Here is a 72,089-nt window from a genome sequence, read left to right on the forward strand (position 1 = left end):
TCACATCTGTGTATGTTCACTTATAGCTCACATCTGTGTACTGTGTATGTTCACTTATAGCTCACATCTGTGTACTGTGTATGTTCACTTATAGCTCACATCTGTGTACTCTGTATGTTCACTTAAAGCTCACATCTGTGTACTCTATGTTCACTTATAGCTCACATCTGTGTACTCTATGTTCACTTATAGCTCACATCTGTGTACTGTGTATGTTCACTTATAGCTCACATCTGTGTACTCTGTATGTTCACTTATAGCTCACATCTGTGTACTCTATGTTCACTTATAGCTCACATCTGTGTACTCTATGTTCACTTATAGCTCACATCTGTGTACTCTATGTTCACTTATAGCTCACATCTGTGTACTCTGTATGTTCACTTATAGCTCACATCTGTGTACTATATGTTCACTTATAGCTCACATCTGTGTACTGTGTATGTTCACTTATAGCTCACATCTGTGTACTCTATGTTCACTTATAGCTCACATCTGTGTACTCTGTATGTTCACTTATAGCTCACATCTGTGTACTCTATGTTCACTTATAGCTCACATCTGTGTACTCTATGTTCACTTATAGCTCACATCTGTGTACTCTATGTTCACTTATAGCTCACATCTGTGTACTCTGTATGTTCACTTATAGCTCACATCTGTGTACTCTATGTTCACTTATAGCTCACATCTGTGTATGTTCACTTATAGCTCACATCTGTGTACTGTGTATGTTCACTTATAGCTCACATCTGTGTACTCTGTATGTTCACTTATAGCTCACATCTGTGTATGTTCACTTATAGCTCACATCTGTGTACTCTGTATGTTCACTTATAGCTCACATCTGTGTATGTTCACTTATAGCTCACATCTGTGTACTCTGTATGTTCACTTATAGCTCACATCTGTGTACTCTGTATGTTCACTTATAGCTCACATCTGTGTACTCTGTATGATCAGTTATAGCTCACATCTGTGTACTGTGTATGTTCACTTATAGCTCACATCTGTGTACTCTGTATGTTCACTTATAGCTCACATCTGTGTACTGTGTATGTTCACTTATAGCTCACATCTGTGTACTGTGTATGTTCACTTATAGCTCACATCTGTGTACTGTGTATGTTCACTTATAGCTCACATCTGTGTACTCTGTATGTTCACTTATAGCTCACATCTGTGTACTATGTATGTTCACTTATAGCTCACATCTGTGTACTGTGTATGTTCACTTATAGCTCACATCTGTGTACTCTATGTTCACTTATAGCTCACATCTGTGTACTCTGTATGTTCACTTATAGCTCACATCTGTGTACTCTATGTTCACTTATAGCTCACATCTGTGTACTCTATGTTCACTTATAGCTCACATCTGTGTACTCTATGTTCACTTATAGCTCACATCTGTGTACTCTGTATGATCACTTATAGCTCACATCCGTGTACTATGTATGATCACTTATAGCTCACATCCGTGTACTATGTATGTTCACTTATAGCTCACATCCGTGTACTATGTATGATCATGTCACATGTAATCTACAGCACAGTGCTACCTTGGTGTTACTGACCCCCTACCCCATGCTTGTTTTGATTATTGCAGGGTCTGTTTTGAACCCCCAGAATAATTATTGCACATTATGACCCCCCCCTATCTGTGTTAATGCTGGAATATAATACAAACCTCACATTGTACTTTTCCTCCCCCAGGATGGAACCTTCCCGCCTACCTCACTGTCCTCATTGCCTTAGGAAACATTGGTCCCCTGGCCGTCACACTGGGTCATCGCTTCTGCCCTCCGGGACGCGTTTCTGAGCCGTGGCTGATTCGCTCTGTACATGGACTGAGCCTCTTGTCGGCGGGCTTCCTGGCTGTGTTCTGGGACCGTCGTGTACTGGTGGCTGGCGTGGAGCGCAGCGTGCCATATCTGCTTCTGGCGTATCTGCTGGCGCTGGGCTGTTGTACATCTAACGTCACCTTCCTGCCTTTCATGTACCGCTTCCCTCAGCAGTATATACGCAGTTTCTTTATCGGCCAAGGCCTCAGCGCCCTGTTCCCCTGCGTGCTGGCTCTGGGGCAGGGTGTGGGGCGACTCGAGTGCAGAAATAACACATTTAACAACGCCAGTGAGCCCCACTATATGCAGGTAAACTTCTCAGCCTCATCATACTTCTGGGGACTCTTTTCTCTGCTCGTTGTCTCCACTCTGGCATTTGCCATCCTGCTAGTTTGGCATAGAAGCAGCAATAAGGAATCAGAGCAAGAACTGGGAGCGGGGACAGGTCATCAGGATGGGCAGAGCTCTGAGGACTCAAATCCCTTGAAAAGTTCTGTGGAGGAGAATGCACCAGACGCTGTGGAAGTCCAGCAGCGGACATTCTGGACATCCCGTAATATCTACCTTCTGCTTCTACTCGGAGTGTCCAATGCCCTGAGCAACGGGGTCTTACCCTCAGTCCAGACCTACAGCTGCCTACCCTATGGGGCCGATGCCTACCACTGGTCTGTAGTGCTGAGCAACATTGCCAATCCGGCCGCGTGCTTCATCGCCATGTGTGTCCTGTGCAGGTGAGAATCCAGGGCGGGAAGTAAAGGGATAACAGGTGGAACGGGCCATTGTGTAACATGATAGAAATGCCGTAGCTGGGTCCTTAAGCCCAGACTTCTAGATTTAGGTTGGGTGCCCGTGGTCCTATAATTGTATAACTGATGTGTGATACTGAATAACTAGTCAGGTGGTGGCATCCGCTCATTCCTGGAAGATAGATTGGTACTCTCTGTATATTAATGATGTCACTTATTATAGTAGTAATAATAATATTCTGTATGATCGTGTCTTTAGGATTCTTCTTTCTGGTCCTGTATATTCTATAACGTTGTTCTGCCTCTTCCGCTGCTTCTTATGCTAATGAGCACAGAGTGGGTGTGGTTTGGTTATCGCCACAATAAAGCGTCACAGTTATAGAATATTCATTATTATTTTAACCAGCTAATAATCGGAAGAGATCATGAAAAGGATGTTTGTACTTTCTAAGACTTTATCATGGATGTAAATTGTAGTTGTTCTATGTCTAGAATCTCCCCCTTATAGTAATGTACAATAACATAGCTGACGGGATTTATTATACAGGACGTATAAGGTTCAGACTTTACTTGCTGTGAACATACATTATGTATGAAGGTTTCTTGACTTTAGGGGGAGGGGGCATGATCCTACTTTAACAAGTTTTACAAATCTTAAAAATTAAAACTCATATTTCATTGGTATAATTATAACAAACAGTAATTGCAGACGATACTTTCCTGCAGTCTATAATGGGTGCGCGAGCGTTGGATGCCGGAGACTTGACACATATTACAGCGCTCCTCAGTGGCGGAACGTTTATTGGTGCGGAAAGTGTCGGGGCCCATGGTGAGAATGGGGCCCGCTGCATGGCAGATGAAGAGGGTCGGGGGCCCCAGTTCCCTCCTCCCTGCACTGTGGTCCACAGCGTGCTAGTTCCACCTCCTCTCACTATAATCCTCCTGCTACTAGCAAGGAGATAAGAACTATAAGAGGAGAGGGTGGGCTGCTCGGTGTCTCAAACAATCACCTTTTCCCCATCAGCAATAGTGGAACAACCTCCGTAGAATGTTCTAAGAAAGACGACGCCTAAAGGACCCTTCTACTAAAGATGGGCTCCGCAGAGGCAGTAACATCCACCTTGTACAATCTGAAAGAAACATATTCAGGGGCGACCAAGTTCCTCAGAGGAGGGGCCAACTGCCCTGGTCTAGTGCAACCTTTACCCAGAATGTAGCGGTAGGCCCATCGCAGAATAGACCGGCCAATAGTCCAGTACTAGATTGACTGAGGAGTCTCCTCATCTTCATTCTTATGTCCCTGGCAAAGGACAAACAAAGCAGATCAACTAAATTCCTGTGTGTCACAACTAGGCGTAGAGTACCTGCTAACGTTGGCACAACTCGAGAGGAAGGTGCGGAATATAACGTGCCCCTGGTTTTCACCAAGAACCCCCGCAAGGAGGTATGGGTTCCGCTGCAGAAGACACGCAGGTTGCGATCCTTCCCCCGAGTCATATAGCGAGGCACAGAATGAGAGTAGTCTGATCAGCCGGTTCGGGTAATGTGCTGGCAACGAGGTACAAAGGGAGAATCCAGAAGAGAGGTCAGACGAGCCGGTTCGGTAACAGGCAGGAGCAACAATGCACTAGGGAGATCCAAAAGAGTAGTCAAGACAATCCGGGTAGTAAGGGCACAGGAATAACTGAGGTAGTCGGGCAAATCAAAATCGCACAGGAACGCTGGAGCAGGGAGGAAGACCTAATACTCTGGCACAGGGGGCGGACAGGAACTGCAGGCAGCCAATGAGGAGGAGAGAGGCGGCAACGCTGTCATCGGCCTCCGACGGAGGTTAGAATAGCGTCCCGTTGCTAAGCCCAGGCAGTCTGGCCGGAAGTCTTGCGTCTGGTTGCCTGGCAACCAGATGTGCCGAGAGGAAATACAGGCGACCGCCCCGAAGAAACAGCTGGACGGCGCCTGACACTGTGTCCTCGACAAATAAATCCATAGGCGGAGAGTAGGGGTTAGGATCCTGAAGACACCGGCACAAGGGCGGCACCACAAACTGTCGGGTTTTGTGTAAACTTTAAACTACCTTTCAGATGAAAACGTTGTACCTTGTGTTTGTGAAAAACGAGTTCGGGGGTTGGTTAAAAAAATGCCAATTCAGAGGAACCAATCTAAGGGGCCCGGCTTTCTCCAGGTGAGTCTTCAATGGCAACTTTCTGCTTCTCCACAAACAAACAAATCATCATGACCTGGATCTGCACAGACCTCTCCTACAGTGTTATATTAGAGGACTAACTATGTACCGCAGCCTGGACAAAAAATGTTTGCTCTGTACCTTCACCGCTGAAATCAGGGCAAACGTATTCAAATCCATTGAATGTTTAAATACCGCTGAATCTTACATAGGAAGGTTCACATGCTGTGGATATCAGATTAGTGCTGCAACCCCAAAAATTGCCTTATTAACATGGTAAAGATTTTAAAAACTATTTTACACAGATCTCTTTGTTTTAATTTGCCCTTTTCCACTCATCTGTCATTAATTTGGATCTTGCAAAAGTCAAAGCAATTCATACACGTGTCTGCTGATGGCCCAGCTCTTCTCTGCATCTTCCTTTGTCTGGAGCCCATGCGTCCTCTTCCTGGTCCAAACCTGATTAAAAGCAAGACCTCTTACTAGTAGCATGCTGTCTCCATGAGGCGCTGTTTGCAGGACAAGCAATCCACAACCAATTGATATTATGTACAGTCATGGCCAAAAGTTCTTTGCAGAGTAGAGGTAAAAGACTACAGCGTAGGCAGTGCGCTACTAAGTGAGCTACAAACACCGCTCCGCAACACCCCATTCTAGAGTGGTTCAAATGGGTGTTACATGTACAGTCATGGCCAAAACTTTTGAGAATGACACAAGTATTGGTTTTTACAAAGTTTGCTTCTTCAGTGTTTTTAGACCTTTTTGTCAGATGTTGCTGTGTTATACTGAAGTAACATTAAGCATTTCATCAGTGTCAAAGGCTTTTATTGACAATTACATTAAGTTTATGCAAAGAGTCAATATTTGCAGTGTTGACCCTTCTGTTTGAAGACCTCTGCAGTTCACCCTGGCAGCTGTCAATCAACTTCTGGGCCACATACTGAATGATGGCCGCCCATTCTTGCCTAATCAATGCTTGGAGTGTCAGAATTTGTGGGTTTTGTTTGTCCACCCACCTCTTGAGGATTGACCACAAGTTGTCAATGGGATTAAGGTCTGGGCAGTTTCTGGGCCATGGACCCAAAATTTCAAAGTTTTGATCCCAGAGCCACTTATGGCAAGGTGCTCCATCGTGCTGGAAAATACATTGTTCATCACCAAACTGTTCTTGGATGGTTGGGAAAAGTTGCTCTTGGAGGATGTTTTGGTACCATTCTTTATTCATGGCTGTGTTCTTAGGCAAAACTGTTAGTGAGCCCACTCCCATTACTGAGAAGCAGCCCCACACATGAATGGTCTCAGGATGCTTTACTGTTGGCATGACACAGGACTGATGGTAGCGCTCACCTTTCCTTCTCCAGACAAGCGTCTTTCCAGATGCACCAAACTATCTGAAAGGGATTTCATCAGAGAAAATGACTTTACCCCAGTCCTCAGCAGTCCAATCCATGTACGTTTTGCAGAATATCAGTCCATCCCTGATGTTTTTCCTGGAGAGAAGTGGCTTCTTTGCTGGCCTTCTTGACACCAGGCCATTCTCCTAAAGTCTTTGCCTCTCTTTTTGCGTGCAGATGCACTCACATCTGCCTGTTGCCATTCCTGAGCAATCTCTGCACTGGTGGTGCCCCGATCCCGCAGCTGAATCAGCTTTAGGAGATGGTCCTGGCGCTTGCTGGACGTTCTTGGGCGCCCTGAAGCCTTCTTCACAACTATTGAACCTCTCTCCTTGAAGTTCTTGATGATCTGAAAAATGGTTGATTTAGGTGCAATTTTACTAGCAGCAATATCCTTGTCTGTGAAGCCCTTTTTGTGCAAAGCAATGACGACTGCGCGTATATTTTCTCTCAGATAACCATGATTAACAGGAAGAACAATTATTTCAAGCCCCATCCTCCTTTTAAAGCTTCCAGTCTATTATTCTAACTCAATCAGCATGACAGAGTGATCTCCAGCCTTGTCCTCGACAACACTCTCACCTGTGTTAACAAGAGAATCACTGACCTGATGTCAGCTGGTCCTTTTGTGGCAGGACAGAAAAGCAGTGGAAATGTTGTTTTTGGGATAAAGTTCATTGTCATGTCAAAGATAGACTTTGAAATTATTTCCAATTCATCTGATCACTCTTCATGACATTCTGGAGTATATGCAAATTGCCATCATAAAAACTGAGGCAGCAGACTTTGTGAAAAATAATTTTTTGTCATTCTCAAAACTTTTGGCCATGATTGTACATCATGTCGATGGAGATTTCCTGGTGTGGACCTGATCTTCCTGAATGAGAGCACCTGTGAGTTTCTCCATGACTGCTCTTACTTCTGCTCCTGGAAGAACAGCGGCACAGAGACAATATCCACAAGCCACTCAGCAGAACAAGAGAGCCCCCACCTTCTGAGAAGATGACTGACATGGTGGGTGTGTCCGGGTCTCTGGCCAACTTTAAATGTTCCAGAGAGAGTAAAACACCAGCGCTAGGCGCCGCATATAAAAAGTGAATTTTTACAAATGTATTTAATAAATTGAATGTGCTTAAATGTGTACTGTGGTGCCAGGCAGGTTACTAATGTATATAATAAGGAAAAGTACTTCCCTGAGCCTTGGAGGTCCAGCGGTGTCCATAGGGGTCACAGCAGAGTGGATCACAGCCAGCTCGCAGTGCCTGCCGGAGGGGCTCACAGACCAGTCTCTCGGATTCAAATGAATCCAGGAGGTGCAGCGCCTCCTGGGGGTCATAGCAGACTAAGCCGTATACTGGGACTCACAGAGCTCCAGGAGCTGCAGGCCAGGGTCCCTCTCCCTCTGGTACTATTTTCAGCTGGGGGTGGTATGGAAGCCAGACCCCTGAAAGTATTTTAGGCTGAAGATTTAAAAGATAAATCTCCCACCTCAGACATTCTAGCACTAGGTAGGAGAGGAGGCTGAGCCCCCCTCTCCCTGGCAGCTCGCGGACAGGGGGGATGTACACACCCCCCACCCGGCATTAGCAACAATGTGAAAGGTGTTAACCCCGTCAGACTGATTCACATGCAGGCTGCATGAATCAGCCCGGATTGGTTAAAGGTGCAGGAGGCTGAATTACCTACTGCCAGGTTATATGTTCCAAACTGTATAAAAAGAGCCCTGTTTTACCCTGAAATTTATTATTCCATCTGTACTTCAGAATGATCACTACTACCTCCAACTAGTGTGGAAAGGTCCATGTCAGGACTCTTGAGTAATAAAACATCACTGCTTGAAGATTCTTCCTGAGGCCTATTACCTGCTGTATCCTGTGACCAATAAGAGCTTACACTCTAACCCGTTCCCCAACACTTTACCCACTGCTCAGCAGTCCTGATCCATAGTAAGCGGTCAGGAGGTACCAGCCTGCTCCTAGCAAAGAGGTGCTGCAGCAGCTATACCAGCTACCCAGAATTAAGTGGTTCTAGGTGTCGTGAAGGAGCCCAGTGGTGGCTGCGAGATTCTCCTACAACTATTGCGCAGTTGGCGAGTTTCTGGTGGCACCAGTAGGAGTGGTCAGTAACAGTCTTTTACTGACGGTGAGATAGGAACCCAGATAAACTGTGCAGGAAGAACATCCTCCCTTCTTACTCCTCCTACAGACGGGTGGTGATTTAAGCCCACCCAGTCAGTGTATAACATCCGTTCAACGGCAGCTAAAAGACAGACTGCTTCCTAAGGTGAACAAAACTAATCCTAAACATGTCTAATTCAAATTTACCAACTAAACTAAACTTGTCTATCAGAGGATACCACACTACAGGCCCTTAGGTCCAAGTCACAAACCGTATGTCTGTAATATGCTTTGTTTAGTTAAGCGCATTTGAGTGGCCTCTAGTGAATGCAGCCCAATGGTACCTTGTATCTGAGGTAGACAAAGAAGCCTTTCTCCACCGGATGGGAGATGTCATCGGGGTTCCTGCAGCTTGTACTTCAGACTTTGATGTAACATTTCCGTAACATTGCCCACATCCGTCCCTTCCTCTCTCAAGATGCCACCAAAACTATCATCTGCCTCGATTACTGCAACCTTCTCCTTACCGGCCTCCCCCACTCCTACCTTGCCCCCCTCCGCTCTATACTCAATGCGGCTGCAAGACTCATCTTCCTCTCACGCCGCTCCTCCTCCGCCTCACCTCTCTGTCTTGCATTACACTGGCTCCCCTTCCCCTACAGAATCCTTTTTAAACTCCTCACCACCACTTGCAGCACTCTCCCAGTCTACTGCTCCTTATATCTCTAACCTCCTCTCCATTCACACTCCTGCCCGCTCCCTGCGCTCGGCCAGTGATCACCTCTTCCCACTCTCGAATCCAAGACTTCTCCCGTGCTGTCCCCCTTCACTGGAACGACCTCCCTACATCCGTCTCTCTCCCAATCTGTGCTCCTTCAAACAGGCACTTAAAACTCACCTGTTCTACCTACCAACCATTCACTTAACCTCTCATCTCTTCTGCTCGTCCTCCCCTGACCCCTCTTCTCTCTCCCCTTTGCTTCACTGGCTCCCTTTTGTGCCTGGTCTGTTTACCCTCCCTTAGGATGTAAACTCGTCTGAGCAGGGCCCCCTCTTCCCTGCTGTCTCCACACCTGTTCTTACGCTTATACTCTACTGTATTTGCCTGCCCGGAGTTTCTGAAGTTCTGGTACTTTGTGTTTATTGTTCTGTATTGTTTTACCCTGTATAGTCTACTGTTTGTACCGTGTACGGCGCTGCGGAAACCTTGTGGCGCCCAACAAATAAACAACAATAACAATAATAACATTTCACCCAGCTCAGCAGAGATTGGAGGGTGATGAGAATCGTAGAGCGCCGGGGAGGTGAAGCGCGGGGATGGGGCCTCCATGGGGCGAGTCCTTTGTAGAGTGGAAGAACAGGCAGAGGTCTGATCGGGAAGAGATTGTTACTTCTCTGGCTGCTGTTTCATTTCCCTGGGACAGGGGATTGGGGCTTTTTACACTTCCCAGATGTTGTAATGAGTGAAGACTTTACCATACAAGTCCAATTTTACCAGGTACAAAATATTTTAAGAGTCGCCATAGCAGGAATCTTTGGCTCAGGTAAAGGATAAGGAAATACTCTATGAAGGGAACCTACAGAGAGGACAGAAATAAGAATGAGAGAGAAGGTCCATCCTATAACTTGGGGGGGGGGCAGAACTACTGTGTGATTGCTGCAGGGGGGGGGGGGGGGGGGACCAGAAGGGAAAGGTCTCGCTAATGCAAAGGAACTTTTATGTGTTTTTGTTACCCTCACAAAATCTGCATTTTATTTGTGGTCATTTTCAATGTAATTTTATTGTTTAACCAAAACTTCTCTGTAATGATCCTGTCGGTGGTTTGTGCAGGTTTGTTTATCAGCTGCTGCTGTTTGATCATATGAGTATAACAAAGGAAACCTACTGATCGGGTTCTCAGCGGCCAAGTGATTGTGCAGGAATAGCTCCATCATTCCGTAGCACTAAGCGGCAGGGGTTAGCATATGAAAGGAACAGTGTCCCCCTTCTTATAATCCCTCCTTTCTCTTTTTCTGTGCAGTGTTGGTTTATTTTATATTAGACTTAAACATTCTTAGCTTTAAGACAAATCCTCATGAATGAGAGAATAACTGCAGACGCGTGGAATCAGGATCTAATCGCCCCCCTCCAGCTCAACACGTGACCTGATCACCCCCCCCGCTCCCCCCTCCATCTCACCGTGTGACCTGATCACCCCCCCGCTCCCCCCTCCATCTCACCGTGTGACCTGATCGCCCCCTGCTCCCCCCCCCCCCCAATTCACCGCATGACTCTGTTTTTTACATTCCTGAGATGTTTGTTTTTTTCCACCGTTACCCTTGTGATGATCACACAGTTTATGCTCTAATAATATTAAACTGTACAATCAGGATTTCACTACTAAATGTTCAATATTAGAACACTAAGACTGCCCCCAGGACCGTGACCCCTTATAGGGTGTCAGGCTGTCACTAAATATTATATTCCGTACCTGGATCAAGCTTGTCAACCCCTTCATTTCTTTTAGACTATTTCTGTGTTATATGTAATCTTAGCTGACAGTTTTGTACCTTATTTTACAAGTCATCTGACCTCCAAACCTGCCCAGTCCACAATTTAAGGAAAAGCGAACGAATCCACACACCAAAATGTTTGCAGGAATAGTTTCTAACAATAACGAGTGACTTGGATCCAAATACCTTCCAGCATTTTTATATACACATTATGTAACCTGGAAATGTATAAACAATAATAAGAGCAATTTTGCGCACAAAGTTAAGGGGTTAACAACACGAATCCATCACTAACCATCTGTGCATCTACCTTACTCTGCTACCTGGATATCTGATCTCAGACCTGGGGATAAATGTATCAAGCTGGGAGTTTCCGGTGTGTTTGAATCATGGAGATGTTGCCTCCCTGGACACGTTACTCCAGGTCCAGGTTCTCTCTAATGCTGGGTACACACTACACAAAATTTCTCCTCGTAATATCGTTAACGATTTTACCAACGACTGAAAGTCCCGATCAGCAGCAGATTCCTGGGTACACACTGTACACGTGTTACACGTGTTACCTTCAGATCTGTGCTCTTCATCTGTCATAACCATCGTCTGAAGAGATGGTGACTGCACCCTCCATAGAGATCTATGGACACCGCCGGTCCTGGGTGCAGACACGGCAGAATTGGAACGAGACTGTTCCATCGGTGCACAAGATTTTTAGTTTTCAATTAAAAATCAAATGAAACAATACGATACGATGAGCTTTGGGACAATAATCGTTCATCGTTGGAGTGTACACACTAATGTGATAATGGGCTGACCGGTCATCTATATTGTGATTGGACCGATAATCAGCTAAAAACACTGTACCCAGCCTTACACTCCTCACTGAAGGTCTGACCTCATCACTGTAGGTGAGGTCTGTGTCTCTTCCTCGGCCTTCTCCCTACAGATCTTATCTCAGAACTGGGCACATTCCTAGAGGTCTCTGATGTGGTATCTCTGTCCCTAGTTACACCATTGGGCACATTACTCAAGGGGGGTATCTCTGTCCGGTAGAGATCTCTAAAGATCACGTTGTAGACCTCACCTACACTAATGTGTCCAGCTCGGAGATCTGCAGGGAGAGACGTAGACCTGACCTATGTGATGAGAGCTCTGACGCGAGGGACTGTATAGGACATGTGCTCCATTATCCTCACACTTGCTGGATTAACACACTCTCTCCATTCAGGTCCTCGTTGGGTCTTGGGTTGGTCATGGCTGTGGGAGTATTGATCGGAGGTTATCTGATGGTCCTGGCGGCTCTCAGTCCCTGTCCGCCCTTGGTGGGGAGCACGGCGGGTGTTGTCTTAGTGGTAAGTAATAACTTGTTCTGCATGCTTCACACTTATCATCACCATTTATTTATATAGCGCCAACAGTTTCACAGCGCTGTACAGAGGACTCGCTCAACGCAGTCCCTGCCCCATCCCATTGGAGCTTCCAGTCTAAATTCCTTAATGTACACACACACACACCTTAATGAGCCAATCAACGCAAAACATTCACCGAAGAGTTTCATAGCAATCCAAATCGAATTGTCCTGCGATATAAAAACCACTACATGAGACTTCAAGATCCAGCAATCCGGCCTCATTGTGGAACCGTCACAGAGAGATAAATTTGCAGTGATTACCACACCCCCCCCCCCCCCCTGCAAAAATGTCTCCAACATAACGAAGCGGGAAGAGCAATAAACACTTTCACAGATGTGATCTCTGCATTGTGATGTGAGCTGCAGAGTTCTATCCAGTAGGGAAGGTTGTACTCAGACAATAAGATACATGGAGGAACTAATCTGACTGTTTATTGAGGGGATTTATTACTCTGTGTTTTTATAAGTTGTCTTTCTTTCCCCTTTCCCTGCTGGAGCGAGGGGGTGGTTACACTGCAATAGGTGATACAGCTGTTAGTGCAGGATAAGCGATTTCACTGAGCTGGGGATTTCCACGGCATTGGGCCTGATTCATTGAGGAACTTGGCCAAGAATTTGAGTAAGTTTTCTGCACAAAACCATGTTACAATACAAGGGGTGCATATTACTTTATTTTTTGCACATAAGTTAAATACTGGCTGTTTTTTCATGTAGCACATCTATAATATAGGTATTACGGAGACCTGGTGGGATGATACACATGACTGGGCAGTCATGGAATGCTATACTCCCTACAGGAGGGATAGGGTAAATACAAGGGGAGGAGGAGTATGTCTTATATTAAGTCAGTGTTAAAACCAAGTATTCAGGAAGTTATATACGAGAATATTGGTGATAATATAGAGGCATTGTGGGTGGAAATATCCAGCGGAGGAAAAAGTTCAGGGAAGTTGCTGATAGGGATATGCTATAAACCGCCAGATATTAGTATGAGTGAGGAAGACCAACTTCTACAGCAAACTGAAAAGGCTGCACAACTAGGTCAGGTTATAATTATGGGGGATTTTAATTATCCGGACATTGATTGGGGTAACCGGTTTCTGAGCACGCTAAAAGACCATTACATGTCCCAATTAGTAGAGGAACCAACTAGGAACCGGACTATACTGGACCTAGTAATAACAAACAATGTAGACATAATATCAAATAATAAAGTAAGGGAGCACTTGGGAAACAGTGATTATAATATGGTTTCATTTGAAATTAGTTTCCAGAAGCAACGTTATAAGGGATCAACTAGGACTTTGAACTTTAGAAAGGCAAATTTTAATATGCTAAAGGAGTCTATAAAGTGCATAGACTGGGACACAGTTTTTGAAGGAAAAAATACGGAAGAAATGTGGGCTGTCTTTAAAATGTTGTTGGAAACATAGACGTATAAGTTCATTCCTATGGGAAATAAATGTAAAAGAATTAAGTCTAAACCAATGTGGCTAAATTAAAATGTAAGGGAAGAAATGCAAAGTAAGAAGCGTGCATTTAAAGTGTTTAAGTCTGAAGGGTCTGAGGAGTCCTTCCGTAGGTACAAGGAATGTAAAACATGCAAAAAGGAAATTAGATTGGCTAAATTAGAAAATGAAAAACAAGTTGCAAAAGAAAGTAAGACAAACCCCAAAAAGTTTAAGTATATAAATGGCAAAAGGATAAAAAAAAGACAATATAGGACCCCTAAGAAGCGAGATGGGTGGATTGACTAATAATAATAATAAGGAAAAAGCAGAGGTATTAAGCATTCTCTTTTCTTCAGTATTTACTAGAGAGAAACAAATGGTAGGAATAATACATAAAAATACAAAATAAAGGTGAAAGGGGGACATTTGAAGGGTAAGTCCACCTACATTCCCCCAGCATGCAGTGGTGTTACTGAACAGACCTCACTGTAATGTCACAGTATTAGCTGTGTGTGTACATGTTGTATATTCAACAAACTGGCTGGAGAGACAGCGAGAGAGGGCTCGTGGTTCAGATGAAACGGGTGGTTAGAGCCGTGGTAGTCATTAAAACGATGACCGGATCACCAATACCAGATACCCCAACAGGAATATTCCCCGGCACACTGGTAATACTGCCTGTACAATGTTATTTAGAAATCCTAATACATTCTACACGTTGCGCCTCCTTAAAATAGCAGGTTAAGAACACCAAACATAAGTGACGTCATCGTTACCCGCCGGCTTCTTCATTCGTCGGCAGGGTTTCCGGTCACTGTTTCCAGCTGTCAGTATTACCAGTGTGCCGCTGTATTCCTGGCGGTGTATCTGGTATCGGTGAGCCGGTCATCGTAAGAGGATGCCCCACCGGGTTAGAGTTGGCTTATTACTCATTGGTAATTAACATTAGATTTAGAAGGCAGAAGATAATTGGAGGACTACAGGTCACAGCTTGTATTGTCTCCAGGAGAGGTCGTGTGAGGACAGAGGGAAGAGGATGAGGAAGGTCAGTGTTTCAGATCACTGGATCTTAGGTTTCCCAGCTCGTGAGACATCTCTCAGCCAGAAAGACAGGAACTTTGCACCTTGGCAAAACCATGTTGCATTGGGGGAGGTAAATTTAAAATGTGAGAACAAATTTATAGTTGGGACACAAGATCCACCAGAGGAACAAGAAATGATTACATGGGGCACTCAAATGGACTGAAAAATCAGATAACTAACTGATCTGTTAAATACAACTTTATTTATCATCTCAATAAAAAATATCTAATCGCGAAATATTTAAAAAGTGTGTGTATGATGATTAACCATAAGGTACATTATTAACTGATAAAATGGACAGAAAGAAAAAATTCCTTGTGTCCAACCGCAATGCTACTCAAGACTAAATATATGGCAAATTTGATTTGATAACATATATATATATATATATATATATGCCAAAAGAGTCAGTGAATAATACTTAGAATGAACACCCTTAAAATGAATGGTATCCTACGATCCTACCACTCGGGGAAGTTTCCCTTTACAAGGCAGCGCCGCTTTAAATTTAAGCGCTGAAGAGGCTGAACTCGCCGGAGATGAAGAATCCGGAGGTTCATACATTTACCCCTAGATCTGATTAAAAATGAAAATGCTTTTTAAATGACAGATAGACGGCACTTTTATATTTACTACCGAAACACTGTCATGTAATGACAATGTATTTTACTGTCTGGTGGGGTAAGGTAATAGGGCTGAATATTCTCATATCTAGTAATTGGACCCACTATACAGGGTGAGCCCTTCTCAATTAAATATCCACCATCATGGTGATACCATCAGGTCCTCTTATAATATAGGATTGGGGGATGAACAAATTGTTTCCCTCCCTGTTTTCTTAACATTACAGCGCTGTCTGATCACTTTTAACCATGTGGGGGCATCGTTGACTAATCGCTTTAACCATGTGGGGGCAGCGTGAGTGATATGTTTGGTGCACACGTATATATCGATATTAAAACAACATATTGCTTGGGGTGCTATATATCAGTAATCATTTCAGCACTTAAAGTATGATTGCCACCAATATTGTCTCACATTTCCCCGAAAGGCTTAGTTTTGTAATATCTAAGTTGATCATATATATATTGCAGCCGGAGTAGTGCCACTAGATAGCAATATATAATAGTACTTTCTACCTAGTGAAATAAGTTAACAAATCTGGATGTTCATTCCTAAATCGTATTGGTAAAGAGTAACAAGCACGGTGTCCGCCGAAGCGCGTTTCGCTACAAGCTTTCTCTAGGCACCGCCGATGCACTGCTAGAATTGGCTATTTAGAGTGGAGAACCCTCCTCCTAGTTTGACGTCAGACCTAGCAACGTTATGGCAACCAAAGGTTGTCGATAATCACTTCCGTCAAACCCACGATCGCTCTTATGTGAACAAAAAGAGATGGACAATATAGGGAATTAAATATTAATGAATCGTGTTCTTTTGATGATGACATACAGGGGAAGAGTAGACTCGCTTATACATATAACTCGGTGGGTATAATATATAAAACATGGGAAAGCATAAAGCTTACTGATGACAATCCTATTAGGCTGGTAATAATACAGACGGTGCATTAACATAAATTAATAATAATGAAATATATCTATTTGACAAACCTCCATTGTAATTAAGCCAATTTCAATTCATATCAGATTTAGATTAAATGGGTGATGTTACAGTGTTAGATAATTATAACGTGAAACATCGATGTTAGTAGAAATACAATGATTCGGTGCATTGTCATATTGAGCACCAGTAGTTAGGGGCACCCCTGATAAGTCAATCAATAGATGGGTGAATAATCAGTGATAAAATAACTAAATAAACATATTATTAGAGTGATACTGTAATAATAAATACAAGAAATAACTATCAATAAAGTGAATGGTGATAAATGATGATAATTTATGGAAGACGGTCCTTGGACCGATGTAATAGTGTCATAATTATGTGACAGGGAAAAAAGGAATAAATGTGAAACTAAACTATGAATAAAGTGAAAAGGAAAAAAGTGAGGCAAGAAAGTTATATATATATATATATATATAATCTTAATAATTTTATGATAAAATACCAATTTGAATTGTTACTAATTAATTCAACTGAATAGTGAAGTTGGCTTTCCAAGGCAACGGCCAACAGCATATATTGGTCCTAGAGCCTTTTGGATTAAGATATATAAATTAATTTAAGAATACTGTGTAGTTGCTATGGTCATGAAGACCATATGGAGTCATACTTCCCATCAAAAATATCTTCTTAGTCTCCCTTCGTAATAATTCTGTTTGTCTATCTCCACCCCTGAGACCTAAGTTCACTTCTTCCATAGCGAATGCTGTCAATAGTCTGGAATCGCTTCGATGATATTTTAAGAAGAGTTTGGCCACTACTGTTTAGATATTTAAACTTTTTAAATATTTCGCTATTAGATATTTTTTACTATGATAATAAATAAAGTTGTATTTAACAGATCAGTTAGTTATCTGATTTTTCAGTCCATTTGAGTGCCCCATGTAATCATTTCTTGTCCCTCTGGTGGATTTTGTGTTCCAGATTACTGTTAATGATTGGGAGCACCCTTTTCACAGATATACATTATTTTCATGTCAATTATAGTTAGATATATATCTGTTGAGAGGTATTATGGAATGCTTGGTGCTGTGATTTTCTTTGTTTGAAATAAGATTTAGAGTTGGGGTAGGACATGTCCTAGATCAACTTTTATTTTTATGCTGAAATTGAAAAAACAAAAAAACCACATAAGTATTTGTGTGCTACATGAGAAAGCAGCCAGTATTGTCCTACGTGCCAAATAATAATCTAATTTGCACCCCTTGCATTGTAACATGGTTTGTCCAGGAGTAAATTTACTCCTTTTTTCTTTGCTTTGCTCCTCTTAATGAAGAGGCAGAATACAGCCGGCATTGATCGTCCCGTTGGTTGGGGGCAACTTCACAGACCGATGTTCAATAAGAAAATTCTCATCAGTGGTCCAGTATGACACTAGAATTTCACACAGTATTAAGTAATTAATCCTATAACAGCGATCCCTCGTTTTGTGGCTAATGGTTTCCAATGAGCTTTGCTACAAACATTATATTTAATGGTTGTATAGTGTGATGAACTCGTTAAGTGACCCATTGTTGGATCACATGAGAGTCCGGTAACTAAGCGTGTATTAATACACCCAGTGCCAACATGCATGTACCAGAGAGTCAGAGACCCTGACTGTACAGATATAGTATACAGGAATGTCATCTTGGCCTGCAAACCTTTCTACTGGCCCATAAGACCAATGGTATATGGCCAAACGTAGGTGCGTATTGTCACTAGAGACCACCTGTGACATCCACAGCTGTAAGTGTGATGGGATGTGATCCATGATATGACTGCTCCCGATGTCTCTTACAGGTGCTGTCCTGGTCACTCTTTCTGGGTCTCTTGTCCTATTTGAAGGTGGTGATAGGAAGCCTTCTGCATGAAGCTGGGCACAGCGCCCTCCTGTGGTGTGGAGCTGTAATACAGGTTGGCTCCTTGCTGGGGGCTTTACTGATGTTTCCTATGGTCAGCGTTTACCAACTGTTCCAGAGCGGACGAGACTGTCAGGACAGCTGTGGTCTCTGAGGACGTTGTATTATACCAGCACTGCTGACCCACTGACTAGTATCATGTTACTGTCTCAGGATCTTTTTATATGATTAAATCAACACTTTTCCACAAACGTTTGTCTGTGTATATATGAATATATCTCTGTGATCTGACGCCGTGCACACGTTACTGTAAGTACTAAGTCACTATGACATTATTTAGAGGGAAGGGGATTTCATACAAAATACATTTACATTTATCTTTTTGGTAAATTTCTCAGTCTGTTAACTTTAGAATTTAATTTTTAGCAGAAAGGAATCAAAAGAATATATTTTATTTCTAAAAACATTTCAATTGGTCACTGATTTGTGGTTCTGGTGGTGCAGGACGGCTGTGGTGGCCGACCCCGCCGCAGACAAAGCAGAGTCGCCATGCTGAGACGAGACGCAGTTGAGATGAGACTGGAGGGCGCAGAGCGAGGGGCAGAAACCAGAGATCAGTTTATTACCCTCAATTCATAGTATTGCGCTCGCAGTAAAGATGACGGGATATACTTGGGACACTCGGCTAATTTGATATTATTAATTTGGTTTTCTCTGGGGAGTTGGACTGTGACCGAGACATCAGAGACTTGTTATTAATGCCAATAATCCTATGTATCGGCAGTGCGAACGCTCTCTGGGGAATATACATTAACGTGGGGGCTTTTATTGGTGGGTATAAAGGGGATAGGCAGAAAATACTCAGTGCTAATCTCGGCCACCTTACCCCCTACAGGTCTACTCTCTGTCTCTATTCTATCCCTGTCACCGCCACCTACTTACCCCTTGTCCTGATTCTTGTCCCTGTTTTCCTCTACTTACCCCTGTGTCTCACTGTCCTTGTTGGATCCCTCTTACCCCGAGTCCTGTAACTGAACGCTTCCCCCATCCTGACACAGCCGGACGCCTCCCTCACAGGATCCTCCTTTCACACATGTGGTGCGATCGCCCAGAAGTTTAAGATTTTTGGATCACAAATAAAATTTTTCTTGTGTCCACATTATCCTGAACATTGGCGGTTAGTAGTGAGACAAGGGGGCGAGTTCTCCCTTCTGATTTACATGATATACATCCATCGCAGATGTTACAGTAACTAAATATCTAAATAGAATGTTATTTATTCACAACGTATTTGCTGCATTTCCAAGAAGATGTGTAACTAACCCTAACAGAGCGTCACCAACACTGCAAACTAATTCTCTGTATAGAATAGAAACGTCAGACCTAAAGTAAAAGCTTCTAGTATTAATGATCTGGATCTGTGTCCAGGCACAGTTAGACGTTGCTGCTGAATCTGGGGGAAGTAAACATTGATGTTATTAACACATTATGTGTATTACAGTTATCTAATCATTGTGATGTGACTGTGACCATTATTATGAGACTTGGGGGAGATAATTTTGATGTTGACTACTGGTGCTATGAATGATCCATTTACTCTCAGTATACGCACGGTCTCTCAGTGATTATAGTGGCAGTCTCAGTATACACACGGTCTCTCAGTGATTATAGTGGCAGTCTCTCAGTATATACACGGTCTCTCAGTGATTATAGTGGCAGTCTCTCAGTATATGCACGGTCTCTCAGTGATTATAGTGGCAGTCTCTCAGTATATACACGGTCTCTCAGTGATTATAGTGGCAGTCTCAGTATACACACGGTCTCTCAGTGATTATAGTGGCAGTCTCTCAGTATACACACGGTCTCTCAGTGATTATAGTGGCAGTCTCAGTATATACACGGTCTCTCAGTGATTATAGTGGCAGTCTCAGTATATGCACGGTCTCTCAGTGATTATAGTGGCAGTCTCTCAGTATACACACGGTCTCTCAGTGATTATAGTGGCAGTCTCTCAGTATATGCACGGTCTCTCAGTGATTATAGTGGCAGTCTCAGTATATGCACGGTCTCTCAGTGATTATAGTGGCAGTCTCTCAGTATATGCACGGTCTCTCAGTGATTATAGTGGCAGTCTCTCAGTATATGCACGGTCTCTCAGTGATTATAGTGGCAGTCTCTCAGTATACGCACGATCTCTCAGTGATTATAGTGGCAGTCTCTCAGTATACGCATGATCTCTCAGTGATTATAGTGGCAGTCTCTCAGTATATGCACGGTCTCTCAGTGATTATAGTGGCAGTCTCTCAGTATATACACGGTCTCTCAGTGATTATAGTGGCAGTCTCTCAGTATATGCACGGTCTCTCAGTGATTATAGTGGCAGTCTCTCAGTATATACACGGTCTCTCAGTATATGCACGGTCTCTCAGTGATTATAGTGGCAGTCTCAGTATATGCACAGTCTCTCAGTGATTATAGTGGCAGTCTCTCAGTATACACACGGTCTCTCAGTGATTATAGTGGCAGTCTCTCAGTATATGCACGGTCTCTCAGTGATTATAGTGGCAGTCTCTCAGTATATGCACGGTCTCTCAGTGATTATAGTGGCAGTCTCAGTATATGCACGGTCTCTCAGTGATTATAGTGGCAGTCTCTCAGTATATGCACGGTCTCTCAGTGATTATAGTGGCAGTCTCTCAGTATACACACGGTCTCTCAGTGATTATAGTGGCAGTCTATCAGTATACACACGGTCTCTCAGTGATTATAGTGGCAGTCTCTCAGTATATGCACGGTCTCTCAGTGATTATAGTGGCAGTCTCTCAGTATACGCACGATCTCTCAGTGATTATAGTGGCAGTCTCAGTATATGCACGGTCTCTCAGTGATTATAGTGGCAGTCTCTCAGTATATGCACGGTCTCTCAGTGATTATAGTGGCAGTCTCTCAGTATACGCACGGTCTCTCAGTGATTATAGTGGCAGTCTCTCAGTATACGTACGGTCTCTCAGTGATTATAGTGGCAGTCTCTCAGTATATGCAGTCTCTCAGTGATTATAGTGGCAGTCTCTCAGTATATGCACGGTCTCTCAGTGATTATAGTGGCAGTCTCTCAGTATATGCAGTCTCTCAGTGATTATAGTGGCAGTCTCTCAGTATATGCACGGTCTCTCAGTGATTATAGTGGCAGTCTCTCAGTATATGCACGGTCTTTCAGTGATTATAGTGGCAGTCTCTCAGTATACGCACGATCTCTCAGTGATTATAGTGGCAGTCTCAGTATATGCACGGTCTCAGTGATTGTAGTGGCAGTCTCAGTATATGCACGGTCTCAGTGATTATAGTGGCAGTCTCTCAGTATACGCACGATCTCTCAGTGATTATAGTGGCAGTCTCAGTATATGCACGGTCTGAGTGATTATAGTGGCAGTCTCAGTATATGCACGGTCTCAGTGATTATAGTGGCAGTCTCTCAGTATATGCACAGTCTCTCAGTGATTATAGTGGCAGTCTCTCAGTATACGCACGGTCTCTCAGTGATTATAGTGGCAGTCTCTCAGTATATACACGGTCTCTCAGTGATTATAGTGGCAGTCTCTCAGTATACACACGGTCTCTCAGTGATTATAGTGGCAGTCTCAGTATACGCACGGTCTCTCAGTGATTATAGTGGCAGTCTCTCAGTATATGCACGGTCTCTCAGTGATTATAGTGGCAGTCTCTCAGTATACACACGGTCTCTCAGTGATTATAGTGGCAGTCTCTCAGTATATGCACGGTCTCTCAGTGATTATAGTGGCAGTCTCAGTATATGCACGGTCTCTCAGTGATTATAGTGGCAGTCTCTCAGTATACACACAGTCTCTCAGTGATTATAGTGGCAGTCTCTCAGTATATGCACAGTCTCTCAGTGATTATAGTGGCAGTCTCTCAGTATATGCACGGTCTCTCAGTGATTATAGTGGCAGTCTCTCAGTATATGCACGGTCTCTCAGTGATTATAGTGGCAGTCTCTCAGTATATGCACGGTCTCTCAGTGATTATAGTGGCAGTCTCTCAGTATATGCATGGTCTCTCAGTGATTATAGTGGCAGTCTCTCAGTATATGCACGGTCTCTCAGTGATTATAGTGGCAGTCTCAGTATATGCACGATCTCTCAGTGATTATAGTGGCAGTCTCTCAGTATATGCACGGTCTCTCAGTGATTATAGTGGCAGTCTCTTAGTATACGCACGGTCTCTCAGTTGTTATAGTGGCAGTCTCTCAGTATATGCACGGTCTCTCAGTTGTTATAGTGGCAGTCTCTCAGTATATGCACGGTCTCTCAGTGATTATAGTGGCAGTCTCTCAGTATACGCACGGTCTCTCAGTGATTATAGTGGCAGTCTCCCAGTATATGCACGGTCTCTCAGTGATTATAGTGGCAGTCTCTCAGTATACGCACGGTCTCTCAGTGATTATAGTGGCAGTCTCTCAGTATATACACGGTCTTTCAGTGATTATAGTGGCAGTCTCTCAGTATACGCACGATCTCTCAGTGATTATAGCGGCAGTCTCAGTATATGCACGGTCTCAGTGATTGTAGTGGCAGTCTCTCAGTATACGCACGGTCTCTCAGTGATTATAGTGGCAGTCTCTCAGTATATACACGGTCTCTCAGTGATTATAGTGGCAGTCTCTCAGTATACACACGGTCTCTCAGTGATTATAGTGGCAGTCTCAGTATACGCACGGTCTCTCAGTGATTATAGTGGCAGTCTCTCAGTATATGCACGGTCTCTCAGTGATTATAGTGGCAGTCTCTCAGTATACACACGGTCTCTCAGTGATTATAGTGGCAGTCTCTCAGTATATGCACGGTCTCTCAGTGATTATAGTGGCAGTCTCTCAGTATATGCACGGTCTCTCAGTGATTATAGTGGCAGTCTCTCAGTATATGCACGGTCTCTCAGTGATTATAGTGGCAGTCTCTCAGTATATGCACGGTCTCTCAGTGATTATAGTGGCAGTCTCTCAGTATATGCACGGTCTCTCAGTGATTATAGTGGCAGTCTCTCAGTATATGCACGGTCTCTCAGTGATTATAGTGGCAGTCTCAGTATATGCACGGTCTCTCAGTGATTATAGTGGCAGTCTCTCAGTATATACACGGTCTCTCAGTGATTATAGTGGCAGTCTCTCAGTATATGCACGGTCTCTCAGTGATTATAGTGGCAGTCTCTCAGTATATGCACGGTCTCTCAGTGATTATAGTGGCAGTCTCAGTATATGCACGGTCTCTCAGTGATTATAGTGGCAGTCTCTCAGTATATACACGGTCTCAGTGATTATAGTGGCAGTCTCTCAGTATATGCACGGTCTCTCAGTGATTATAGTGGCAGTCTCTCAGTATATGCACGGTCTCTCAGTGATTATAGTGGCAGTCTCAGTATATGCACGGTCTCTCAGTGATTATAGTGGCAGTCTCAGTATATGCACGGTCTCTCAGTGATTATAGTGGCAGTCTCTCAGTATATACACGGTCTCTCAGTGATTATAGTGGCAGTCTCTCAGTATATGCACGGTCTCTCAGTGATTATAGTGGCAGTCTCTCAGTATATGCACGGTCTCTCAGTGATTATAGTGGCAGTCTCTCAGTATATACACGGTCTCTCAGTGATTATAGTGGCAGTCTCTCAGTATATGCACGGTCTCTCAGTGATTATAGTGGCAGTCTCTCAGTATATACACGGTCTCAGTGATTATAGTGGCAGTCTCTCAGTATATACACGGTCTCAGTGATTATAGTGGCAGTCTCTCAGTATATGCACGGTCTCTCAGTGATTATAGTGGCAGTCTCTCAGTATATGCACGGTCTCTCAGTGATTATAGTGGCAGTCTCTCAGTATATGCACGGTCTCTCAGTGATTATAGTGGCAGTCTCTCAGTATATGCACGGTCTCTCAGTGATTATAGTGGCAGTCTCTCAGTATATGCACGGTCTCTCAGTGATTATAGTGGCAGTCTCAGTATATGCACGGTCTCTCAGTGATTATAGTGGCAGTCTCAGTATATGCACGGTCTCTCAGTGATTATAGTGGCAGTCTCTCAGTATATGCACGGTCTCTCAGTGATTATAGTGGCAGTCTCTCAGTGATTATAGTGGCAGTCTCTCAGTATATGCACGGTCTCTCAGTGATTATAGTGGCAGTCTCTCAGTGATTATAGTGGCAGTCTCTCAGTATATGCACGGTCTCTCAGTATATGCACAGTCTCTCAGTGATTATAGTGGCAGTCTCTCAGTATATGCACGGTCTCTCAGTGATTATAGTGGCAGTCTCTCAGTATATGCACGGTCTCTCAGTGATTATAGTGGCAGTCTCTCAGTGATTATAGTGGCAGTCTCAGTATATGTACGGTCTCTCAGTGATTATAGTGGCAGTCTCAGTATATGCACGGTCTCTCAGTGATTATAGTGGCAGTCTCTCAGTGATTATAGTGGCAGTCTCTCAGTGATTATAGTGGCAGTCTCAGTATATGTACGGTCTCTCAGTGATTATAGTGGCAGTCTCAGTATATGCACGGTCTCTCAGTGATTATAGTGGCAGTCTCTCAGTATACGCACGATCTCTCAGTGATTATAGTGGCAGTCTCTCAGTATACGCATGATCTCTCAGTGATTATAGTGGCAGTCTCTCAGTATATGCACGGTCTCTCAGTGATTATAGTGGCAGTCTCTCAGTATATGCACGGTCTCTCAGTGATTATAGTGGCAGTCTCTCAGTATATACACGGTCTCTCAGTGATTATAGTGGCAGTCTCTCAGTATATGCACGGTCTCTCAGTGAATATAGTGGCAGTCTCTCAGTATATACACGGTCTCTCAGTATATGCACGGTCTCTCAGTGATTATAGTGGCAGTCTCAGTATATGCACAGTCTCTCAGTGATTATAGTGGCAGTCTCTCAGTATACACACGGTCTCTCAGTGATTATAGTGGCAGTCTCTCAGTATATGCACGGTCTCTCAGTGATTATAGTGGCAGTCTCTCAGTATATGCACGGTCTCTCAGTGATTATAGTGGCAGTCTCAGTATATGCACGGTCTCTCAGTGATTATAGTGGCAGTCTCTCAGTATATGCACGGTCTCTCAGTGATTATAGTGGCAGTCTCTCAGTATACACACGGTCTCTCAGTGATTATAGTGGCAGTCTATCAGTATACACACGGTCTCTCAGTGATTATAGTGGCAGTCTCTCAGTATATGCACGGTCTCTCAGTGATTATAGTGGCAGTCTCTCAGTATACGCACGATCTCTCAGTGATTATAGTGGCAGTCTCAGTATATGCACGGTCTCTCAGTGATTATAGTGGCAGTCTCTCAGTATATGCACGGTCTCTCAGTGATTATAGTGGCAGTCTCTCAGTATACGCACGGTCTCTCAGTGATTATAGTGGCAGTCTCTCAGTATACGTACGGTCTCTCAGTGATTATAGTGGCAGTCTCTCAGTATATGCAGTCTCTCAGTGATTATAGTGGCAGTCTCTCAGTATATGCACGGTCTCTCAGTGATTATAGTGGCAGTCTCTCAGTATACGCACGATCTCTCAGTGATTATAGTGGCAGTCTCAGTATATGCACGGTCTCAGTGATTGTAGTGGCAGTCTCAGTATATGCACGGTCTCAGTGATTATAGTGGCAGTCTCTCAGTATACGCACGATCTCTCAGTGATTATAGTGGCAGTCTCAGTATATGCACGGTCTCAGTGATTATAGTGGCAGTCTCAGTATATGCACGGTCTCAGTGATTATAGTGGCAGTCTCTCAGTATATGCACAGTCTCTCAGTGATTATAGTGGCAGTCTCTCAGTATACGCACGGTCTCTCAGTGATTATAGTGGCAGTCTCTCAGTATATACACGGTCTCTCAGTGATTATAGTGGCAGTCTCTCAGTATACACACGGTCTCTCAGTGATTATAGTGGCAGTCTCAGTATACGCACGGTCTCTCAGTGATTATAGTGGCAGTCTCTCAGTATATGCACGGTCTCTCAGTGATATTAGTGGCAGTCTCTCAGTATACACACGGTCTCTCAGTGATTATAGTGGCAGTCTCTCAGTATATGCACGGTCTCTCAGTGATTATAGTGGCAGTCTCAGTATATGCACGGTCTCTCAGTGATTATAGTGGCAGTCTCTCAGTATACACACAGTCTCTCAGTGATTATAGTGGCAGTCTCTCAGTATATGCACAGTCTCTCAGTGATTATAGTGGCAGTCTCTCAGTATATGCACGGTCTCTCAGTGATTATAGTGGCAGTCTCTCAGTATATGCACGGTCTCTCAGTGATTATAGTGGCAGTCTCTCAGTATATGCACGGTCTCTCAGTGATTATAGTGGCAGTCTCTCAGTATATGCATGGTCTCTCAGTGATTATAGTGGCAGTCTCTCAGTATATGCACGGTCTCTCAGTGATTATAGTGGCAGTCTCAGTATATGCACGATCTCTCAGTGATTATAGTGGCAGTCTCTCAGTATATGCACGGTCTCTCAGTGATTATAGTGGCAGTCTCTTAGTATACGCACGGTCTCTCAGTTGTTATAGTGGCAGTCTCTCAGTATATGCACGGTCTCTCAGTTGTTATAGTGGCAGTCTCTCAGTATATGCACGGTCTCTCAGTGATTATAGTGGCAGTCTCTCAGTATACGCACGGTCTCTCAGTGATTATAGTGGCAGTCTCCCAGTATATGCACGGTCTCTCAGTGATTATAGTGGCAGTCTCTCAGTATACGCACGGTCTCTCAGTGATTATAGTGGCAGTCTCTCAGTATACACACGGTCTTTCAGTGATTATAGTGGCAGTCTCTCAGTATACGCACGATCTCTCAGTGATTATAGTGGCAGTCTCAGTATATGCACGGTCTCAGTGATTGTAGTGGCAGTCTCTCAGTATACGCACGGTCTCTCAGTGATTATAGTGGCAGTCTCTCAGTATATACACGGTCTCTCAGTGATTATAGTGGCAGTCTCTCAGTATACACACGGTCTCTCAGTGATTATAGTGGCAGTCTCAGTATACGCACGGTCTCTCAGTGATTATAGTGGCAGTCTCTCAGTATATGCACGGTCTCTCAGTGATTATAGTGGCAGTCTCTCAGTATACACACGGTCTCTCAGTGATTATAGTGGCAGTCTCTCAGTATATGCACGGTCTCTCAGTGATTATAGTGGCAGTCTCTCAGTATATGCACGGTCTCTCAGTGATTATAGTGGCAGTCTCTCAGTATATGCACGGTCTCTCAGTGATTATAGTGGCAGTCTCTCAGTATATGCACGGTCTCTCAGTGATTATAGTGGCAGTCTCTCAGTATATGCACGGTCTCTCAGTGATTATAGTGGCAGTCTCTCAGTATATGCACGGTCTCTCAGTGATTATAGTGGCAGTCTCTCAGTATATGCACGGTCTCTCAGTGATTATAGTGGCAGTCTCTCAGTATATGCACGGTCTCTCAGTGATTATAGTGGCAGTCTCAGTATATGCACGGTCTCTCAGTGATTATAGTGGCAGTCTCTCAGTATATACACGGTCTCTCAGTGATTATAGTGGCAGTCTCTCAGTATATGCACGGTCTCTCAGTGATTATAGTGGCAGTCTCTCAGTATATGCACGGTCTCTCAGTGATTATAGTGGCAGTCTCAGTATATGCACGGTCTCTCAGTGATTATAGTGGCAGTCTCTCAGTATATACACGGTCTCAGTGATTATAGTGGCAGTCTCTCAGTATATGCACGGTCTCTCAGTGATTATAGTGGCAGTCTCTCAGTATATGCACGGTCTCTCAGTGATTATAGTGGCAGTCTCAGTATATGCACGGTCTCTCAGTGATTATAGTGGCAGTCTCAGTATATGCACGGTCTCTCAGTGATTATAGTGGCAGTCTCTCAGTATATACACGGTCTCTCAGTGATTATAGTGGCAGTCTCTCAGTATATGCACGGTCTCTCAGTGATTATAGTGGCAGTCTCTCAGTATATACACGGTCTCTCAGTGATTATAGTGGCAGTCTCTCAGTATATGCACGGTCTCTCAGTGATTATAGTGGCAGTCTCTCAGTATATACACGGTCTCAGTGATTATAGTGGCAGTCTCTCAGTATATGCACGGTCTCTCAGTGATTATAGTGGCAGTCTCTCAGTATATGCACGGTCTCTCAGTGATTATAGTGGCAGTCTCTCAGTATATGCACGGTCTCTCAGTGATTATAGTGGCAGTCTCTCAGTATATGCACGGTCTCTCAGTGATTATAGTGGCAGTCTCAGTATATGCACGGTCTCTCAGTGATTATAGTGGCAGTCTCAGTATATGCACGGTCTCTCAGTGATTATAGTGGCAGTCTCTCAGTATATGCACGGTCTCTCAGTGATTATAGTGGCAGTCTCTCAGTGATTATAGTGGCAGTCTCAGTATATGTACGGTCTCTCAGTGATTATAGTGGCAGTCTCAGTATATGCACGGTCTCTCAGTGATTATAGTGGCAGTCTCTCAGTGATTATAGTGGCAGTCTCTCAGTGATTATAGTGGCAGTCTCAGTATATGTACGGTCTCTCAGTGATTATAGTGGCAGTCTCAGTATATGCACGGTCTCTCAGTGATTATAGTGGCAGTCTCTCAGTATATGCACGGTCTCTCAGTCCTAAGACACAGACTTTAAAGTGAAGCTTTACTATTGCCATCCTGCTCATTGCTCAAGTCTGATCAGTCCCAAAATGTAGTCAGAGATTTTATGAGGACAATTCTAAAGACGGAATGTTTGGGTGTCACTAGGTATAAGCAGGAGATACAGTAACTGCTCTGTGCCGCCACACATTCTGCGGTCACTGATCTTTCATCCTGACTACCAGTGTGAGGTTTTTCCAGGGTACACAGTACAGACACAATATTTTTCACAATTTAGGATTTATTAAAATGAAGTAGGTCCATCTGGTATTAACAATAAGTATTTCCAATGAGATAAACGTATAAAGATCATCAATATCTTGGTGTATACTATACAGAAATGAATAAATAACTGCTTTTTTTCTCACAGGTTCAAAACAACTTTTTAATTAAATTCTCATTTATTTGTTTTTTACCACATATATTATGATACAATGAATGGTAACTAACCTTGTTCTTTTCCTTCAACCTGTGTGATACCTAGGCTGTGTATAGATCCTCAACTGCCTGTAACATATATATGTAGGGAGGCTGCAGGATTCTATTATAGAATATTATTCCTGTTTCCTTCCACTTTTGTATGCAACTTTCCTCCACTTGTTGAATCTTTCACTTATTCCCACTACCCTTTATCCCAGACTCCCTATCGCATCTTCACCATCCCAGCTCTATTTGGCTGGGTCAGTAATTATCCCACCTGTTTTCTAAAGACAGAAATCCTGAAAACATGACCTGTTGGTAACCCTTGAGGACTGAACTTGGACACCTCTGCTCTATATAATCCCTTTCCTCCTCCTAGTCCTCCACATAACTCTTTCCACAAACCCCTCCCTATAACTCCTCCTACCCCTCCCTATAACTCCTCCTACCCCTCCCTATAACTCCTCCTACCCCTCCCTATAACGCCTCCTACCCCTCTCTATAACTCCTCCTACCCCTCTCTATAACTCCTCCTACCCCTCCCTATAACTCCTCCTACCCCTCCCTATAACTCCTCCTACCCCTCCCTATAACTCCTCTTACCCCTCCCTATAACTCCTCCTACCCCTCTCTATAACTCCTCCTACCCCTCTAACTCCTCCTACCCCTCTATAACTCCTCCTACCCCTCTAACTCCTCCTACCCCTCTATAACTCCTCCTACCCCTCTATAACTCCTCCTACCCCTCCCTAACTCCTCCTACCCCTCTATAACTCCTACCCCTCTCTATAACTCCTCCTACCCCTCTCTATAACTCCTCTTACCCCTCTCTATAACTCCTCCTACCCCTCTATAACTCCTCCTACCCCTCCCTATAACTCCTCCTACCCCTCTCTATAACTCCTCCTACCCCTCTATAACTCCTCCTACCCCTCTATAACTCCTCCTACCCCTCTATAACTCCTCCTACCCCTCTATAACTCCTCCTACCCCTCTCTATTACTCCTCCCATCCCTCTCTAACTCCTCCTACCCCTCTCTAACTCCTCCTACCCCTCTAACTCCTCCTACCCCTCTCTATAACTCCTCCTACCCCTCTCTATAACTCCTCTTACCCCTCTCTATAACTCCTCCTACCCCTCTCTATAACTCCTCCTACCCCTCTAACTCCTCCTACCCCTCTAACTCCTCCTACCCCTCTAACTCCTCCTACCCCTCTCTATAACTCCTCCTACCCCTCTCTATTACTCCTCCTACCCCTCTCTATTACTCCTCCTACCCTTCTCTAACTCCTCCTACCCCTCTCTATAACTCCTCCTACTCCTCCCTATAACCCCTCCCTATAACTACTCTCTATTACTCCATTTCACCTTCTGATAATCCCTCAGCCTGTCTGAAAATACCTCCGCAGTATATATGTAATGTTATTGGGGACATTTCTGGGCACAAGGATCCGCTGACTGGAAAAAAGAATAGACATTTACCAATGGAAACATAGTAAGAGCACCCAGCATGGAGCCCAGCTGCACCACCGCGCCACACCACACGAGGGCGCTGTGTCCTTCATCTCGCAGTATTATTCCTATAATCACCTTCACATAGGAAAGGACACCCACAAACAGCACCCAGGCCAGGACCTGTAGAGAGACACAATGTTACCATCCAGGGCCCACATGATATAGATTGTTAGTATCGTTTAATGGTCTTATATAAATATATGTGCTGCTCCCCCCAGTCCACTGACCAATCACAAACCTTCTGCCACAAGTGTATGTACGAGCGCAGAGGAAAAGAGATCGGCAGAGAGGGAACTGCCAGCCCGGCATTAATAAAGTATGGAAAATAATCGGATGCAGGAGCATCCAAAAAGATTACAATGAAATTGTGTGTCCCGTTCAAGGAGTGCGACATAAATAACATGAACATATAGTACAGCACTATGGTGTCTTCTTTTTGTATGATTCATCCAAGAACGGTCACTGGCACTGACGGAGGAACCGGCCATTGAGGTCTGCTTGCAATTTTGAGCACTTAGTTTTGGGGAGTGTAATATTCCGGTGCCGGATTCCTTTCCATACTTAGTTCACCTGGAAGCAGGATTTGGCTGTGATTTATGGGACTTCATATTACTGCATTTTCCATGGAATTCTCACAAATTTCATTTGTTAATAAATTTACTCAGATATTCTGTGGACGTATTTCATGTCCTCAGGACCAAACATTTACTTCCTGCCAATATACGGACACTACAGCTGATCAGCCCTGGGGGCTTCCACTGGGTGCAGCTTACTGAACCGTGGCTCAGACCCGCAGGACTAAATCGGACCTCTTCAGGAAGCGAGCGCTGCGTGTTCTTTCCAGATGATACAAATGATCGATAAGTCAATGATAAAAAGGTGCTTAACATGATACTTACGATGAGTGTGCCCCCAATGTTATCATGGAGAAGGGGGGGACATGGACTTAACACAGCCATGCTCATAATGTATGAGCCAATGATGGAACCAGTCACTGAGAGACCCCCGATGGTGAGGAGAGACCTGGAGCAAATGTAAAAATTATTCATAGGAAGTTATTACCAGATGCATCATCTATTCCTGAGAAGATGCAAAGTCCTGTATATACAATAACACATCAAGTCATTGTGTTATTAGTATTGTTGCGCCATTTGAATACTCTTTAGTTGTGTATATATAATATAACTATCTTAGCACAATTAGAACCCCCACAACCAGTCGTAAAGCCTATGGCTGGTTCCCACCAACACGTGGCAATGAGCGAGGGGTCCCTGTGCCAGGATGTACCAGGCTGGGCTGGTCACACTATAACAGGGAGACTGGAGCCCCTAGGGCAGACTTGGCCAACCTGTGGCTCTCCAGCTGTTGTGAAACTACAAGTCCCAGCAAGCCCTGCCAGCTATCGGTTGGCTATCTACTGGTAAAGCATTAGTATTAGGATGATGCCCACCTCACCAGGGTACCAGGAAGACCTTTAGTGCCATTCAGCACGGGGCTTGTTATACCTAGGAGAGCAGGGCCACTTGATCATTGTTTGGGGCCCCTAGGGGCTCCATCTCTGTGCTGACCAGGCTAGAGCTGCACCGCATGATGATAAATTTACCCCACGCTGCTGGTTTTCCTGTTATAGTGTGACCAGCAAAGCCGAACTAGGTCTGAAGCTGGTTATCACTTCTGAAGGAGGACCCCAGGCCAGGGGCGGATCTAGAAAAGTACTGTACCCGGGGCGATTTAGGGGGGGGCAATTTAGGCCCCGCCCCTTTATAAAATCTTAGGCTGCCGACGGCTGCACAGTATGTGCAGGTCCGTCCAGCAGTGACAGGCAGGGACAGTGTGTTTTAAACACAATCAGAGCAGCCGGGCAGCACACTGTCCCTGCCTGTCACGGCTGGACGGACCTGCACATAGTGTGCAGCCGTCGGCAGCAAGTGTCTGCTAGGCGGGGGGCGATCGCCCCCCCTGGATCCGCCACTGCCCCAGGCTTATCCCCCAGGCTGTAGCGCTGGTACTGGCTATTGCATTTTATAAACAAATGATTTTCACAATGTGCAGTAAGAGTCCCCAAGTGGTCAATACTGGTATTACATGCAAAAAATAATGTATTCAGTGTTAGCCGCGGCAGCAGCCGCTACTCTCTCTCGCTATGACCACCGGGACGTCACTTCCGGCGCTTTCATCCTGGTTCCCTGGGCAACAACTGGGACGCTTGAGTCTCTCTGCCGGCGCCAGGTCTGTGTAGGGCCAGCCATTCATGGTTGTTAATCTAATAAGCAGTTGGGCACCCTGCTGCCTCATTGGCCAGTAGTGCCATTTATTAATTAGGCTAGTCATGGGCATACTTTCAGGGCTCTCCCCCGATTGGCTGTGGGTACTACTTAAGGCAGTAAGGACTGGACCTCACTGCCAGTTATAGCGTTCTGTTCTCAGTATTGCTGCCTGCTTCTGTGTCCACAATAGATCAAACCACAAAATGTCTGCCTCCGTTATACTTTGCTTATGAGTATGTAGTAATAAGTTTAATATCATACTTGACTTATGTGCAATAGTGCATTCAATAATTAAGTTTGTTATTAACACCCAGAGAGTTCCCACTTGCCCTTACCTGTTGGGTAGATACATAGCTATGCCACATGCCAGTGGGTTTGCTATGGAAGCTAATGTAGCCGTCAGGTGATAGATGCGTCCTCCGTAGGGAATGCAGGAATAAGTCTGTACCGCAGGTAGAACGGCGTTGGTTAAAGCATTCACCCAGGCCAAGACGAGGAAGATGAACACCTTCTCCCATACCGAGTACCTTCCCAATTTTTTTTTTTCCTTAATAGCCTCATCCTCCCCCATCATCGGACTTTGCTCCAATCCTTTCCACCAAGATTCCTTTTGCTCTCTTTTCTTGCCCACTCCTACCTCCTGGGTCCTCTGGCATTGCTTACAGGGGGTCCTGTGAAGGATAGTGAAGGCCATTAGACTGATACCCATCATCCCAGCCAGGAAAAAGAAGAAGCCCCATGCAGGAAATCTGGCTGGCTGGTAGACTGCTGTTAGATTTCCGATAGTGTATGATCCATTTGGTTCTGTACTGTTCATCAGTTCGCAGCTTATCACCCCAACACCTTGTCCCAGAGCCAGCAGTGCTGGCAACAGCCCACTCAGACCCTCTCCGATGAAATAAGAAACGAGGTAGTCAGGTCTGAGACGAGTCATATAAGGAAGGAAGGTGACTGAAGAAGTGCAGTCCACCAATGAGAGGAAGAAGATTAGCGCCAGTAGAGCAGTACTTCTCCGTGACGATCCCACCCAGCTTGTCTCTTGCCATAGGAATGCCAGCAGTAGGCACGACACAACACCAACAGCCAAAAGCACAAATATGACAGGCCCCTCGTGGAGATGTCCTGGCCGAAACTTGTGGACAAGTGTCACAACTAGAGGCCCAATGTTGGCAAATTGTATTAGAAGAGAGAGGTATGAGGGCAGCTCCCAACCTTCGGGAGTATGGGGCACTAAGATAGGCAGTTCTACCCACACACCATTGATGGCAACCCAAGAGCCGAGACCCAGCAAGCAGGAGAGAATATGTACAATCAGAGCCATAATCCACTAGGTTTAAGTGATCCAGTTATTTGGTAGTTCTGTGGTCAACAAGGAGATTTGATGTTGTTGAATGTGGGAATTAGGACATTCTCTAAAATGAAAAAAAACAAAACATGAAAGAATTATTCCCAGTGGCAGCTAACAAATGAAAACCTGTAATTCTATAACAGCAGGTGGGAATGAGATCCGCACAGAGAATGAGATCCTGTACAGTGACGGAGAACAGGAGTCTGTATAGTAACAGAGTGAGTATGAGATCCTGCACAGAGAATGAGATCCGCACAGACAATGAGAACCGTGCAGAGAATAAGAACCGTACAGAGAATGAGAACAGGAGTCTGTATAGTAACAGAGAACAGGAGTCTGTATAGTAACAGAGAACAGGAGTCTGTATAGTAACAGAGAACAGGAGTCTGTATAGTAACAGAGAACAGGAGTCTGTATAGTAACAGAGAGTGGGTATGAGAACAAGCACAGTACGAGAGGACAGGGGTAATAACCTGTAAAACCCTGGTAGAGGATGTAATTGAGAACTAGCACAGCGGGAGACAAAGAGGTACAAAAATATCAATAACAGCACAGAACAGGAAAATGAATAGTGAAATGGAATGACGACCCGATAAGAAAGAATGGAAATAAGAACTATCACAGCAACAGGAAACGAGGAATGAGCACAAGAACAGGTTACAATACAAGGGGTGCAAACTAGTTTTCTGTTTTGCACAGAAGTTAAATACTGACTGTTTTTTCATGTAACACACAAATACTTGATAGCTTATTTGTACACTCAAATTTAAAGTTGATATTTGTGTTCTACATGAAGAAACAATCAGTATTTAACTTATGTGCAAAACAGAAAACCAGTTTGCACCCCTTGCAGTGTAACATGGTTTTGTCCAGGAGACTGAAATAAGAATCCTCTTCATTTAAGATCCTTAATGAATCAGGCCCAGTGTTCCTTATCTGTGAGAGACCATCTCACCCAAATCACGATCAACAAAGGGACGATGTCGGGCATATATGGAAGTGTGTACGCACTCACAACCAGCAGTTTCGGCAGATCTCTATAGACTGTACAGAGTCACTATCTTTTCAGCAGATGTTATCAGAGATGAAGATCACAAATCTGAAGGTAAATTGTGTAGGTTTAATAAACAAAAATGGTATTGCAATCGAGAGCGCTCCACTAAGTGTGGCAATGTGAATGGAGGGTCTATCACTATACCCCACAGAACAAAATATATAACTAAAAAAATGATTCACCTCGATGGGTGCTACAAAATATCAACACAGTAGATACTGGGAACCTAAACAATAATCGAAATTTCAGCATGAACACATATATCAGTCCATGTATCTTCTGTGTAATTTCACCCAGACAGGGACCACAGAACATGTAAAAAAAATAAAAAAATAATACTACATCCAGAAATAAAACAAACACAATGTGTATAAATCATCTACCAAACTCCTAAGTGACCTTACCAAAAAACAAAATTGTACCATAAGTGGGGTGGCTGCGTCCTCTTCCCAGGATCAGTGACTTCTGCTATTGCAGTTCTATCTCCAGTATTCTTTCTATAAGACAGATAGACCCTGTTCTTTCATTGGGAAACCTGTTACCTGTCTGTTTTATTCTGATTTCTTTGTACTTTTCTATGTATAGATGTCAGATAATGCACTATGTGCGCCTCCTTTTTCCACCATAATCTTCTGAGGATTGACGGGGGGCTGATGGAAAGTCCGACATTGGATATATACTGTATGATTGGAGCCCAATAACCAGACACACAAAGGGGAAATCCTACGTTCACACTTCAAGTTTGTTAATGTACGTGAAATATTTTTAGTGTGTGTTTTTAAGGGCACTGCACTATGTTTTTACATATTTTGGTCAAAGGAGTTCAACACCATATGTACTGACAGAGTTCTGAGGTGCAGAACATCCTGGTTGAGAGGAGATGAAAGTTGGTACATAGGCTTTTATACATATTCATCACTGGTGAATACTGGTGTGGTCCAAGGTTCTGGTGGGGTGAAAGGACATCTACGGGTCACCTTTTGTGTGTGGTTTAAGACACTGGGGTATTGTTAAAGAAGCAATATTGCACAATTGTTTTCTTTTATATGCTTGTCCTGATTTTCATCGGGCCTGTGGAGCAGAGCTATGAACAACAGTGGACGGGCACCAGATGAGCAATGATTTAATACCTACATGGGCATATAGGATTGAAATACTCATGGGCTGGGGGCAGGGGGGGCTGGTCCCATCGTGGGCTACCTTAGGCTGGGTCACCTGCATTTTTTTACCTTTAAAATAGGCTACTGGGTCTAGTCTTGTCCCCCAGGCTACACTTTGCCAGCCCTCCCCTGGGCATCCTGCACTACGAGGGGCCTTTTACTTTCTATACATTTTAGATTTTACATCCCTGGGAAAGCAAACAGGAAAAATTTAAAATGTGCAGCGACCCCGACAGAGGGGAGCGGGGATTACTGACAAAGACAATGATATCATTGTATTGTTTAGACCTTATTATGTATCGGATTGTACAAATTAGTAGAATTTGAACGCTGATTGCTTGTGTTTTGTTAACTTACTGAGAGACTGCCTCTGTGATGAAAGAGACTGTGCACTGTCTGAGAGACCGCCTGTGTGATGAAAGAGACTGTGCACTCACTGAGAGACCGACTGTGTGATGAAAGAGACTGTGCACTCACTGAGAGACTGCCTGTGTGATGAAAGAGACTGTGCACTGACTGAGAGACTGCCTGTGTGATGAAAGAGACTGTGCACTGTCTGAGAGACTGCCTGTGTGATGAAAGAGACTGTGCACTCACTGAGAGACCGACTGTGTGATGAAAGAGACTGCACTCACTGAGAGACTGCCTGTGTGATGAAAGAGACTGTGCACTCACTGAGAAACTGCCTGTGTGATCAATAAGACTGTGCACTGTCTGAGAGACCGCCTGTGTGATGAAAGAGACTGTGCACTCACTGAGAGACCGACTGTGTGATGAAAGAGACTGTGCACTGACTGAGAGACTGCCTGTGTGATGAAAGAGACTGTGCACTCACTGAGAGACTGCCTGTGTGATGAAAGAGACTGTGCACTGACTGAGAGACCGCCTGTGTGATGAAAGAGACTGTGCACTGACTGAGAGACTGCCTGTGTGATGAAAGAGACTGTGCGCTCACTGAGAGACTGCCTGTGTGATCAATGAGACTGTGCGCTCACTGAGAGACTGCCTGTGTGATCAATGAGACTGTGCACTGACTGAGAGACCGCCTGTGTGATCAATGAGACTGTGCACTGTCTGAGAGACCGCCTGTGTGATCAATGAGACTGTGCGCTCACTGAGAGACTGCCTGTGTGATCAATGAGACTGTGCGCTCACTGAGAGACTGCCTGTGTGATCAATGAGACTGTGCGCTCACTGAGAGACTGCCTGTGTGATGAAAGAGACTGTGCACTGTCTGAGAGACCGCCTGTGTGATGAAAGAGACTGTGCACTGTCTGAGAGACCGCCTGTGTGATGAAAGAGACTGTGCACTGACTGAGAGACTGCCTGTGTGATAAAAGAGACTGTGCACTCACTGAGAGACCGCCTGTGTGATGAAAGAGACTGTGCACTCACTGAGAGACCGCCTGTGTGATGAAAGAGACTGTGCACTGTCTGAGAGACCGCCTGTGTGATGAAAGAGACTGTGCACTCACTGAGAGACTGCCTGTGTGATAAGAGACTGTGCACTGTCTGAGAGACCGCCTGTGTGATGAAAGAGACTGTGCACTGTCTGAGAGACCGCCTGTGTGATGAAAGAGACTGGGCACTCACTGAGAGACTGACTGTGTGATGAAAGAGACTGTGCACTCACTGAGAGACTGCCTGTGTGATGAAAGAGACTGCACTCACTGAGAGGACCGCCTGTGTGATGAAAGAGACTGTGCACTCACTGAGAGACTGCCTGTGTGATCAATGAGACTGTGCACTGACTGAGAGACCGCCTGTGTGATCAATGAGACTGTGCACTGTCTGAGAGACCGCCTGTGTGATCAATGAGACTGTGCGCTCACTGAGAGACTGCCTGTGTGATCAATGAGACTGTGCGCTCACTGAGAGACTGCCTGTGTGATCAATGAGACTGTGCGCTCACTGAGAGACTGCCTGTGTGATGAAAGAGACTGTGCACTGTCTGAGAGACCGCCTGTGTGATGAAAGAGACTGTGCACTGTCTGAGAGACCGCCTGTGTGATGAAAGAGACTGTGCACTGACTGAGAGACCGCCTGTGTGATAAAAGAGACTGTGCACTCACTGAGAGACCGCCTGTGTGATGAAAGAGACTGTGCACTCACTGAGAGACCGCCTGTGTGATGAAAGAGACTGTGCACTGTCTGAGAGACCGCCTGTGTGATGAAAGAGACTGTGCACTCACTGAGAGACTGCCTGTGTGATAAGAGACTGTGCACTGTCTGAGAGACCGCCTGTGTGATGAAAGAGACTGGGCACTCACTGAGAGACTGACTGTGTGATGAAAGAGACTGTGCACTCACTGAGAGACTGCCTGTGTGATGAAAGAGACTGCACTCACTGAGAGGACCGCCTGTGTGATGAAAGAGACTGTGCACTCACTGAGAGACTGCCTGTGTGATGAAAGAGACTGTGCACTGACTGAGAGACCGCCTGTGTGATGAAAGAGACTGCACTCACTGAGAGACTGCCTGTGTGATGAAAGAGACTGTGCACTCACTGAGAGACTGCCTGTGTGATGAAAGAGACTGCACTCACTGAGAGACTGACTGTGTGATGAAAGAGACTGTGCACTGTCTGAGAGACCGCCTGTGTGATGAAAGAGACTGTGCACTCACTGAGAGACCGACTGTGTGATGAAAGAGACTGTGCACTGACTGAGAGACCGCCTGTGTGATGAAAGAGACTGTGCACTCACTGAGAGACTGACTGTGTGATGAAAGAGACTGTGCACTGTCTGAGAGACCGCCTGTGTGATGAAAGAGACTGTGCACTGACTGAGAGACCGCCTGTGAGATGAAAGAGACTGTGCACTGACTGAGAGACTGCCTGTGTGATAAGAGACTGTGCACTCACTGAGAGACTGTCTGTGTGATCAATGAGACTGTGCGCTCACTGAGAGACTGCCTGTGTGATGAAAGAGACTGTGCACTGACTGAGAGACTGCCTGTGTGATGAAAGAGACTGTGCACTGACTGAGAGACCGCCTGTGTGATGAAAGAGACTGTGCACTCACTGAGAGACCGACTGTGTGATGAAAGAGACTGTGCACTGACTGAGAGACTGCCTGTGGGATGAAAGAGACTGTGCACTGAGAGACCACTTTACACCTCACCCCTCTCACCCTGTCCATTACCTGTGAGAGAGACCACCTCACCCAAATCACAATCAACAAAGGGGTGATATCAGGCAAATGTGGCAGTGTGTACACACTCACGACCAGCAGTGTAGGCAGATCTCTGTACAGTGTACAGAGTCAGGATCTATTTAACAGATGGTTATGATATATGAGGGCACAGATATGACGGTAAATCATGTAGGTTTGTACACATGAACCAGCATGATCATCGGGACTATCAGTCGTTGGTAAAATCGTTACAGAAATCGCATCTGAAGTAAGATTGCATAGGTGTGTATCCAGCTTAGCAGGTGATGATGAGGATACATTATTATAATTATTATTATTATTATCGTAGATTTGTAAGGCGCCACAGTGCTCTGCAGCACCGTACAGCAGGGAAAACAGGACATACATAAAAAATGTAGACAAAATAAATACAGACATGAAATCCCCCGGCATGGTTACATTACCTGTCTCTGCTGCAAGTGTCAGTGAGTACCAGACACAGCACAAACTCAGTTTTGTCTCAGCTGAGAGAGGTGTGACCATCCTAGGAGACCAGAGGCAGCTCTTTCCCTCGAGACTGCCCATATGATCAGTGAGACTGTGCACTGACTGAGAGACTGCCTGTGTGATCAATGAGACTGTGCACTGACTGAGAGACTGCCTGTGTGATCAATGAGACTGTGCACTGACTGAGAGACTGCCTGTGTGATCAATAAGACTGTGCACTGACTGAGAGACTGCCTGTGTGATTAATGAGACTGTGCACTGACTGAGAGACTGCCTGTGTGATTAATGAGACTGTGCACTGACTGAGAGACTGCCTGTGTGATCAATGAGACTGTGCGCTCACTGAGAGACTGCCTGTGTGATCAATGAGACTGTGCACTGACTGAGAGACTGCCTGTGTGATCAATGAGACTGTGCACTGACTGAGAGACTGCCTGTGTGATCAATAAGACTGTGCACTGACTGAGAGACTGCCTGTGTGATCAATGAGACTGTGCGCTCACTGAGAGACTGCCTGTGTGATCAATGAGACTGTGCACTGACTGAGAGACTGCCTGTGTGATCAATGAGACTGTGCACTGACTGAGAGACTGCCTGTGTGATCAATGAGACTGTGCGCTCACTGAGAGACTGCCTGTGTGATCAATAAGACTGTGCACTGACTGAGAGACTGCCTGTGTGATCAATGAGACTGTGCGCTCACTGAGAGACTGCCTGTGTGATCAATGAGACTGTGCACTGACTGAGAGACTGCCTGTGTGATCAATGAGACTGTGCACTGACTGAGAGACTGCCTGTGTGATCAATGAGACTGTGCACTGACTGAGAGACTGCCTGTGTGATCAATGAGACTGTGCGCTCACTGAGAGACTGCCTGTGTGATCAATGAGACTGTGCACTGACTGAGAGACTGCCTGTGTGATCAATGAGACTGTGCACTGACTGAGAGACTGCCTGTGTGATCAATGAGACTGTGCACTGACTGAGAGACTGCCTGTGTGATCAATAAGACTGTGCACTGACTGAGAGACTGCCTGTGTGATTAATGAGACTGTGCACTGACTGAGAGACTGCCTGTGTGATTAATGAGACTGTGCACTGACTAAGAGACTGCCTGTGTGATCAATGAGACTGCACTGACTGAGAGACTGCCTGTGTGATCAATGAGACTGTGCGCTCACTGAGAGACTGCCTGTGTGATCAATGAGACTGCACTGACTGAGAGACTGCCTGTGTGATCAATGAGACTGTGCACTGACTGAGAGACTGCCTGTGTGATCAATAAGACTGTGCACTGACTGAGAGACTGCCTGTGTGATTAATGAGACTGTGCACTGACTGAGAGACTGCCTGTGTGATTAATGAGACTGTGCACTGACTGAGAGACTGCCTGTGTGATCAATGAGACTGCACTGACTGAGAGACTGCCTGTGTGATCAATGAGACTGTGCGCTCACTGAGAGACTGCCTGTGTGATCAATGAGACTGCACTGACTGAGAGACTGCCTGTGTGATCAATAAGACTGTGCACTGACTGAGAGACTGCCTGTGTGATTAATGAGACTGTGCACTGACTGAGAGACTGCCTGTGTGATTAATGAGACTGTGCACTGACTGAGAGACTGCCTGTGTGATTAATGAGACTGTGCACTGACTGAGAGACTGCCTGTGTGATGAATGAGACTGTGCACTGACTGAGAGACTGCCTATGTATCCACTGAGATTGTGCACTAAGTGAGAGACTATCTTGTTGTTCACGAAGACCGTGCACTGAGAGACCACTTTAAACCCTATAACTTACCTGTGTGAGACAAGCTCACCCCTCTCATCTGTCCCTTATCTGTTAGAGACCACCCCACCCCTCTCACTTCCCCACGCACCGCCTCTACGGCACCAGACCTGCTTCCTACTGGGTCTTCCCCAGCACCTGGACTGATTGCTACTGGCTCTTCCTGGTGTCCAGTCCCCCAGCAGGTGGACCCTGACTTACCTGCTTTCCTTTGACTCAGTCTGCTGCTACACTCGCATTCCTCTCCTGGAGGAGCCCTAAGTTGGTCCTCTTATTATGGCACTCCACAAAGGCCTCATACACATGCCCAAACCTGTGGTCATCAGAGGCTTTTTCTTGGCTGAACTCCCTGCCGACTATCCCTCGGGCTGAATGAACTGTAGCTTTCTACTCAGTGATCTCATACGGATCCCTGCAGCCTCCCTATAGCCAACTCCTGCTGCTTTCTCCTGCTATCCCAGGAACTTCTTCTGCTCCTGTAACCATGGACCCTGACCTTGCCTCCTTCATTTTAGGACATGGGCCTTTCACAGCCTTTCCACAAAAACTGACTTCCATGCCCATCACCCAGTCCCCAAACAGTGGTAATGGAAATGCAAACTCCCAGGCACAGGTAACGGAATAATGAGTGCGATCAATAACACCCGTGCACTGAATATAGACGCAAATACAAGTGAGTCCAAAGTGACAAATGCCACAAAACAAATGCCAGGCTAGCAACTTGTAGATGGGATAATGTAACGGAAACGGGACGGCAATCTCTGGAGCGGAGCTCACCAGGCTAGCATCCTAATGAAGGTTAGTCCAACAGATAGCCCCGTCTTGAACTTTTACTAGTCGACCTAATCTCACCAAAGGTGCTCCAGACACATGTACCCGGTATTTTATACTCATTACCTGGACATTTTTTCTCTGCACCATATGGACACCCTAGATTGCAGGGCTGACCATCAAGTGTATATGAACTTCACATTGTTTTCAAGCCAGCGATACATTATCCCATCTACAAGTTGCTAGCCTGGCATTTGTTTGGACTTTTATCATACCCAGGGTGGCATTTACCACTTTGGACTCTCTTGTATTTGCTTCTATATCTAGTGTACTGGTGTTATTGATTTTTATTCTGCATGTAATAAACACAAGTATTTGTATACTCACACTGCATATCCTTTTAATATTTAAATTGATCTATCTACCTGAGTACATCGAACCGCACTCATTATTTCGTTACCTGCGCCTGGGAGTTTGCATTTCCATTACCACCTCCCCTGCTGCACTCTCATCTGGCAGCCTCTCCATCCACACTCCTTGTCCTGGTGACTGTCATAGTGGTGGTGTAGGAACCTACTATTCCCACTCTCTGTCCTCATCGACCACAAGAACCTACAGTATATTTAGAGGGACAAGAGGTTGAACTTTCGACAGCCGCTAAGGGTGCTATTTCTAACCTTCTTCAACTTCATTATAACATACCGGCCTGGGTCTAACAACTTCAATGCTCTCCCCTGTTCTCTCCTGAATGATCCATAATAGAGTGCAAAACCCTCCAGGCTTGATTTTGGGAGCAGCCATAACTTCAGAGGTGACAATGGCAGCGCTCACCATGGTGTCCGAGGCACTGAAAGGAAATATGTTTGTTCCACCCAGCTGCAGGTTCTGCAATGGAGACATGACTGGTATCAGGAATACTACTGATTTTATCCTCTGAGAATTCTGTAAGGAAGGCTGTCGCCTCCTTTGGCCAGTTGTGCACTACTTGTGCATGTACCAAGGTACCATGGACACTGTCTTCTGGGCTCTTGATGTCCAGGGCCTGTATAAGGGTTCAGGTCATCCTAGGCTAATATCATCAATGGTTATGTTCCCATGTTTTCTAACCTCAGCTCCACTGGCCAGTTTGGAAGGGTCACGGCGATCTTTGTGACATTTCTTTTTCTTAAAATGAGAACTGTATAGCAGAATGGAGGCATTAACGCTACTGAAGGGGGAGGTTATGGGGGAGGGGGTTGTCATGCATGTACCTGTCACCATCCTTGTCTCTCCTACTCTCTTAGGTGTCTAACCAAGGATAACTCATTGTCATGCCTTTACCAAGGGAAATGGCAATATTAAACAGTTACTACATATATATTTCATGTTTTGTTTTTACTTTGGAGAACAACTATTCTATTCTATTTTAAAATGAATGTCAAATTCAGTTTCCAAAAATGTTTGTGTTCCCCCCCCCCCAAATGCCTTGCCTAGGCTGCAATTTATTCAGACTATTGGATAATCAGGCCCTGTTGATGTCCCTGAGCATTCCACAAAGGCCATGGACCCCTGTGTGCATGGATTTCATCACTGACCTCCCCAGCTCTCAAGGCAACATCACTATCTTGGTGGTACTGGATCACTTCTCAAGGCAAGTCTACTTAACAGCCTTGAAGAAACTGCTGTCAGCACTCCAACCCTCCCAGATTTTTACCAAGGAGGTCTTCTGGATGAATGGATTCCCTTGGAGAATGTATCCGACAGAGGGGTTCAGTTCATGGTGAGGTTTAGATTGCCTTTTGCAAGGGGCTGCAAATTTCACTCTGTTTATGGGTACCATTCCGAGTTGAAAGGACAGATGAAGTGTACCAACCAATCCCTCAAACTGTTCCTGCGGCGCTTTGTCTCGGAAGCCCAAGACAAATGGTCCCAATTGCTTGCTGGGGCAGAGTTCTCCTGGAACAACCTGGTGCATTGCATTGGTCATTCCAGATTTACGTGCCACATCTGGGGTTCCTTCAGCAGACAAATCTATGCAGGATCTCTAGGGACTGTGGAGAAGGCTGCAGGAGCAGTGGTTGCTATCTCAAACAGATTTAAGAACCAGACTAAATGGGATGGGCATGTGTAGTATGTGGGCAAAAAAAGTGTGACTTCCCACATGAAACATCATCTGGAAGATGCTCTCCTTCAAGCTGGATCCTAGTTTCCCAATAATCAGGAAGGTAATCGGATCCATCTGGTGTTTGTCACGAAATCAGAGTCAGGATGGGTTCTAAAGACTGCTGAGGAGGATACTACCCCTAGAGAGGTGCAGCATCTAAAGGAAAAATAGGTATTTACCAGGGATTCCTGCAAAGGAATATGGGATTAGCAGCTCTCTAACCACAGGTCGCGGCCCTCTAGTAAGCGATGAGCGAGACTAGATGGAGGATCAGGAGATAATGGTTGCAGTAAGGATATGTCAAAGTGCTGAAGGCGGTTTCAACAGGTGAGTGGAAGTTCAGGATTATAGAAGAGAGCAACAGTCTGCAAGATGCTGATGCATCGGGGTCCTGATAAGCTGGGTGGCCCTGGAGCAGGATCAGAGGAGATGCACAACGATCTGCAGCGAAGCAGCAATGTCTTGACTGTGGATGTGATACAGGTATACACAGGAGAGCAATAGACTGCAGGATGATGAAGCACTGAGGTCCTGATGAGCTGGAAGCCTTGGAGCAGGATCAGAGGAGAAGCGCAATGGTCCCATAGATTGTAAGCTTGTGAGCGGCCTTCTCACCTCTTTGTCTGTTTTACCCAGTTTGTTTATTAGTTTACTATGTTTGTCCCGAATTGTAAAGCGCTATGGAATATGTTGGCGCTGTATATAAATAAATGATGATGATGATGATGATGATAATGATGAATGGTCCGCAGTGTAATTGCTGAATCCAGAGTACAACGAGGTGGAAGTAATAAACAGGAGCCAGAGGAGGAGACGTCCTAACAGGTAAGGAGACCTGAAGATGGAAGGAGGCAAGTGCTTTAAATAAACAGGCTGACAGGTACTTCAATCAAGTGAATGGAGGGAGTTTTGAAAAGACCAGGGGGTAAATGTATCAAGCTGAGAGTTTTCCGGCGGGTTTGAAAGACCAATCAGATTCTAGCTATCATTTATTTAGTACATTCTACAATATGACAGCTAGAATCTGATTGGTTGCTATAGGTAACATCTCCACTTTTCAAACCCGCCGGAAAACTCTCAGCTTGATACATTTACCCCCAGGTCTGGGCATGCTCAGTTCAGAGTGGCAACATGGCACCCGCCAGCGGAGGAATGCCAAGCTGTCAGGGGGATGAGAACCAAGGGAAAGAGGTATGAACAGTGACCAGAATGAGAGGTTAGCTGGTGCAATGTGTGACAGTGTTCCACATTTCCCTGAAACCTGTGGTGATGGATCCAATTCCTAGATGAGTGGTGGTTCCTCTTCCCACAGAGGAGTTAGATGACCACCAAGTATATATCATTCAGTCGATCCTTGACTCTTGCAGATCTGGGAGAAGAGTGTAATACCTGGTGCACTGAAAGTGCTTCGGCCCTGAAGACCGCACTCGCATTAAGTCAGTCACCTGCACTGCTCAAATTAATTCTTCTGGCTGTATCCTGGCAAGCTTAGAGGGTCGCATCCACAGTCTTCTCCTAAAAAGGGGGCATTGTAATGACTCAACGCTAGTGTCAGGATCTTCCTCCGGCTGTTCTGCAGCATCGCCTATGGAGATGCTGTTCTGCCTCTGCAGCTCCTGTCTGCTGGGCTTTGTCTTTATTTACACCAGCCCCACAGTACCTCTGTCCCACCAGAGGTGCTGCTATTGTCATTTTCCCCTCACCAGCAGGAGTTAATCTTCTGCTCCTGGTTAATCTCGCACCTGTGCGTCTGCTTATTAATGCCTTCTTCTCGCAGTGCTCCTTGCTGGTCATTGATGTTATTGTTGTTGGTCCCTTGGACTACCTGCCACCTTCCATCTGTATTCGTGTATCCCAGGTCCTGGCTATTCACCTTGATCAGTTAAGTTCTTCTATTCCTGCTGTTAGTTACTGCTAATACCTGTTTCCAGCCACACCTGGATATCTGTTTTATGCTCTGCTTTATCTGAACTGTGCCTTCCTGCATATTGGGATTCAGTTGTTTTTCCAATAAAACACATTGGGGTAAATGTATCAAGGTGCGATTTTGCAAATCCAGCGATTTTCTCGGGAGAGTTGAAAGTCGCTGATGTATGAACCTGGGATTTCATGTAAAATCGTCAGCGTTTCTGTCAAAATTGCAATTTCCAAAATTGATAGAGTTTGCTTTAAAAATGGCCACATCACTGTTACACTGTTCTGCCTATAGAGCCGGAGGTCCGGCAGCTGTCAAATGTTCAAAAATAGATAAAAGTTTAAAACAAAAAGTGCGGGGTCCCCCAGGCCGAGCACTATTAACCCTAGTGCTGCCAGCCTACTGCTGGTTACGTGTAAATCGGGAAAGATATTTGCGTGGGGTCCCCCCCGATTTTCACTTCACCAAGTAGGCAAATGAGCCGGGGTGAGTGGCGCTATGGAAAGGGACACGTGGAAGGGGTCCCACTGCCATAATGACAAACCAATCCCAGACTGTTCAGCGCTGGGCTGGATTCCCTAACGAGTGTCCCCTCCTCTAGGAATAACCAGCCCAGTGCTGATAGCACTAGGGCTCTTCCTACACCCCAGGGCGGTGGGTGTAGGGTAATAAACGGCCATTATATAGTAAAAAAAAAAAAAATGGCCTCCATTTTGTTTAGTGGAACTACAAGTCCCAGCCAGCTCGGGCTGCCATAAACAGTGTGGGCATGCTGATTCTTGTATAACTACAAACACCAGCATACCCATGGCAGCCAGGGCATGCTGGCACTTGGAGAACCACAAGTGCCAACATATCCTGAAACACAGGGGTAGCTGGGACCTGTAGTTCCACAAAACAAAATATTAAATAAACCACTACTCCCTGTTTAAAACCACCAAATTTTAATAAAAATAATAAAACCCCAATAAAAATACACATCCTCATTAATACCACATATAGTTATTAAAAATAAGAAAACCCCAAAATACTTACCAATCAGATTTCTTTTTCATTCGTCAACAGCTTTTAATCCAAAAATGCTTGAAAACCATGTCCCAAATAAATTTGTAATTTCAAAGTTCGGCTTGTAAATGTCCCAAATAAATTTGTAGTTTTCTTATCTTCAACCAGAAGGGCCTCATATTTGTAATCCAATCCAGAACATGCTTGGTTAAAAAAAATAAAAAAGGACAGATGCCGCAAAACCGCTTCTACGGTGTAGAAGCCCCGATACGCAGTGAACGAGCTCAGGGGATTTCCCACAACAGCGTACAGAAGTCTCTGTACTTTGATGTAATTGCCGGTAAAGGCCTTCCTCATAGAAGATGTAGTTCATTTTGATGAACGTCATCTTTTCCACATTTTTAGGAAGTAACCTCCTACGTCGATCACTGACAAGGTTCCCGGCTGTGCTGAAAACTCTTTCCGAGTACACACTGGAGGGTGGGCAGCTTAGGTATTGCAAAGTGAGTTTGTACATGGGTCTCCAAATTGCTTTTTTTCCCTCACAGTATGGAAAGGGAATGTCTGACGTGTCTATTTGTACACTGTCATTAAAATAAACTTCTACCGGAGCGTGGCTTGGCAGCCAAGATGGACAGACACACTCTCCATCGGCTTCTGCCACGGTGAATTGAAAAGTGCACATATTCTGTCTCTGGTGCGGCTACCCCAGCTGAAAGACACCTGACTGGACTGATGACATGCTGAGCTTCTTTTTGGTACCTGTCTTGGGCGCCACAGCAGTTCCAACGCCTGTATCCAGCCCAATGCCAGTTTTGTCGCGAACTGCACAACACACGCTGCAGACCCCAGCTACACCCTGCTTCACATCAGGCTGGTCTACAGGATAGACATTACGAGGATAATGTTCCGATATGGACACCGAGTGATTGACCCGTCAGCCGTCCAAGATTGCTAACAGCGCCCACCAGGTGCTCTCTCTCCCTGCTCACCACATGATGGGCTCCCTTACAAGTAACGCATTCAGGCTGCCAGGTTAGTGTGGTGATCTACACCTGACATCCTAACTGCACACTGGCATCGGTCTTATACACCTTCACACACTAGTAGTCTGCATCCAAGACCCCAGTCACTCGTGGCTGTCAGACTCCAAACAGCAGACTTAACTTTAACAACCTGGCCCTCTTCAGACAAACTGCGCCTCCGCACCATCCACGTACTGTGTAGACAAGACACAGGTTATAGAGGTACTGTCGGGCGGACTGGGAGACTGCAGGCATCAGAGGGTTAAACCCTGGTTATCCCTGACCCTGCCACCGACTTAACCCTCTTTCAGAGACCCCGGCAAGCATCTTCACACAAAACGGTTAAACAATAACAGGGGAAATAATAATTGTTGGCTGACTGTGTCTCCAGCTTTGCATCTCCATATCGGTGTCTGTGCTGCCTAATCCAGCTGCACTCACCTGGCAAATAGGACTCCATTTATTATCCTGGATGCAGGAGACCTGCCAGTTCTCAGTCTGGGCACAGAACGGTAATACACGTGCCTAATTCTAGTGTGTCTCTGCTGCCACCTAACGACCACTTGCTGATACTACATTCTGGATGAATTTCTGGGGAGAAGAGGGAAAAAAAAAACAAAGAAAGAAAACTTTCCATAGAGTAGGAGAAAAGATCGGATCAGAAAATTTATTAACCCCAATAAGAAGCCCGTTATACCAATGTAGCCGTTCCGTGGCTGTTATGGCTGCCTAAGGTCACAGATGGGGGGAAGTGACCAGTGACAATTCATGTGTTGTCATATGTGCTGCAACTGAAAGCTGACTGGCTTTCTGCAAAGTGCTAAGTGTATTACTTGAGAGCTCAGATGGACAGGGACAATAAAGGAACCACCAAGAGAGACTCCAGAAAGTCAACAACTACACCTCAACGTTCAGATTTGCGTGTATTTCTGAAATCATCAACAGTCTCAGAAGCGAGTGACATGGCCTCATCGAGCAGCTCTTCTCAGCCACCCACACCAAAGCCCGTGCCAGTGAAGGCACAAAATGCAGAGCCCTAACCAACCGAGGACCAACCAGATTTATCACAGATCATGCAACTGCTCCACACATTACAAACAAAAAAAGAAGTACCCTCCAAAAAAGACTTTGAAACACTGGAGGCCAAGCTACAGGAGGTGGTCCGTAAAGAAGTTGCTACGCTTCAGACAGATCTTGCACACCTAGGTCATAGGCTGGTAAACCCTGGAGGAGAGCAAAGAAGCGGATGATGAACACTATGTCGCATTACAATCCACAGTGACTGCGCAAGCAAAAACCCTACAGCAGTTTTACTACAAGCTAGACAACATGGACAATCGAGGTCACAGGAATAATCTGAGAATATGGGGCCTGCCGGAGAATATACCCACTCAAGACCTGGCCAATCCCAATGCCTTTCTCCAATCCCTTGCCCTTCACTGGCTCCCCTTCCCCTACAGAATCCTTTTCAAACTCCTCACCCTCACCTACAAGGCCCTCTCCCACTTCACTGCCCCATACATCTCCAACCTCCTCTCCAACCACACTCCTGCCCGGTCCCTGCGATCTGCCAATGTCCATTGCCTCTCCTCCACTCTGATCACCTCATCTCACACCAGAATACAAAATTTCTCCTCCACTGGAACAACCTTATTCACTCTATCCATCTGTCCCCTAATCTGTGCATCTTGAAATGAGCACTTAAAACTCCTCTGTTTCTCAAAGCCTACCAGTCATCCACCTATCTCCTTGCTTGCTCTCTTCACCTCACTCTTCCCTGTTTGCGCTCCTCTTGCACCTGTTCCCCTTTAATGACTCCCTTCTTTGCCTGAGGTCTGTTTACCCACCGTTTAGTATGTAAGCTCTTATGAGCAGGGTCCTCTTCCCTTCTGTCTCTACACGTTTTCTCCTCCTCCCACTTCACTGTACTTGCTATGCTTGGAGCCCTTGGAGTCTTGGTTTATTTGTTCACTGTTCTGAGTTTATTACTTGGAAGGTGCAGCTTGGAGAAAGTAGAATGATTACTCCACCACCTTGTCTGTTTCTGGGTCTGGGAGTGAGGCTGAGGGAAAGCCCCCCCATAGGAGAGAGCTGCAGGGGATGTAGTGTCAGAGGAGGTGAGCCAGGTTCCTGTAATGGGTTAGAGGTGGAGGGATTTAGAAATATATAGATAATGAATGGGTGCAAGTTTGTTACAAACAGATCTGCCATTCGATAGTGCACACAACAAGGAAAGAGAGTAGTGGAGATATGTGGATATGGTTGGCAGGGTTGGAATGATAGGTTTTGGGTGGGAGCGAAGAACATGAGCAGATAGTAGGTATTGTACGGGGCCCAAGGTTAGGTGAGATATGAGCAGCAGCCATGACAAGGAGCAGGGTGAGGAAGAGGACATGCAAGGAGGATTTGTGGGTGTGATGTTTATTTCTATTTATTTAGGCTAGTAGGTGTGGTGGGTGCAGGAGACAAAACAATTAATGTGTACAGATTAGTGAGCAGGAAAGTAGTAAAGGGGAAATAATAATAAGGGAGGGAGAAATAGGATGATGGAGATTAGAGAGAAGGGTGGTGACAGTGAATAGTAATTTGAGTAGGTGTATGATTGAGAAATTTTAATGGCTGTGTATTAGCCGGGGTAGGTAATGAGAGAGCGGAAAGGAACAATTGATCCAATTTGTGCTGGGCAACGGAGGAGGTGAAGGATACTTTACCCCCCCCCCCTGGCTGGGTATAATAGAGAAGGCAGTTTCTGCAGCTGTGACACACCAAGGTCCAGGATGCTGACAGTTGGGTGCAAAAGGTCCTGCAGTCAAACAGAGGTGGTCACAACAATCACAATTGAGTCAACATAATTCAGAAATATCCAATGCTTTGTATTTATGAGAATAAAAAAAAGTGGAAGCTTGAAAAAAGAGCTGAGCTAATGTACAGCTTACCCTCTTCCCTTCTGTCTCAACGCCATTTCTTTTTCTCCTACACCACTGTACTTGCTATGTTTGGAGATACTGAAGTCCTGGTTATACTCGTTTTACTGTACTGTTCTACCCCTGTATACTGTCTGTGTTGTATTTTTGTATCCTGTGCAGCGCTGCGGATACCTTGTGGCGCCATTTAAAGATTAATAATACTCTAACTGTCGTCCACATTTCACCCACTCGCATCTCCCCCATTCACAAAAAACCCTCTCTTGACACTTCCCATCTCTCCAACTACCCCCTTATTCTCTGCTCCCCTTTTCTTTCAAAATTCTTTAACTACCTGTCTTCAACAGTCTGACCCACTGTGACTGGATGGGCTTATTTTGCCAACCGATCTGTAAGGTGGAGAAGATGTAGGGATGCTCTTCCTACAAGTCTATCTGAGTTTCTTTCTCACCATCAGTATCCGACTATCACTGACTGTTACTTTTTTGCGTACCTAGAACCGCTTACTTCTGGGCAGCTGGTATTGCTGCTGCAGCGTCTCTTTGCTGTGGGCTGGCTGGTACCTCCTGCCCGCTTACTATGGAATAGTACTGCTGGGAACGGGCAGAACATTGACACAGAGAGGCTGGGTTCAAAACAGGACACCAGGGAATGGATTAGACACTAATTACACACTAATTACAGATACTAGTGATATCCAGAAGTTCAGGTGATATATTCAGGGCTGCCAAGAGGAATTCAGGGCCCCGATACAACAAATTCATGGGTCCCCCTTATAGTCGAGTATGCTAAAAAAAATTGTGCCGCCGTAAATTTTTCGGAGTTGTAGTCATGCATTTGGTGGCATGGCAAATGCGCCATTGGGGCGTGGCTAACAGATCAAAATCACTAGGGGCTGAATTTGCCGTAGCGTCACATATGTCCAAGCATTCCTGACTTTCAGGACATCTAGCACCACAGTGTAGTATAGAAAGAATGCAGTGTGTACACAAAGGGGTATATTTACTAAGATGCTGGTTTGAAAAAGTGGGGATGTTTCCTAAAGTGACCAATCAGATTCTAGCTTTCATTTATTTAGTACTTTCTACACAATGACAGCTAGAATCTGATTGGTTGCTATAGGCAACATCCCCACTTTTTCAAACCCGCAGCTTAGTAAATCTAGCCCAAAGAGTTCAGTCTTGGCCTGCACCTTACATTGGGCAGAACACTCACCAAAAATTGGCATTGTCCCTACTAGAATCACAACATTTCACATACTGTCCTGCTCTCTCCTACCTGTTCTTCTCACTTTCACCACCTGTGGCTGCAGGTTTCTTTAGTTGCGGCTTGTCTGGATCCTGGAATGCTGGGGCCCTATTTGGAAAAAATGTTTACATTTCGATAATTTCCAAACAACCCCGGCGTCAAATCAATACCACCCACGATTAATAATTAGGCCTTCCTCCAGCTCCAACATTACAATAATGTGCCCCTTCATCATCGCCATGTCTTATGATCACACTGTGCCCTCCATGCTGCTTTTGCCCCTTCACCTGGCTCCCCTTCATCACACTATACTATGCTGCTCCCCCTCCCTTTTTCAATCCCACTGTGCCATGCCTCCCCCCCATTTTTTAACCCCACTGTGCCATGCTGCCCCCCATTTTTTAACCCCACTGTGACATGCTCCCCCGTTTTTTAACCTCACTGTGCCATGCTGCCCCGTTTTTTAACCCCACTGTGCCATGACCCCCCCCCCATTTTTTAACCCCTCTGTGTCATGCTGCCCCCCCATTTTTTAACCCTTCTGTGCCATGCCCCCATTTTTTAACCCCTCTGTGCCACGCTCCCCCCTCATTTTTTAACCCCTCTGTGCCATGCCCCATTTTTTAACTCCTCTGTGTCTTGCTGCCCCCCATTTTTTAACCCCTGTGCCATGTCCCCCTCATTTTTTAACCCCTTTGTGTCACCCCCCCCCCCCGTCTTTTAACCCCTCTGTGCCCAGTATTCAGTCTGAATGGAGCAGAGAGGAGAGACGTGAGTATGTTTATTTTTTTTAACTACCCTCCTCCCCCTACCAACGACCAACCCCCCCCCCCCCCCCCCCCCCCGCCACAAAAAAAAGAAAAAAAAATCTTTGCCGTGAGGGCCCGGGCCGGCCAATTAGTACCTGTCCCCCCCCCCCCCCCCTTCTCGGCGGCCCTGGATATAATACAGTTGAAATACAAAATTCAGCTGGTTAAATACTGTTTCTGACACACGTTGACAGAGAGTAACCCAGCCTCCTTCCTAGCTAGCACCACAAAGTCTGAGATATTACATCAGCTAATTAGCATCAGGATGTAATATATTCTGAGGCTCCAAATGCCCGCAGCATATGCTTCAGAGTACCGTTGAACTGCTTGCACAGTCTGTTAGTTTGGGGAAGGTAGGGGGGCGGTACAGAGTTGCCGCACTCTGCACTTTGGCCAGAGACACTGGACCAGTTCACTCATGAAGTGTGTCCCTTGATCGTTTAGGATCTCACTAGGGAACCCTACTCTGCTAAATACTTCTAGCAGCGCATCAGCTACCTTTTCTGCAGTTATGGAGGAAAGAGCTACAGCCTCTGGATACCGGGTAATGTAGTCCACCACTGTGAGGATGTACCTCTTCATTGATCTAATGGGCACAGGCCGGGGACCTACTAGGTCCACAGCCACTCGCTGAAAAGGTTCTTTAATTATTGGCAAGGACCTGAGGGGAGCATGAGCACTGGGGCGCCCAGACGCTGACACACATCACAGGATTTACAGTAGGCCCGGATGTCATCCGACATTCCAGGACAGAAAAAGTTCTGTGTCAGGCGCTTCAGTGTTCAGTCTTTTCCCTGGTGTCCCGCCATTGGGATTTCATGGGCAACTGACATGAACTTGTTTACAGACTGATCTATCCCCATCTACCATCCTGCTACCCGGTACATAACACCCTTTATGCCAGGTCACACTCCCCAAATCCATCCCTGAAAGGCACCTGCCAGCTTGGCGTCTCATGCCTTCCAGCAAGGGATCAGAGCTGAGCTGCCCTCAACTCTTGGGACACACTGCAAGGAGGTCTATGTTAGGGTTCCTAGGTTAAATCAAAGTGGGGTCATTAAAAGGGATATCACTGTGGTTTGCTATAATCACCAACAAAGATGACATACTGATAGGGGCAGGGGCATCACCGGGCACGCCCACAAGATCAGATTGGCTGGAGTCAGCATCCTCTGCGTTGTTAGGGAACATAGTCTTTCCAGAGGCAAAGAGGTGGCTGGTTACTGAAGATTTAGCAGCTTGAGTCTTTTCCTCTGGGCTGGTTGAAGCTGTGGTTGCTGGGGATGGCTAGGATGTCTAGGAGCTGCCATCTTTTCCTCTGGGCTGGGTTGTGCAGGCGTAGATCCTTAAGACTTTAGTCTGGCCAATTGGCACGGAGTGAGGGAGTTGAAAAACCCAGTCACAGTTCCACCCCCAGCATTGTTGCCCAATATCACATCGGTTGGGAGATCATCCATTACGGCAACATCTCAGCAACTCATGGCCATCTCCCCAGTCCAGATACACCCTGGCTACAGACACTTCCCTTTCCAGTCCATCTGTCAGAATAACTTTGGCAATGTGACCCTGCAGTACTGTTACAGGATCAATAAGATGAGGGACCAATACAGTTAAGGAGGCCACTGAATCTCTCAGTCCTCCTTCCTGCAGGGGTCCCACTTGGACCGGCTGCAGGTTCCTCCACATGTTTTTGGGGGGCCTTTTGGCTATACAAGTGACTATCTCCGCTGAATCATTTTCCTTGCCTCCATGCTCCTCTGGACTGGCTTGTGTGAAAGCAGTGTCTTTGGGTTAACCAGTTAAGCAAGTCAGCTGGTCCCCAGGACTCAGATTAGGGACACAAGTCTGGGGTGCTTGGGTTGTGGACAGTCCATCCTCAGGTGGCCGATTTTTCCACAGCCATAACACTTTTTCTACCTAATGAATGTGGGATGGTCCAGAGACAGGAACAGACAAGGCTTTTATAGGAAGTCATGGGGTGGAGCTAGGACATGCAGGAACAATGGAGAATCGTTCAACTGAGCTAAAACACAGAGTGAAGTCAGGGAGCTGTCCAGCAGAAGGAAAAGCTGTCAGAAGAGTAAAAGTCTATAGAAGCTCCAGGTTTAATTCTTGACACAACTCCCCTCCTCCAGAATGTCCACTGGACATTTCAGGAGCAGGCTTGTTTGGATGTTTAATGGTGAAAAAGACTAGTTAATCTAGAGGCATGAACATTTTCTGCAGGCTCCCAGGAAATAGGTTTCCATGAAATGGTTTCAGCAATGAAACATGGAATACCAGCTGTATTTTCATAGAAGCTGCAAGTTCTAAGTGGAAAGCAACTTGATTAATTTGGGATAGAATCTTAAATAGTCCAATACATTTTTGACCTTTCAGGTTTGAGGTTTTTAGTGTTTCTTGAGTTTCTCTTAAAGTCTCAATTAGCCTCTATTGAGCTTTATTATTATTATTATTATCATTTATTTGTTAGGCGCCACAAGATTTCCGCAGCGCCGTACACAAAGCAAACAGTAGACTATACAGGGTATAACAGTACAGAACAATAAACAAAAATACCAATGCTTCAGAAACTCCAGTTAGGTCAATGCAGTAGAGGCGGAGTAGAAGAACAGGTGTGGAGACAAGAGGGAAGAAGGCCCTGCTCATTCGAGCCTACATCCTAAGGGTGGGTGAACGAAACAGACACAATTGGAGGAAGTTGAAGTGTGGGGAGAGGGACTTCTTGTAAAATGGCGATTCTATCAGTCACAGTTGGAATTGGTGTGCAAACTGGGAGCTTCAGAATAAACGGATGGAAGCCAAAGTTGGCAAAGAAAGGACTTTGGGAAATGGAACTGTGTTCAGAGTTATTGTAAGAAAATTCAGCAGTGGGTAGATAATCCATCCAATCGTCTTGAAGGCAAATAATAAAACATTGTACATATTGTTCAAGCTTCTGATTAGTCCTTTCAGTTTGTCCATTAGATTGTGGGTGGAAAGGAGAGGACAGATTAAGCTTCGAGGGCAGTGCAGAAACTCTTCCAAAGCTTAGATGTGAACTGAATACCTCGATCAGAGGCTATGTCATCAGGGATGCAATGAAGCCTGAAAATGTCCATAATTATGAGTTCTACAGTCTGTTCAGCAGGTGGCAACCCCTTAGCAGGGATAAAATGAGCCATCTTTGTAAGATGATCCACCACCACTAGGATTGTTGTCATCCCTTTTGAAGAAGGTAGATCGACTATGAAATACATAGAGATAGAACTCCAGGGACAAGATGGAATAGGAAGAGGCAGGAGCAAACAAAGTTGTAAGTTGTGTGGAGTCTTATATCAGGCACATGTCGGGCATGATGAAACATCTCTTTTAAAATTTGGCAACCAGAAGGAACGTGCTAACACTTCTTGAATCTTATATAGTCCTAGATGTTCAGCAGATTTGGAATCATGAACTAATTTTAATACCTGTACTGACTCATGCACATAAAGGCGATGAAGCCGAGTCCAGTAGCCATTACATAATGTTAACATCTAAATTAACATCTGTAGAAGGATTACTGAGAAAAGGATCAGCTTAAAGTCCATTTTCAAAAGAGTACATCTGTAGAAACAGTAGCCTCTTGTCACGAGCCGCAGTGCTACTCCCGATGGCTCGGCTGCTGCTTCTGTTTGCATCCCGGCTGCCTGGCAGACATCCAGGACGTCACATCTGTCCAGGGCATCCTGGTTGCCTGGGCAACAGCTTTGTCAGACACGCAGCATTCCAGCATCAGAGCAGAGTGCTGGATGTGTGCGTGGGGGGCATGTTAATTATTTTGCACCTGTGGTGAATTCTAGATGCTCCCTGGCTTCCATCCTATTGGCTGACATCATTATTTAAGGCAGGGAGGGCTTAGCCTCCCTGCCAGTTATAGCTTCAGTTTACTACTCTTGCTGACCAGCTCCAGGTTGTTCCTACATTCTCTCTGATATGATTGACTGACTTCTGCTGTGACCTCTGCTTGAACCTTGGACCTTGCCTGTTTGCCCTGACCTCAGCCTGATTACTGGACTTTGCCTGTTGCTCTGACTTCGGTCTGATTACTGGACTTTCCCTGTTGCCCTGTCCTTTGCCTGTATATTGAATTACCTTTGGATTGGCTGCTGTCTCCTGGTATTCTTCCTACCTCCAGCGCTAGTCGCTAAACATAATCTACTATTCTAGAGCTAAAGACCTGGGGGCATCCAAGCACTTGTGAGTAAATCTAGCTCTAGGGGAAAGGCAGCGAAGACCACTACTGCCTGTTCTAGGAGTTCATGTTTAAGACCTCAGCCGTAACACCCCTAAGAAGTTGTGCTAAGGTTATTTTTCCATCATTTTCTTTTAAATGGGGCTCAGAAAACATTATAGAGAGTGCATCTTCTCTGCCATTTCTGGATCCAGGTCGGTAAGAAATTATGAAGTTAAAAGGAGAGAAGAATAAAGGCCATCTGGCGTGTCTAGGAGAAAATTGTTTAGCAGTGCATAAAAATTCCAGATTTCTGTGATTGATGAGAACTGCCACTGGGTGGACAGAAGCCTCAAGAAAGGTGTCTCCATTCCGAAAAGCACACTTGATGGTAATCCCTTGTTTCTAAAATCTTAATTCTTCTCCGCTGATGTCATCTAGCAAGAAAAATGGGAACAAGGATGCAACAACATCTTTTCATCAATATGTTGAGAAAGAATTGTTCCAACAGTGGAATCAGATGCATCAACTTTCACAACAAAGCGTAGTTCGGGATTTGGATGTATCAAAATTGGTGATGAAAAGAGTCTTAAGTTGAGTGAAAGCTTCTTGTGTTTCAGGTGACCATTTAAAAAAAAAACAACCCTTTTTGGTAAGTTGCATAATAGGAGAAATTATTCCAGAAAAGTTTTTTGTGAATTTCCGGTAGAAATTTGCAAAGCCAATAAACCACTGAACTTACTTTTCATTCTTAGGTACAGGCCAATTAATGACTACATCGATCTTACTGGGATCCATGCTCAGATCATCAGGGGGAATTATATATACTAAGAAATAGATTTGAGCTTCTTCAAATTACAAAGTAGCAGGGCCTGTGCCTGTCATAGGAGGGGTGGAGTTGTTATAATGTGTCTGGGGAGGTGCTGGTCATTGTGTGTCTGGGGAAGAATGTTATAATGTGTCAGGGTGTCTGGGGAGGGAGTGTCATGATGTGACTGGTGGTGGCGTGATGTGACTGTGGATTACATGATGTGACTTGGGATGGCGTGATGTGGCTGGTGGGTGGCATGATGTGGCTGGAGTGGTGACGTAATGTGGCTGGGGTGGTGGCATGATGTAGCTGGGGGTGCGGGGTGGGTGTGATATGCAACACCCTCACCAAGCAGTTCTTCTCCAGCCTCCCCCAAGATAGTAGCTTGGTCAGCTGTGCATTATCCACTAGAATGGACCTCCCCAGTTGGTTAGGATGGTCAGCGGGAGCAGAAGAGCAGTTGAAGGTTATGATACTATTCATTAAAAAGGAGGGCAAAAACATTTCCTAATAAGTACTTGTCCCAAGGGTGCTGTCAATAAGTCCTTGTTGCCAGATCTCGTCCTCTGCTTCATCAAAATTCTGTTGCAGACATTGCACTTGTTCCCAGAGTGGTATGTGGGGACCTAAAGTGAGCATCTATTTCCTATAGACACTAAGGGCCTGATTCATTAAGTAAAATAAGGCAAACAATTGAGTAAGTTTTCTCCTGGACAAAATCATGTTACAAAGCAAAGTGTGCAAATGAGTTTATTATTTTACACATAAGTTAAATTCAAGCTGTTTTTTCATCTAGCACACAAATACTTTATAGCTTTATTTTTACACTGACATTAAAAGTTAATCTAGGACATCTACCTCAATTATAAATCTGCCATCATATTTTAAATTTACCCGCCTCCCCTTCCAATGCAACATGGTTTTGCCAAGTTTCAAAGTTGCTCATTTTTTTTGCTTTACTTTCCTTAATGAATCAAACCCTAAAAGCATTGATGGGATTCTCCTGATCCTTTAAAAGACGTTGGAGGATATCCCTGTGTGTGCAGTACAGGTACAGTACACCCAGGATCTGGCATTTTTTACAACCGCCGATAGGTGGGAGTCCATACAGGAAATGACACAGAGAATAGTCAAACAGGCTGGGAACTGGTACACAGATGATCAGGCAGAGAGTAGTCAGACAAGCAAGGTTTGGTACACAGGAGATAAAGCAGAGAATCTCTCAATGAGAGTAAGGCTGAAGCACAAACACAGGGAACAGCAAGGGGAGTCAGATGCATGGCAACCAAGCTGCCTGGACACAGGACAAGTGTCAGAGCAGAGTTAAAGTAGAGGATGGGATTTGAAAAACCCACTCAACAGGAGAGTCACATCCACAAGCGCCAGACAGCAGCGCAATTAGGGACGGCGCTGGAGCGAGGATGAGTAATTCTGTGACAATACCCCCTGCTGTAAGCATGGACTCCAAACACCGTGAAAGGGTTTATGAGTTTACAAGAAACTGAAATGTAACCCTAGATCTACAAGAGTCCAATAATTGCTTGACTTCATACTGTCGAAGTCAGTAAATTGGATAAAGTCATTTCAATTAAAATCGAGCAAACTTGGTTGTCTTTGTCTGAAAAGATGCGTATGGCACACTACGGCGTGGGAGGGCATACGCAGCCGCAACACGTGGCAACAACAGTGTTTACGCTTTTACATACATTCGCACCAACACACACATTTGTAAAATAGTACACATTAATGGTAGTTGCAACACAGTTATTTATGTCGAAATATAGTAGTGTTTATGTGTAATATTATAAGTTATATGCATATTAGTGATACATATGGTTCAGGTTAAAAGAAATGTGTCATGTCTAATATCATATTAATCCCCTTTACATCAGCAGCTGTTCGGTGCATTCGGCGAAGAGATCGCACATTGCATACTCTAGTTATTGATGTTAGGGAATAAACCTTTAATATGATATTAACTGTCAAATGCAAATGGACTGATTGTAATTGGAGTGTGGCGGGAAGAACAGAGCAGTTTGGCGGGAAGAACAGAGCTCATCCCCTGGAGAGACCCCCACCTTTGGATTCCTTAGATTGAATCAGCTTATGATGTGTAACCCCCTGGACCCTCCTGATGCCTGGACCAATAGAAGCAAGCTATACCACCTGCATTGTTTCACTGTATCTCTGTTTGTATATAAGCAGTAGCTCTCATGTAGTGTTCAGTCACCTAGACCACAGACTTCAGGATTGAATGACTGTACACTGGATCCAGAGCGCCTGAGATAAGTAACGGCTGTACTTATTATTATTTCGCTTGAATATATTCTGCTACTTTTTGTGAATAAATATTTGTGCGTTGGAAACACAAATCGAGATTCGACAATCGTTATTGGATAGCGACAAAACGCTCATAACAATACTCCGTTTGATCTTGTGCAAAAACCGGGGGTTCCCAGGGATGGAATATTGGTTGGGCACTATAGGCTTAAGGAGTGAAATATGACATACATTGGGTATCTGTAGGGAAGGAGGGAGCTTTAACCTGGATTGATAATTTCGGGTATTTGAAAAGGGCCCATAAATCTGGGTGCCAACTTCATACTGGGAACCTTCAAAGGGATATTCTAAGTAGATAACCAGACCCTATCTCCAGGAACAAAGTTAGGAACAGCGTGCCTCCTACTATCGTAGACTTCTTTAGAGCGAGCAGAGGACTTCTTTAGATGGGCTTTTACTTGTGCCCTGATAACTGAAAAGTTGCAAAATAGTGAATCCACCGCTGGTACTGATGAGATGGCGCCTGAAAAAAGGTTGGAAGTCTTAGATGGCAACCGTACATTACAAAAAAGGGAGAATTAGCAACCGCCTCGTAAAAATGGTTATTTTGGGCAAACTCTGCCCAAGAAAGAAGTTTGAAGTTCAACCACATCAGTCTATTGAGCCAAGACATAAGATTCTGAGAATTTGAGCTCTTGATTGATCCGTTCAATTAGTCCATTGGACTAGGGGTGACAATCTTATTGGTGTAGAATAGGAGCCAAGGAAAATGCAGATTTCAGTTGTTTTAAGGGCCTTTGGAGGGCAAACCTTGGTGTTAGCCGCTTTCCTGGTCAATGCAGTAATGGGGGCTGTGATAGAAGAATAACCCTTGATAAATTGCCTATAAGAAACACTGAATGACTTTTAGACCCCTGCGTTGTGACCATTTCATGATGGCTTTTAACTTTGAAGGGTCCATTTGAAGTCCAGTTCCCGAAATGATGTAACGCAAGAAAGGTAATTGTCTCTGATCAAATAGACATTTCTCAAGCTTGCAGAAGAACCAGTGTTCTTTAACATGAGTAAGAACTTCACAGACATGTTTACTGTGGGAGAGAAGATATTGTGAAAAGATAAGGATATCATCCAAATAGCTAATAACAAACTGGTGGAGCAGATCCGAAAAAATCTCATTCATGAAATTTTGGAATACCTCTGGGGCATTACATAGCCCAAAAGGCATCACAAGATATTCAATGTGGCCATCATGGGTGTTAAAGGCCATCTTCCATTTGTTCCCCTCCTTAATCCGGATGAGGTTGTAAGCACCTCGTAGGTCCAGCTTTGAGAAAAGAGTGGCCCTTTTAATGCCGTTAAAAATTTCTGAGATGCTAGAAGAGGTAGTGGGTGTCTATTCTTTATAGTAGTGGTGTTTAAACCCCTAATATCAATGCAGGGATGAAGTCGGCCATCTTTTTTCCACAAAAAGAATAAAGCCTCTTTAAAAATTCTCTTGAATATACGCATACATAGCCTCAGACTCTGGAATGGAGAGTGGGTAGACTCGTCCTTGGGGAATAGGTTCCCCAGGAATAAATTGGATACCATAATCCCAAACCCGATGAGGAAGTTCGGTACTGGGGTGGTAGAGACAGGAAGGAAGAAGTGGAGGCAAGACGTAATGGACAAAGTTTATACAAACAACATGAATGACATTGCGAACCCCATGAAAGGATTTGCCAGTCCAGCGTAGGGGAATGGAGGCAAACCCATGGAAGACCCAGAACCAAGGAATTAATAGTCCTAGGAATAACTAATAGAGAAATCTCCTCCTTATGCAAGGACTCAATTTGGAGGGTAAGAGGGACAGTCCGGAATTGAATTAGACTTCTCGAAATCTTACTGCCATCAATAGCCGTGAAATGTACTGGACGTTGCAGAGGAATAGTGGGAGTACAGTATTGTGATACCACGAAGGCAGAAATAAAGGTACAAGCAGCCCCAGAATTTAAAACGGCAGAGAGGGAAATAGAATGCTTCTCACAGAATAGAAGAATAGGAAAAATAAGGTTCTCTAACTGGTAAGGAAAGGAAGACAAGGCAAACCAAGGAGACCTCTCCTTGCCATGCTAGGCTTTGTCATTTCCTGGGCAAATTAGACAGGTTCCAAGAAGGTGACCAGTTCCCCCACAATAAAGACATAGTTTATTCTTAAATCTTCTTCTCTCTCCTCAGAGGAAAGACGAACCCTACCCAACTGCATGGATTCTTCAAGTTTCTTCTCTTGTGACACTTCCTTGAAACGTAAATCCACCTTTACACATAAGGAGATGAGGTTGTCGAGGGAGGATGAGAGATACCGAGAAGCTAATTCGTCCTTTATCTTATCGGTCAAACCCTGCCAGAAGATGGCCTCCAGAGCCTCGTTGTTCCAACGTAGCTGAGGCCATGGTCCTAAACTGGACGGCGTAATGGCCTACAAACTATAAGCCTTGTTGTAGATGAAGAATCCCTGTAGCGCTACTGGAGACCCTGCCCGGCTCATCAAAGATTCTCTTAAAGGTCTTCAAAAATTCTGCGTAGTTATGAGGCATCGGATTATTCCTCTCCCATAAAGGAGAAGCCCAGGCAAGAGCTTGACCTGAAAGAAGAGATATAATGTACACGACTTTGGCCTTTTAGGAAGGGAATTTCATGGGCAGCAGCTCGAACTGGATCGCACACTGGTTTAATAACCCTCTACATAGCTTGGAATCCCCATCAAACTTGGGGTGGTTTAGAATGCGCACTTGTGAAGTGATAGTAGAAACTGAAGCAGACAGTGTATCCGCAGGAGTAGCCAAGGAACTAGAAGCCACAAGGGTATTTTGTACTGTGTCCAGATGGACAGACAATCCCTAAAGAAATTTCATAAGGTGTTCCTGATTGGCTTCCTGCTTCTCTACTCTTTTAACCAGATGTTGTAATAAATCCCTAGGAGAGGGATCTCCCGATGGATCCATGTATGGTCAAAGCAAACTGTTACAACCACCGAAGATAGGTGGGATCCCGTCCTAATCCTGATTAGTGCTGGCAGGCCAGGGGTGCAGACTCTAAAGAGTTCACTGGTATACACCAAGAACAGCTGGTCGCGGTCCCCTAGGCTGCCTCTGGTACTTATTCCTTGGTAGAGCTGTAATCTGTGGTGTGCATTTTGCACAGTGAAGCACTGACTTTTCCCAACTGTTTTCCTTAGTGATTATATACCCACTAGGGGTATCTGGTGTGCCAATCTGCCTCAGGGCAAACAAGCAACCATCTGTTACTGTGACAGATTTAAACATTAAGCCGCAATCCCCACAGCAAGAAAGAAGCACAGGTTTAATGCCAGGAATGAGCAGAAGAACAGAAGCGATGGTCAGAAGAAAGCTCTGGCAAAAGGGTATAGTCCTCTGTCTTGCTTCCCCACTACCTTTCCATTGACCTCCCCTCCATTATACTAGGAGATTTTAACATACCTATTGCTAACCCCGCCTCTATTAAACTTCTCGCCCTTTCTTCCTCTTTTGGTCTCACTCAGTGGACCTCTTCCCCCACCCAGTCTTTGTCACTACCTTGACATTGTTTTCTCTCATCAGTATGATCTCTCTAACTTCTCTAGCTCTACCTTCCAACTCTCTGACCACCATCTCCTCTCCTTCACTCTGTCCTGCTCCACCCCGTCTACCCTCACTAGGCGCAATCTTTATGTTCTTGACCCAGCTTAATTTTCCTCCTCTCTCAAAACTCTCATATCCCGTCTTCAGTTTAGACCCAACTCTAATCCATTCCCGGCTGTACTGAGGTTTGGACCCAGCTTTTCGGTACCACCGCTCTGCTCGCTACCCAGCAGCTCTGGCTAGTGTGATAGGCGAGGAGGAGTCCAGTGGTGGCAGCAGCTTATGCCCCTCCTACTGCAATTAGAGGGCGCATTTAGGATAAAGAAAGGGAACAGTGGCACAGTAAGCCCAGCCGGTTCCCAGCTACAACAGACAGGGTGGCATAGGCGGTCCATCCTGTCACAGGTTTCTGGTGGCAAGCAGTGGGATAACCTCAGGTGTGTTTTCGTGCACCAGTCAGAAGAGCCGTGTTATTCAGGAGAGAAATAACTGCAGCCAGGAAAAGGCACAGGATGTCTAAGTACAGTGCAATGTCCAAGGCGGACCTCGAGATACTGTGCCAAGCAAAGAAGATAGACATTTCTTATACAGCGAAAAAGAGCGAAATGAGACAGGTGCTGAAAGCCTGGAATGAACAGCACGAGAGAGCTGATAAGGAACCTGACAGTGACCAGGAGGAGACAAGAACGCTAGCCCTAGAGACATTTGCCGTCACATCCCAGGACACAGCACCTGTTCTCAGCGACAGTCACCCCCTACAGAGTGAACCAGTGGCGCAAGTTCAACAGCGTGATGAGGGTAACTTATCTGTACTAATGCAGCAGCTGGTGTCCCTGGGAGAGAAAACAACTCAGGCAGAGCGGTTACTTATTATCAACGTGTGGGGCAATTGGTGGGCATTGCCTCCTGCAGCGGCCCATGAACAATCATCTGCTGCACCCAGATTGGGCTTTCTCCACTTTACCAAATTTTACAATAATGTTGGAGATATTAATGGACATTTGTAGGTGTTCGAAATGTCTTGTAGCCTCCATAACTTGCCCAAATATGAGTGGGTAAAGTATCTGGTTCTCACGCTACAAGAACGTGCAGTGGAAGCTTATTGTGGAGTGGCCCCAGAGGACTAGAACATGGTAAAACAGGCCCTCCTTAAGCGCTATGTTATTACCCCAGAGACCTACTGGTCTAAAAGCACCCATATCAGCCATGAGGAATTTGCCAACCAGTTGCGGCAGTTGGCAATAAGATGGATTAATGGATTGGACGCCAAGAAATAGTGGACTCAATTTGCTGAGAGCAGTTTCACCGCTGGTGTGCCCCAGAAGTGAAGGAGTGGGTATTGGACTGTAGCCCTACAACCCTGGAAAAAAGTCCCAATTGGCGAATTATTATGTGGGAGTGAGGCCACACTGGCAGAAACGCCAGGTTAACAGCCAACCCCAAAGGACTGTACAATCAGGGGGACACCACTCTTATATTCACTCGTACCTAACCCTTCGGGTACCATTCGCCAGCCACCGCCCCATCCCTGGGATTTATCAGAGACCACCAGAGCCCAAGCTGGAGAAGAAGTGCTACAGCTGCGAAAAAAAACGGTCACCTGTGGATGGACTGTACCACAGCCACAGCACCCCAGACTCGTGCCCCTAATCTGAGTCCTGGGGCATGGCTGACTTGCTAACTGGCGAAGGTGAGCCATTAGAGACTGTTTCCACCCGTGCCAGCCAAACGGAGTGTGGCATATCTGACTTGGAGGGAAGAGTCACCTGTGTGTCCAAAAGACCCCCAAAAAACATGTGGAGGAACCTGCAGCCGGTCCAAGTGGAACCCCTGCAGGGTGAAGGACTGAGGGACTCGGGGACATCCATAACTGTAGTGAGCCCCCATCTTATTGATCCTGCTGCACTGCGACCCTGCTGCAAGGCAGGGTCGCACTGCCAAAGTTACAGTAGCAGATGAACTGGAGAAGGAAGTGCCTGTAGCAAGGGTGTATCTGGACTGGGGAGATGGCCGAGAGTTGCGAGATGTTGCCATTATGGATGGCCACCCAACTGACGTGATCTTGGATAACGATGTTGGGGGTGGAATTGTGACTGCATTTCTTAACTCTATTACCCGGAGCCAATCTGCTAAACTACAGTTTTCAGGATCTACACCTGCACAACCCAGCCCAGAGGAAAAGACCACAGCTGCTAGACAACAGCCGTCACCAGCAACCACAGCTTCAGCCAGCCCAGAAGAAAAGACCACATCTGCTATTTTTTCAGGAAACAGCCAGCCCTTTGCCTCTGGTAAGACTACGTCCCCTAGCAATGCAGAGGATGTTGTTTCTTGCCAACCTAATCTTGTGGGGGTGCCCGGTGATTCTCCTGTCCCTAGCAGTATGCCAGCTCCTGCGGTGAGTATAGCTGACCACAGTGACCCCCCCTTTGACTGACCATAGTAACCCCAACCTAGAACCCCTGCAGCATATCCTGACTTAGATGATAGTGAGGACTGCAGGGAAGAGTTCAGGGCAGCTCACCCCTTATCACTCACTGGAAGGCATGAAGTGACAGGCTGATGGCAGCCTTTCAGCAATGGAGGTAGGGAGTGTGACATGGTGTAAAGGTTTCTTGTACCGTGTAGCTAGGAAGGTAGATGGGGATAGACAAGTCTGGGAACAAGTTCAACTGGTGGTACCATGGGGCTTTTGTGCGCAACAGATATCAGTTGCCCACAAAATTCCTATGGCGGGAATACCAGGGAAGAAACCGAACACTGAAGCGCCTGACACAGAACTTTTTCTGGACGGGAATGTCGGATGACGTCCAGGCCTACTGTAAGTCCTGTGATGTGTGTCAGCGTCTTGGGTGCCCCAGTGCTCGTGCTCCCCTCAGGTCCTTGCCAATAGTTGGGAAACCTTTTCAGCGAGTGGCTGTGGACATAGTATGGTCCCCTGCTTGTGCCCAGTAGATCAGGGAAGAGATACATCTTCACTGTGGTGGACTACGCTACCTGGTATCCAGAGGCTGTAGCTCTGTCCTCCATAACTGCGGAAAATGTAGCAGACATGCTGGTAGGAATATTTAACATAGTAGGGTTTGCTAGCGAGATTCTAACCGATCAAGGGATACAGTTCATGAGTGAACTGTTCCAGTGTCTCTGGGCAGAAGTGCAGAAACTCCGTTTCTCCCCCTACCATCCCCAGACTAATGAACTGTGCAGGCGGTTGAATGGCACTATGAAGCACATGCTACGGACATTTGTAACTTCAGAGGGGAGGACTAGGAACGCTACCTACTGCACCTCCTGTTTGCTTATTGGGAGGTGCCGCAGGAGTCTACCGGTTTCTCACCCTTTGAACTACAATATGGCTGCAGAGTCCGTGGACCTCTTGACCTGTTCCGGGAGACTTGGCAAAGGGAGCTACCCACCCAGGATGTCTCTGTGGTAGAGTATGTGTTGAAGCTCAGAGATCGGTTAGAGAATCTCATGGGGCTCGTGCAGGCTAACCTGGCAGAAGCGCAGGCAAAACAGAAGACGTGGTATGATCAGGATGCGCCTGCTAGAGTGTCCTTGTTCTGATGTCCATGCGCCAGAACAAGCTCCAGGCTGCCTGGGTTGGACCGTACACGGTCTCAAAACGCCTGAGTGACATCACTTACGTGGTGTCATTTGATAGCGACGGTAGGCGGCAGCGGACCTACCACGTAAATATGTTGAAGGCATACCACGAGTATGTGGTCGGAATCAGCGGTTTGCTGCTTACCGACTGAGGAACCAGGAAGTGGCCCACTACCTTACATTCTCGCGGATGCCAGAGGTGAAGGTGGTGTAGAGGATGTGGGCTAGGATGATCAGTTGAGTGCCTGCAAGAGGGAGCAGCTTGAGGCAGTGCTGTGGCCCTTTGCAACTCCGTTCAATAGGAAGCCCGGTCAGGCTTCCTTGGTAATGCACCATGTGGACACCAGTGAGCATAGGCGAGTTAGGCATCCCGCTAATCGGGTCTCACCAGAGGCCAAGGAAAATATATACAAGGATGTACCGAAGATGCTTGAGCTAGGGGTGATTCAGCCATTGCATAGTCCATGGGCGTCCTCCGTTGTATTGGTTCCCAAGAAAACGCGGTTTTGAGTAAACTACCGGCAGTTGAACGAGGTGACCATGGCTGATGTCTATCCCCTGCCCCGAATTGACGCTCTGTTAGGCGAGTTAGCGGGAGCAAAGTATATTTCCACCTTTGACTTGAGCAAGGGGAATTGGCAGATACCGCCGACACCCGAGGTTCAGGAACGGTTGGCCTTCATCACTCCATGTGGCCTGTTTCGAGTTTAACTCAATGCCATTAGGGTTGAAGAACACACCAGCCACCTTCCAGCATGTGGTTGATTACCTGCTGGAAGGGTGTAAAGGCTTTGCTCAGGCTTACTTGGATGACATTGCCATTTTCAGTAAATCCTGGAAGGACCATCTGAGCAGACAAGTGTCAAATGGGGATGTCAGAGGTGCAGTATGTGGGTAATCGTGTGTGTGGGGGGGGGGGGGGTTAAGCCAGAACTAGCTAAGGTAGAGGCAATCCGAGACTGGCCCCGGCCCACAACCCCCGAGTACTGTCAGCCATCTTGAAATGGACTCCGGGTCCAGGAGGGTTAAATCACAGGCTCTAGGCGCAAAGTGAAATGTTAGTAATAAAAATGACTTTTATTAAAATAAAAATGTATTTTAATGTGCGCGCTGCAGCATGTAAGGGAATGTAAAGGAAATTGCGGCACCTAGGCGCCGGTGTAAATATAATAAAAATGAATGTACAATGGTATATGTAGGTGCTGCAGCACTGGTAAGAAACCGGCGCTCAGCACTGAATGGGTTAAATTGGTTAAAGGGACAGGAGGACGGATTACCTCCTGCTAAGACTAGTCTCCAAATGTGTATAAAAAAGGCTCTGTTTTGTATTAAAAATCATTTTTGTTTCTTCTGACCTCTTGATCACTGGTACCTTAAACCAGTGTGAACTGTCCTTCTTAGGACTACTTGCTTCAAAGACCTGTTTGACAACTTTTCTATGCTGAAATTCCTGTGACCTACAGTTTAGACCCAACTCTAATCCGTTTCCGGCTGTTCTGAGGTTTGGACCCAGCTTTCCGGTACCACTGCTCTACCCGCTACCAAGCAACTCTGGCCAGTGTGATAGGCCAGGGGGGATCCATCCGCAGCATCCTGATCTATAGGAAGAGGTCAGGGGTACCAGCCCAGGTGCACCAGCAAAGGGATAAAGTAGTAGCGGCAGTTACCCAGAAGGAACCCGATTCTGGATGCCAGTAAGAAGTCAAGTGGTGGCGGCAGTTTAAGCCCCTCCTGCTGCGGTTAGAGGGCGCATTTGGGATAAGGAAAGGGAACGGTGGCACAGTAAGCACAGTCGGTTCAACAACAGACAGGGTGGCATAGGCCATCCTTCCTGTCCCATTGATAATGATGTGGCGATCAGGAGGAAACTTTTTGTGAGGTGAGCAAATCCCTGACCAAGTTGAAGACTGAAATGGCTTGGGGCGACGGCCTGTTGGGAAGAATGAGGTATCCCAAATAGATGTAATCGGGGAAACCAGGGGATAAATGCTTATCCTTAAGAACACACAAGTCCCATAGCTTTATAGCAAACCTGAGTGTTGGGAAAGAATTAATGATGATGAAGGATTTAGGAAAGAAAGGTGAGGGTCAGAAACTTTGTCTCTATAGCTACTCTGGAGATTGTATTGGAGGGAGCAAAGTTTGCGTCCATGTGTGCCAGATAGTAACGCCTGGCCTCCATTTTAGGAGACTTCTGAAGGACTGCCTGTTTGACCCTTGAAGTTTTTACTTGCCACACGAATTTAGAGAATGCTTTTTGGATATCCGTAAACACTGAATATGGGACCACTACTGGTAGAGTCTGAACATTGTGTAATAAATTTGGATGTATGTGCATAATGATAGCTATGATTCTGGCCACAAGATTATCAGAGGTTTCCAAGCACCTGGATCTCTTGTTGTTCTGGATAGGAGTGGGGGAAGATTTCTTGATAGTGTTGTATGAAGATGAAACGAAAATTTTGTTTTTATTTTTTAGATTTCCATTTGAGGTTAAATGCTGCAGTATTTTTTTTTCTGTCTCACGTATGTAACATCATAGCTTTGGATTGAATGAAGTTTATTTTATGACTTAAAATCCTCTTGTACTCATCATTTTATAAAGATTAGAAAGGGAAATTCATGGTTGCATTAGGGTGAGGAGATCATCTGTGAATGAGGATATCTTGTAATTAGTGTCCTCAACCTCCACTCCAAGCGTGTCATTAGAGGACCTGATCAGAGCGGCTAGGGTTTCCATCACCAAGGCAAAGATTAGGGTAGAGATGGGGCAGTCTTGCCAGGTACCATTTTGAATGTGGACCATGTTTGAAGGGGCTCCAATGATCATTATTCTGACACCAGTGTAGTTTTACATGGTCTGAATACCCTTCAGAATATTTCCATTTGTAAGGTGTAATTCATAAATCGCCAAGAAGTTCTATTGAAGGCCTTCTCCACATCGAAGAAGCGAATAGCAGAATCTTTTTTAGTTATTTGATTCAAACCTGCAGCTCTTCTTGTCTTGTGCCTGACTTCCCGGGATGAATCCCACTTGGTCATGGTGGAGTAATACTGGAAGAGATAAATCTCTTTGCAGCATTTAACCTCAATCTTTAGATTGTAAGCTCAATTGAGCAGGGCCCTCCATCCTCGTGTCCTCTTCCTCCTGTTTACCTCTGCCCCAGTCCCCCCCGTCTTTTCTCCTCCACTCGACTTGTGCCGCAGTCTCTCTACTTCTCCCTTGCCTCTGCATCTCCATCTTAGTCCTGACCCTGTTAGTGGCACCCACACTAGTGGGCACAGGTTTCAGCCTCCTTTCTCTCCCCTCCTCGCTCCATCCCCTCTCTCTGTGCACCTGCTCTCTGCTGACTTTGTGCTTCTGCACCTTATTTGTACTTTCTGTACTTATTGCACTTTGTTTTAGTAAACGGCATACAGGCAGAACAATCACCCTGTACTGTTGTCTCATGCTCTATGTACAGCGCTGCGGACCCTTTGTGGCACCTCATAAATAAACGATAATAATAGGTGGTTGGGTAGGATTTCTTATACATTTCGATGTTGTTGCTCAAGATGGAGACAGTTCTATAGCTTGCACAATTGCAATGCCCCCCCCCCCCTTGTGAATAACGATGATCTTTACTTCCAACAGTCTTCAGGAACATTGCGCCCTGGAGA

At 45.4% G+C, this 72,089-nt stretch overlaps 3 protein-coding genes across 4 annotated transcripts in view; 2 read left to right on the plus strand and 1 right to left on the minus strand.

Moving 5' to 3' along the window:
• Positions 1 to 1,679: 1,679 nt before the first annotated feature.
• Positions 1,680 to 18,436, plus strand: LOC142157951 (solute carrier family 52, riboflavin transporter, member 2-like; the record flags this gene model as incomplete). The annotated part of the gene is made up of 3 exons (XM_075211452.1): positions 1,680 to 2,575; positions 12,002 to 12,125; positions 18,127 to 18,436. Coding segments are annotated over 3 exons (1,233 nt in total), but the record flags the coding sequence as incomplete, so codon positions are not given.
• Positions 18,437 to 30,643: 12,207 nt separating this feature from the next.
• Positions 30,644 to 49,434, minus strand: LOC142157982 (solute carrier family 52, riboflavin transporter, member 3-B-like). 2 transcript variants are annotated; one of them, XM_075211479.1, is made up of 4 exons: positions 49,381 to 49,434; positions 33,424 to 34,500; positions 31,721 to 31,844; positions 30,644 to 30,941 (listed from the first exon to the last, which is right to left on the minus strand). In XM_075211479.1, exons 2-4 carry the CDS (start codon positions 34,407 to 34,409, stop codon positions 30,729 to 30,731), a joined length of 1,323 nt encoding a protein of 440 aa, XP_075067580.1. In that variant the 5' UTR covers positions 34,410 to 34,500; positions 49,381 to 49,434; the 3' UTR covers positions 30,644 to 30,728. The 2 variants fall into 2 exon arrangements, with proteins under 2 accessions (XP_075067580.1, XP_075067579.1); XM_075211478.1 differs by lacking the exon at positions 49,381 to 49,434 and having other exon boundaries at positions 33,424 to 34,559.
• Positions 49,435 to 65,335: 15,901 nt separating this feature from the next.
• The window catches only part of LOC142157952 (cleavage and polyadenylation specificity factor subunit 1-like), a 52,673-nt gene continuing 45,919 nt past the window's right edge, over positions 65,336 to 72,089 (plus strand). Inside the window, exon 1 of the mRNA XM_075211453.1 lies at positions 65,336 to 65,621. Within this exon, the coding sequence (XP_075067554.1) occupies positions 65,336 to 65,621 (286 nt within the window). The remainder of the gene's footprint in view (positions 65,622 to 72,089) is intronic.

The sequence above is a fragment of the Mixophyes fleayi genome, chromosome 5 (genome assembly GCF_038048845.1).
Source record: "Mixophyes fleayi isolate aMixFle1 chromosome 5, aMixFle1.hap1, whole genome shotgun sequence".
Classification (NCBI taxonomy): domain Eukaryota; kingdom Metazoa; phylum Chordata; class Amphibia; order Anura; family Limnodynastidae; genus Mixophyes; species Mixophyes fleayi.

What these genes read in the sequence shown, in the direction of transcription:
- LOC142157982 (XM_075211479.1), bottom strand. Translation starts at nt 34,409, where the DNA reads ATGGCTCTGATTGTACATATTCTCTCCTGCTTGCTGGGTCTCGGCTCT. An exon ending in GCTATGTATCTACCCAACAG is followed by an intron (nt 31,845 to 33,423) that starts GTAAGGGCAAGT and finishes CATTTGCTCCAG; the next exon opens with GTCTCTCCTCACCATCGGGG. An exon ending in ACATTGGGGGCACACTCATC is followed by an intron (nt 30,942 to 31,720) that starts GTAAGTATCATG and finishes GTCTCTCTACAG; the next exon opens with GTCCTGGCCTGGGTGCTGTT.